The sequence below is a fragment of the Pleurodeles waltl genome, chromosome 5 (assembly GCF_031143425.1).
Source record: "Pleurodeles waltl isolate 20211129_DDA chromosome 5, aPleWal1.hap1.20221129, whole genome shotgun sequence".
Lineage (NCBI taxonomy): Eukaryota > Metazoa > Chordata > Amphibia > Caudata > Salamandridae > Pleurodeles > Pleurodeles waltl.
In genome coordinates, this window is record NC_090444.1 from 366808586 (window position 1) to 366880674 (window position 72089).

Below are 72089 nucleotides of genomic sequence, written 5' to 3' on the forward strand. Positions count from 1 at the left end.
CTCACCGTGTTTATGTTAGTGCATGCTCCTAGAGTAGGAGAGGCTTCTCTCGCTCGCATTTCTGGATATCCACCTCTGGGTTTCTTGAGACCGTAGCTTTTTTTGAGAGAGATTATTTCAAGCCTATTTATTAGATATCTGCTGATTTATAGCTGAGAATACCTTCCAGCTTAAAACTTTCTTTTATTTGAAGTGCTAAAGCTTTATTCTGATGCATTTATTCTCTCATCAGAACTCTTTTTGGGTTTTCTGAACTGACACCTTATTCTATTCATTGTAACACAATTTAGATTTGGGAAATTCGTTTATGGGATGCGCTTGTTGTATTATTTCAATTCCAACAATCATACTTACCAATATTGCATTTTTCCCTATATTGAAATATCAGTTACTAGATTTTATTATTTTCTAATGATGATACTTAAAAGACTAATGCTTATTGAATAAATAAAGAGATGAAAGAATTGATTAATAAAACCCTTTAACCCAAGATTCTCTTTACTGACTGCACTAAAGTCTTTCATTATTTTATCATTTCTATGGACTTGTTGAAGATGATTACTCATTCTAACTTCTCCTTGTCTTCGAACAAAGGTCCATATGACCAATGGAAGGGGTTATTTAATGATTACACTTGAGCATTAAGATATAGAAAACCCCACACCATCTTATGTGTATACCATGAACACAAGCAAGCTGGTACAGCTGACCTCTCTTATCGAGTTGTGACAAATCCCTGCCTAAGCCACCACTACTATTGTGCTCTAGGGGATGATGACCAAGTCTTGCAGGGTAGCACACCATAAACAAAGAGGGCATTTGCTTCTGTCAAGGGCCTTTATAGGCCCACAGCATGAATGTTGACACATGACCTGATGTGCAGGGCACTGGACCACTACAGGCAGGCAGAGAGATATGCCCTGCTCACTGGCCTTAACCACTGTAAGGTTTCACCTTTCTTTTTTCTGAGGGCAGCAATGAATGCCATAGGCCCTCAGCTGAAACTGGAAATGCAGAGCAGATATGCTCCTCAATACCCCACATGTTACTTCTAATCAGATCCCTACATCTATCCTCAGGTCTACCACTGAATGAACATATTCTTCTGGTGTAGCTGGTGTCACTAGATGCCAAGGTGGTGCTGCCTGAGGCGACCAGAAGACCATGGCCAGATGCCTTGACCAATGGGCAGAACCCCCCCCAAAACAAATGTCAAGGCCAAAAGAAAACTGTAGCTTCAGTAGCACATGCCTTAAATAGTTAAGTGTTTACATTTCTGCTGACCTGATGCTATATCATTCTAATATATAGTTCCTATATATGATTTTAAATATATGTCAATATTTACATTGAGCGATAATGTAGCAGCTACTCTGCAGTCTCATTGTCTGTATTATCAGTTATGTATTACACCACTTTAATGCCGGCAATGCCCATCCAGCCAGCTTTTGGTTTAGGGCCACCCAACCCAAAGAGTTATGCCACAGATAACAATAAATACCTCCCCAAAAAACCTTGTTGATTATCTTCAAGGTAGGGAAATTCCCATGAGTTTCCTTACTAGTTACTGGTTGAGCCCAGCCTGACAACCATAATTTGAGAATTGCCATGTGTGGGGAAACCCTGCAGTAGCATATTTAGAAGGTGAACATAATACGTAATATTTTGATTTCCAGCATCCAATTTTCATGATGAGCCTGCCACCCACTTCAGCTGCCTTTGAAGCTTCACCTTTTCAAAAAGAATGAGTACCACACTGCCTGTGATCAGATCTACATTCCTTGAGTGCTGCCTTCAACATGGCACTGGACTTGTATATCACCAGTGGGACCTATCATTGTTTACTGGCAGTGTATTCTGCATTGAACCTGAATGGGCATAAGACGAATCCCAGCTGAGCTTGCAGGAAAAAAAAACATGCCCCTCTGCTTGACCTTTCAGCCTTGGAGCATGATATATTGAAGGCCATTCTAACCTCCTCCTCCCAGCATTCCTGTTTCTGGACCACCCTTGCCTAGCTTGTTCACCTCTATGTAACCAAGAATGTCAGAGCAAATGAACAGAGGAACGAGTGATTCTCATAATGTTATGCATTCACCCTAATCAATACCAGCACCATCCCCTCCAGGACATGCAATGCAATACAGTCATTTGTATTTGGGGGAGCCCTCCTCAGTCTACCCAATCTATCACCATCTTTCTGGTGAGCAATGTTCCTCTCTTTGACCTGAAAGCTCAAAACTTCCAGCCTTAGTGCCACTCATAATCTGCTATTACTTTTTTTTTACCCACCGATAAAATGTACTGTAGATTCCTTAGTAATCCATTGACCCTTGCACCATTCAAAAGCATCCCCACACACCCTATAGTTACCCAGTATCTGCTTCATAAGTGGGTTCAGAGTAAATTGATTCAATCTTGGTGCCCAAAATCCCCAAACCTGGGAGACACAGTGTCCTGTCTTTTGCATCTGATGCAAATTTATGGGGTCAACCCAGTAAATCTAAGAAACATGATAATGATATTGATCAAATAACTATAGTTCACTTGGGATGGCATCAACCTTCAAGAGAGATGCTATTCAACTAAATTAAGATACGGGTATATAACAAACAGTAAGCCCACAGAAAAGAACCAGAGAAAAGAAAATCAATCATTAAGCCCAATCAAACCCTACAATAGAAAAATTGACTAATCTATTATATAGTCAACATTGCACATACAGAGATATAAGTGTTGTGAAATGGAATAGCTGTACAGTGACAAACACGATGGAGATGATTGGTGGTGCCCAGAGTTGTCTTTAAAGGATTTCCCAATGGAACACAAGGAGGCATATCCAACAGAGGAACACTTAATAAGAAAACAATTTGAGAGGCACAATTGCACCATGCACGAAGTCCCATTGCCACAGTTGTTTACAAGAGAGTCTCGCCTATCTGCCCCACATAGCGACCCACAGCCCTTCTGATCTTGATTGTAGTCGTCCACTGTAGCAAGTGAGGCAGGAGGAGACAAATCTACAAAGTGGGAGTAAACTCAGCCTCTGTGCCGGACCGAAATAAACCCTCAACAGAATTAAGGTGAAGTAGTGCTAATCACCACGTTATCTACATCACTGCTGCCAACTTGAGACAGCAACCTGAAAACTTAAAATTTGCTTTGAGACAAAGCATCTGAGACTATATTTTTGTGTCCTTCCACAAACTGCAGAGTGACATAAATGTTTATCCTTAATCGCTGCAGGGTTAACAGCCTCATTATTAATATATGATGTTTGGACTAGGCTGGGGCAAAAGTTAAAATTAATGCTGGCGCAATTTGTGGAATTTTGGGAATTTCATGTTACTCTTGTTACGCAAAATTCCTGAAATTATGCCACTGTGCATACTTGTGCATCATTCATGATAAAAACTTACAGTGAGCATGCTATTAATGCACAGGGTCAACAGAACCTGAGCAGCTGTTGTTTATGGTGTTTTTGATTTTTGATTTTTGCACTTTTATTTTTTACCCTGAAATAGGTTTTTGTGCAAAAATTCACACATTGACACATTTGGCACTAAATAATCGAATTGCAATTTCATAATTATGTGTACTGTCCAGTAATTTGTCTTAATTACACAAAAGCAAATTGCACGAATTTTGCAAAACTCTAGATTGAATGATTATTTAAGACCTACACTACTGACCAACTGTCCAAACAAAAAGCTATGCTTCTGTGTCTAAACTGTGCAATTCATACTGTCTCTGCCACTGAAATAGCATATTGCCTTGAAAAGTCAATGTTCTCAATCAAACGTTTTTGCTTTCATGTTTTTGGCTACTGCCCTATCTATAAAAGCATGGGAGTCAAAGCTACCTGTTGCATCGTCTACAATAGCAAAGGCATCACTATAAAGTGTCTTCCTCCTACACAGTGAAACGCCATTAAAATCAGCCAAAAACGAATTCCCACATTATTAAATCTTCATTTACTCCTTTGGACAGCCTGGTAAAGAGTGACTTGTGCCTATTCTCACTGTAGCCATAGCTAGCCTCCTTGAGAACGGCCTCCCCATTGGTATCACACAAATCATAAAGTTGAACTGACTGACCAGTGCCTGCAGCTGCAGTAAGGTTACCTTTTTGTTAATAAACTCAACGCTGCAGAGGTACTGAGGGCCATATTTATACTTTTTGATGCAAAACTGCGCTAACGCAGTTTAGCGTCAAAAAATGTAGCGCCGTCTAACGCCATTCTGAAGTGCCATGCGGGCGCCGTATTTATTGAATGGCGTTAGCCGGCGCTACCAGACCGGCGCTGCCTGGTGTGCGTGGAAAAAAACCACGTACACCAGACAGCGCCGGCGTAGGGGGAAAATGGCGTATGGGCGTCTTAAAATGGGGCAAGTCAGGTTACGTCGAAAAAATCGTCTTAACCCGACTTGCGCCATTTTTTAACGACGCCCATCCCCCATCAACATGACTCCTATCATTGTAAAGATAGGAGTCATGCCCCCTTGCCCAATGGCCATGCCCAGGGGACTTCTGTCCCCTGGGCATGGTCATTGGGCATAGTGGCCTGTAGGGGGGCACAAATCAGGCCCCCCTATGCCACAAAAAAAAAAAAAAAATACTTACCTGAACTTACCTTAATGTCCATGGGATGGGTCCCTCCGTCCTTGGGTGTCCTCCTGGGGTGGGCAAGGGTGGCAGGGGGGGTCCCTGGGGGCAGGGGAGGGCACTCTGGGCTCATTTTGAGCCCACTTGTCCCTTAACGCCATGCCTGACCCAGGCGTTAAAAAGCGGCGCAAATGCGCCGTTTTTGGCCACGCCCACTCCCGGGCGTCATTTTTGCCCGGGAGTATAAATACCACGTAAAGGCCTGGGAGTCATTTTTTAAGACGGGAACGCCTCCCTTGCATATCATTAACGCAAGGAAGGGGTTCACGCTAAAAAATGACACACACTCCGGGCACTTTGGCGCCCGAAGCGACTAACGCCATAGTATAAATATGGCGTTAGTTGGCGTTAGTTTAGCGTCGAATTTGCGTCGAAAAAAACGACGCAAATTCGGCGCAACCAGAGTATAAATACGGCCCTGAAAGCTTGCACTTTGTCCCTTTGAAACTTTGACGTAAAAGCAAGACCTTTGGGTTTGACAATACTGGCTAGGTCTCAGCATAACACCCTTGTGATTTGGAGCAGATCCGTTAATCTCCCCATGCTTTTAAAATGAAAAAAATGACATTTGGAAAAAATCCTATCACATAAAGAAAGCAATTGTGCCCATGTCCATAAATCAGTCAACAAACATTTGGTTGCAGATAACATCTGCTGCATCAATAAAAGCAGCTAACATCTGTTGTCATAATTAGCATCAATTTCAAAGGAGAGAAGGGCTTCTTCAAAGTGTGTGTAGCAGAGTAAAACATAGCTGCAAATGACAAAAGATTCAACAAGGAGGACAGGGAAGAAGAAAAAATAACAGTAGTACTTCAATCACAGTGCAATCAGCGGAAGGACAGCAATCAAGCTGAAGCAATCAGTACCTTGTCCATGCTCTGCCTGAAACAAGAGGAAGTGAAGTCAGCACAATGTGGCAAATATAAGACAGCAAATAAGAGTGACAGTGAAGCCAATCAATGCTAATCAATGGACAGGCTGCAAGTCCTTGCTCTTGCAAGCACATAGCATGCAATGTTGCTGGCAAGACCTAAAAAGGATAGCTGTGTAGCTAGGCGTTCACACTTCTCCACCCTAGCCTTTTGTCATGCCTCAGAAACATTTTAGCAATATTTGACATTACCCTAACTTTCACCTACTGACACACAAAAAGTTGAAATAATGTTCCACACCATCCAGACCATTCTCCTACTTATATTTCAGTTCTACGAAGGTACTGGAATTTTCAAAGACCATGCACAACACTGCACACCCCTTGGACACGCTCTGAGGGCATATTTATACTTGTTTTGCGCAACATTTGTGTAATTTTTTGTTTACGCAAATTTGATGCAAAACTAACTCCGTATTAATACTTTGGCGCTAGACCCGTCTAGCGGCAAAGTTATGGAGTTAAAGTCATTTTTTGGGCATGGAAATCTACCTTGCGTCAATGAGATGCAAGGTAGGTGTTCCCGTGCCAAAAATTACTCTGTGGCCTTAGCGCCATATTTATCCCCCGTGCTAAAATCACGCAGGGGAGAGGAGGGGTCAAATAATGGTGCAAAGCTTGCTTTGCCTGGGTCAGGGCAGGCATTAGGGGACCTGTGGGCCTATTTAAGCCCAGAGGTGCCTGCCCCAGAGACACTCCCACCCACACCAGAGGGACAGTGGAGGAAGGGGGACCCCATCACAGGTAAGTATAGGTAAGTACAGGTAAGTATTTTTTTAAGTGCCATTGTGGGGCCCGAAATGGGCCCCCCTACATAGCACTGGGTGCAGTGGCCATGCCCAGGGGACCCTGGTACCCTGTGCTGGCCTTTGGGGTGGTGGGCATGACTCCTGTCTTTTCTAAGACAGGAGTCATGTGGTATGGATGGTTTTGCATCAGAAAATGATGCTAGGCTGGTTAGAGTATTTATTTTTTTTGTTAAGAAAATGGTGCATCAGCATTGATGTGCCAGTTTTCTTGGGTCAATCCCTGCCCCACTTAACAACACCATAGGTGCGTCATAATTACCATACAGCACACCATGGCAGTCATTAGGCCAATAGCGTCAACATTTTTGATGCTATTGTGGCACTTTGCTACACTAGTGTCAAAAATGTTGATGCTAGTTCAGCAAAGTGCAGGGAGGCCCGGTGATTTCAATGGGTGCATCAATTTAAGGCCTGCTCTGAGCAGACGTTAAAAATGACGGAAACAATGGTGCAGTGAAATCTTGTAGATTTCACTGTGCCATTTTTTTGGGGCCTACCATTGCCCTGAATGCCCCCCTTGCCTATATTATGCCTGGCGCAGGCATGATGTGTGGGCAAGAAGTTGCAAAGTTGGGCAATGAATGCATTGCGCCACTTTGTAAATATGATGCAGCAAAAATGCCTCTTTAACGTCACATCAACATAAAAACATGACCCTATTATGACACAAGGAAGCTCTAGGAGCTTGTAAATATGCCCGTGTATTTTTGAATGACAACCATTACATGTACTGCATTTGTGCCCTGAGTAGTGCTGCTCCTCATCATCCTGACAGCAGTACTCTTGTTAATCATGTTTGTTGCACGTTCCCTCCATTGTGTGGGGTCAGAATAAAAAGAGTCTCATACCCCTCCTCCTTGTATTCATCAAGTAATCTCCATTCCTCTTTGCCAAGCTGAACCCCATTTGCTCCTCCTGAGCTGCTTGTCATAATAGGATCATGTATCTGTGCTCCTATTGCCCTCGGACAATTTGTGAAGTTGTTCCCCATATTTCAGCAGCCCTTATGCAAAACAAGGCCTCTCTTCCAATAACATGTGCATCATGATGGTCAATCCAGATCTCAATTTGACAAATGTACCAGCCGCTGGGTGGCTTCTTCTTCTGATCAACCGCACACCCCTATATTGTGCTATCACCTTCTCTGTCTCATTTACTGGCAGATGTGCAAACGTGAGAAAATATTGCAAATTGAGCATCCTGTCCCTGAGACATTGAGAAATGTAGGCTGCAGAATCTACCCCCAACTCACTACTCAACTACAATGCTGACTGCCATCTAGCCATTGGGGGTAATTTACAATCTCACACTGCACCTTTACCCAAATATTCTGGCTTGGGCATCCTTGTTTGTCTTCTCCAGCAATTTCACCTCTGCTGCATTGTTTCAATTTGCATAGAGTCCATTACTTTTCATCTCTCTCTATCCCTGCAATGCCCCCTGAATTCTTCCAAAGGTCATTGTCCTGCCTTGCCCCAGGTCTGGTAAGCTGTTCCCCTGTACGTTTCTGCTCCGCTATGCCCTCTCACCTGCTCTTCATTCTCTTTCCTCTGACCCTACTCTGCTGCTCTTTCTTGTTTGACCCAATGTACGAGCTTCATCTGTCCCTTCCATTCACAATTCACTGCCTCCATCTATTCTCCTGGTGCTTAGTCTTCTGTTTTTCTGTGTCCTTACCAGCTCCGTATCCCTTTCCTCAAAGTGAGGATCGCTCTCATCCTCGAATTTCCTCTTCTCTATTCTTCTGCCCTTCACCTTTCTCTTGTGAGTCACTTTTATCTATTTGCATGTTTCCATTTCCATTTTGCCCACTTGCTCATGCTCTGACAAACTTCCTATTTCTAGCGCCTCCTCCCCTATCAAATTCTCTGATTTTGCCCACGCCCTCTGCCTCCTCTTCCCTTTGCCCTCATGGTGATGCCCTTGCTGTGTCTTTTCCCTTCCCCCCTTGCATCTCTTCTCCTCACTCCCCATATTTGTAAGCTTCTGCAGCCTCCTATACCTCTGCTTGTGACTGGCCTTAATTTCTGCCAGCACACCCTCATAGGTCTTCATTCCAGTGATAATGGCTGTGAGCAAAGATGTAATTTGTGCTAAGCCATCGAACTGGGCTCAGTTTTAGCTCCTGCACCCTGCCCCCTTCATCACTCTCCCCACCTTTGTCATTTTTCCTCTGAACCATTTAGTTCTCCCTTTCCTGGTCTCCCTTTACTCTTTTATCACCCCAAACCACCTACTCTTCTAGCCTATTGGGCCCCCACATACCACCTTTTCTTTTCCTTCCAAAAGTCTTATTTCCATTAGTTATCCCTCCTTTTTTCCTAATCCGCAATGCTGGTCATAAACATGAAACTGGCGGCCTAGTGTCCCTCCCACCCCCTGGTAATTTGTGGTGATCCAAGGGCCTTAATCCCTCTTTATTGGCTTTGCACCCCCTCCTTATGCTGCTGCTAAATGCACCTGGTGCCTAGTGGCCATCCCCACCTTCCTTCTACTGGTGACCTAGAGCACCCCTTCACCTTCCTTCTGTTCGATTCTCCAATAGTCCTGTTACTGGGTTTTCTCCACCAGGTCAGGATTTGAAAACACTTTCACTGCGGTCAATGGGATCGTTGGACCTGTTGAACCAAATGTATTCATTCCAATCTCAATCTTTACAACAGAGTCCATTACTCAATCTCAATCTTTACAACAACAAATGTAAACACCATGACCACAAAACAAAGCTCAAATCTGTGAAAAATGTCAAAGCTTTATTATAACCAAAGTCAATGTCACTTAAATAGTGCAAAATATTAACTTGTTCAAATAAATGAAAACCATAGGCTGGCCAAATCTGTGAAACAAGTTTAATCTCTTCAATATCAATACCATTAGACATTCCAAAAGAATTACACACACCAGCAATTATGAAATTTGTGCAACAGAAACACATTTCAAATCATTAGATGGTGACATTAGTCAAATTTAGATTCACAGGTAATATATTATTCTTCATGGGCAAGGATCTCACTACTGCTATTGCAAAATATGACAAGCATGTATGTGAACGGGGTCACTCATGCGGGCAAAAGCAAAAAGTAAAAAGAAGACAAAAAATAATTTGGAAAAGTCATCTATCTTGGGTTAGATTATGTAGGAGGGTGGCCTGGTTTGTAGTGGGTACCTTGGTTACTTAAACCTCATACGAGGTCCAGTTATCCCTTATTAGTAAAGTAGTAGTGTTCTAGCAGCTAGGCTGATAGAGGTAGCTATAGCAGAGCAGCTTAGGCTGAACTGGGAGACATGCAAAGCTCCTGCAATACCATTTATATTTACACAGTACTTATACACAAGTAAAGACAATACTAAGTGTTACCAAAAATAAAAGTATTTATTACACAGTACTTATACACAAGTAAAGACAATTCTAAGTGTTACCAAAAATAAAAGTATTTATTTGGGTGACACAGTACCAAAAATATCTTAGAGATAATGCTCCTTCTAGAGGTAAGTATTATACACAATATATACACTAGACACCCAAATTAGACAAGTAAATAGTCATAGGTCAATGCAAACAGTAGGAAATCATATAGAATGCAATCGGAGAAAGTAGGTCTAGAGGGAACACAAACCATATACTAAGAAAGTGGAATGTGAATCACAAATTCCCCCCAGACAATTATAGTGGGTGCGGAATCGCTAAGAGAGTAAGAATACAGTAAATGTAAGTAAATTACCCACCCCAGAGCCCAGAAAAGCAGAAGTAAAGTACTGCAAGTTTCCTTAGGACACACTACACCTCATTTTGGGGATATTGAACCAGCCAACAAAGTCTGCAAAGAACAACTGCTGGATTATTGGACCTGGAGACCTGCAAAGGAAGGGGACCAAGTCCAGAAGTCGAAAGAAGTTCCAGGAAGAACAGGAGCCCTGCCAACCCAGAGAAGGGTGCAAAAGAAGAGTCCATGGTTAGTCGAAGACTGCAGAAAGGAAGATGCTAGTGGGTTCCTGCATGATGCAAAAGATGTCCTATGGTTTGAAGATTGTTGCAGATGATATTTTGTGTTGGAAGTCGCCAACAAGCCTTGGCTACGGCAAAAATGCATTTTGCACCAAAATGGTGCTGGATGGACCCAGGAGGGACCTGGGGGACTCAACTCTGTGTGAGGAGGAAGAAGGAGCTCTCAGCACTTTAGAGAGTCCTCAGGATGCCAGCCAGCACACCCAGGAGTCGCAGGATCCGGGTTCAAAGGAGGTACAAAATGCAGTTGATGCAGCACAACAAAAGAAGGTCCTACACCGCCGGAGAACAACTCAGCGAGTTGAGCATTGCAGGATGGAGTGCTGGGGACCTGGGCCGGGCTGTGCATGAAGGAATTTTTCAAAAAGTGCAAAGAGGCGTCAGGAGGCGAAGAAGGCACAGTACACAGGGGTACCGTCGTTCCCGGGGAAGGTAAGGTCTTACCTCCTCCAAATTGCATCAGCTGGACCTCAGGACAGTCTATGTTGATGATGTCCACCCTCTGTGTCCTTAGGAGCATGCTCGTCGTTGTGAGAGGAGTCCCAGGATACCGTCTTGGAAGGTGTCTGCTTGGAGCAGGGGAGTGACTCTGTCACTCCATGGGAGATTTCTTCAGTTCTTCTGGGGCAGGATGAAGACAGGGAGTCCCCAGAGCATGCACATTGTGGAAACTGTTGCAGATGCTGACTTGGAGCTGAGGTTACTGAAGAAAAGTGTCTCTTGTAGACACTTTGTTGCAGTTACATCGTTTCTTGGAGCAGGCTGCAGTTGATCCAAGGTCAGAAGAGTCTGAAGTTTTTGCAGAGGATTCCTGAAGGAAACTTGCAAGCAGCATCTGAAGAGAACCCACAGGAGAGACCCTAAATAGCCCTGAGAGGGGATTGGCTACCTTATTAGGTATGGATCTATCAGGAGGGGTCTCTGACATCACCTGTTGGCACCGGACACTCAGAGCCCTGCCGAGTGCCCCCACACCCTGCAAAGCAAGATGGCTGAAGTCTGGGACACACTGGAGGAGCTCTGGGCCCCACCCCTGGGATGGTGATGGACAGGGGAGTGGTCACCTTCCTTTCCTTTGTCCAATTTCCCGCCAGAGTAGGGGAGAAGGGGGCCCTGAACCGGTGTAGACTGGTTTATACAAGGAGGGCACCATCTGTGCTCTTCAAAGCATTTCCAGAGGCTGGGGGAGGCTACCCCTCCCCAGCCTGTAACACCTATTTCCAAAGGGAGAGGGTTTAACACCCTGCTCTCAGAGGAAATTCTTTGTTCTGCCTTCCTGGGACTGGGCTGCCCAGACCCCAGGAGGCCAGAACCCTGTCTGTGAGGTGGCAGCAGCTGTAGCTGCAGTGCAAGCCTCAGAGAGCTGGTCTAGCAGTACTGGGGGTCCATGGTGGAGCCCCTAGGATGCATGGAATTGGCTCCCTAATACCAGATTTGGAATGGGGGGACAATTCCATGATCTTAGACATGTTACATGGCCACATTCGGAGTTATCATTGTGAAGCTACATTAGGTATTGACCTATATGTAGTGCACGAGTGTAATGGCATCCCCGCACTCACAAAGTCCAGGGAAATGGCCCTAAACTATGTGGGGGCACCTTTGCTAGTGCAAGGGTGCCCTCACACTTAGTAACTTTGCACCTAACCTTCAGCAAGTGAAGATTAGACATATAGAGTACTATATATGACTTATAAGTTACTTATAAGTTACTTTAGGGCAATAAACATGGCTGTGAAATAGAGTGTGCACTATTTCACACAGGCTGCAATGGCAGTCCTGTGTAAGGGTTTGTCTGAGCTCCTTATGGCTGGCAAAATAAATGCTGCAGCCCATATGAAACTCCTGGAAACCCAATGCCCTGGGTACCTAGGTACCTTATACTAGGGACTTATAAGGGGGGTCCAGTATGCCAATTGAAATTGGTAAAAGAAGTCACTGGCCTACAGTGACAAATTTAAAAGCAGAGAGAGCATAAGCACTGAGGTTCTGGTTAGCAGAGCCTCAGTGACACTGTTAGGCACTACACAGGCATACACATTAGGCCATAAACTATGAGCAGTCGGGTCCTGGCTAGCAGGATCTCAGTGAGACAGGCAAAACACACTGACATGTAGGTTTTTATCTATGAGCACTGGGGTCCTGGCTAGCAGGATCCTAGTGACACAGTAAAAACACACTGACACACACTCACAAACAGGCCAAAAGTGGGGGTAACCATGCTAGAAAGAGGCTACTTTCCTACAGATTAGACTCACTATAAACAATAAACAGGTGTCAGCATGCTAAGCTAATTGAAATAGGGCATGGAGACAAATAACATTGCAATTAATTATACCATTCCTGGGATCAGCATACAAACACAGAATATGGATCAAGTGGGGACTTCACAGAGTAAGTATTAAGAGGAGACTTAAAAAAGTGAGGGCTAAGGGAAGACTTAAAAGAATGATGATCAAGTGAGAACTAAGTAAAGACTGACTAAAAATTGAAAAAGTCTCTGCCTAACTAGGAATGGCCAAAGCATTTTTATTGGTCAACTGAGTGGGCCCATACCCTGCAAATAAAATTATATTCAATGAACAATACAACATCCATTAGATTTGCAACATCTCCAGACTCTCTCAGGGTAGGTGTGAAGTCCTCTCGCCTTCCGTGTGACACCAGCAATAACTGGCAACTCTTTACATTACTTGATACATTCCAAAATCTTCCCATGGCTCACAACAGTTCCAGTGGTTCACATGAGATCAAATGACAATGGTACTGCTTTACTTTCCAGTCCTTATGTTTTATTGTTGCAACTTCTAAGATTACTACAGAATGAACTTACACATAATAAAATAGAACTCTTTGCTAAACATAGTAATGCAACCTAATTGAAAAATTCAGGTTAAAGGAAAGAAATAATTCAATCCATAAATGCTGCTGCAAAAATAAAACGTAAGGTCTAGTTATGCTAACACAAGAAATGAAATGCATTAATATAGTTTTTAATAAAACATACACAATATGCCAATTCATAGTTATATCTCATTATTAATATATCTTAAAATATGCAAAGGATTCCAATTTTTATTGCAGTCTTTGTTAATGTGTTACATTAGTTGTGACTGAGCTGTGCCTTTATTTTTCTGCACACAGGTAATCTTAAACTAATAAGTCAAATAAATCAAAATAAATCATAATAATTTTCCATTCATAATAGTTTAGTCTAATGATTTTTAATGTTCAAACATTGTTATAAATCAGGTTAGCATTTTATTAAACACAGTTGGTCACAGCATCTGCAATAGTAGGCACAATATGTACAACCCAAAATACATATCAGTACGTCCCTGTTAGGCTTTTAAATGTGAATTTAAACTAATCTAATGCTGGCTTCTGTGTCTTCTAAATCATCACTGAAATGTTCACTCTAACAATCCCTCCTCTGGCAGCAATTTATACCGTTATAAAAGAACACTCCCAATTACAATGAGACAACATAAAGCCTGGGTTGATAACGTGAGGGCTTCGTTCTACTGAAATTCTCAATTCTCTTCAGGTTCTTGTAATACCTACTCCTCAATTTCTCCATTTCATTTTCTTCCCTCCTCTGTTTATTCTTAGCTCTTTGCTTCTTCCAAATTTTTTTTGATTTTAGGTTCCAAGCACAACAATAATGTGCACAGTCATATTCAGCAAAGGTCTCAGGATCATTCTTACAATTCTATTACCTAAATCTCCAAACCATGATCCACCATTTGAAAATCATTTACCTATTGATTCCAAGATATCTATCTCAGATCTTTCAAGTCATTTTTCAGGTTTGCCATGTTTGGGATGAATCTCCTTATCTCCTTACTGTTATCAGGAATAAAGGTGCAATACTGTTGCACCTGTAAAACTTTGCAGACTCCGCCTTCCTTCACCTATAGGATGTCTAATGCAAGATGATTTTGTAAAACCATTGATCTCATAGCACCTATTTCCATGTCCCCTAAAAGCATAGCAGCTACATAATCAGCTGATATCTTATCTACATTAGTTGTCAGAGTTCTTATTTTGATGTCATTTAAAATCACACCAACTGATGGAATCACTGTATCAAAAATGTCACCTGTTTTCTTTGCTGCATTGGTGCCTCTCTTTGTCCTGGAATTAGATTTCCCTTTCTAGATTGGCTTGTCAAAATTTTCCACATGGTAGATTTGTGGAAAACTAACCCTAAAGAGCATGCACCATTCCAGCCTTTTGGCAGTTTGTAATAGGCATTGGTCCCCACAAATGAAATAAACACCTGGTATGGCTGGGTCTTCTCTGTTTAACATAAAGTACAAATATTCTTAAACAAAAACACATGTCTACATTCACTAGTCCCTATAAACGTATTAACAATCATTGAAGGTGGCCTATATATACAAAGCTTCCCAACATGTTGCAAACTAAAGCTAAGTGTCCTTGTATATCAACATCTGGAAAATGTGTTGCATCTTTCGGCCAAATTTGTAAAACTATTCTTTTTTCTATTTTGGTTTTCATTGCCTTTCTCCTGTCATCCACTTGATTAATAAAATCTTTCTCTTCTTGTGTGAGAATGCATGTCAGGTTATTTTTGTGAGCATAAGCAGTGGCAAAGTTTAGTGTTGGTTCAAAAAAAACATCTACTATGCCAATATTCTTTGCCTTAGCAATGCTACTCAGATGTTGATTAATGAGCACAAAAGAAAAGACAACATCATAATAAGAATAAAAATACGTAATATATTCTTGATTATACAGCCATGTTAATACCAAGCTGCAGTTAATACCATACATCAAAGGCAGACTGTGGTATGTTATTTTTCCTGTACAGATGAAGGAATCTGCATACACAAATAACAATCATGCACATCCATGGTTTTGACGTATTCATACAGTAATCTGTAGTATACATTAGAAGACAAATCTCTTTTTGAGTTATCACAATGAAGCAATCTTTCATCCTCATAAAACTGATCTTGTTTTGTATGTGTCTCTACATGCACTGGTGTAACAGCTCTCTACATTGTCGTTCACTGACACACTCAAACAAACAATTAATATGCTCACAATCACACACACTATTGTGAAGCCGATACCCACGCTTTTCCATTTATTCCTTTGACTTTGAACCGGGTTCATGGCTTGTCTAAATTCAGACCAAAAATACCAAATAAAAAAATCAAAAACAAAATCAAAATAAAAGAATGTAAAGAGGCTTTTAAAATGCATTTTGTTTTAACGTAACGTGAGCAAAGCAAAATCAAAAATACTTCAAATTATTTTTCGCACTTATAGACAACAATTCTTGATCTTCAAAAAATGCATCAAGTTTTGCTTGCAAATTCTTCAAAAGGAAATGTCTCTAATAAATAACCGTTTGGTTATCATTCATAAGCACTTCCAGCAAATAGTGTTTCCATTCATCAATTGGCAAGGTTATTTCAAAATTCAGCTCTGCAGTGATTTCAAGTTCCAGAATGTTCTGCTGAATATGCACGGTCAAAACAAAAGGCAATAAATTCATTCTCCCATTTATTTGCAGCAAAGTAAGTCCATTCAGTTGCAGAGTAGCAACTGAATGGACTTGGCATCCTTTTTCTCTTTGATCTTCTTGCTGCACTGTTTTCACCGTCACTTTGATTTGATTCTTCAGTTACTTCAACAATTGTTTGAAGCACATCTGCTACTAAGTCTGGACTTTTTGAGGGCCACTGGTCTCCTCTCACAGTTTGTCTCTCCTGCACCTCCAACAGTCTTTGAAGCACTCAGACTCTCACCAGTTTGTGCAGGCTCTGCGGCAGCCACTTGTTCACTCCTCACAGTTTGACTAACCTGGACTTCTTACTCATCGATTCTGACCCTAAAGGAACAGGCACTGTATCTTCAAGAGGACTTGGAACTTGGCGTGTGTGGCTGGCATTAATCCAGTTCGGAATAACAGTACACTTCACAGCTGTCATAGTCACTAGGACAATCTGATGCAGCCCTTTCCAACACAGCTCTAAGCACATCTTTCTTACATGCTTTTTTGTATTAGTACCCATTTGCTTGGACTCAGGTTGTGACACTGTTCCTGTGGCGGTTGAACTGTTGCTTCCTCCATCTGCTGAGACAAAGACCAAACCACATCAGCTAGTCCTTTGCAATAATCCAGCACTAAGTCATCTGTAATGTTCACAAGTGCATTTGCAGGCATGGCTGGTAGTCTCGTGGCACGTCCCATGAGAATCTCATGTGGCGACACTCCTGTCTTCCTGTCAGGAGTGCTATGCATGTTTACTAGAACAAGTGCAATGCATCAGGCCATTTAAATGTTGTAAAAGCACACACCATTGCCAAACGAGATTTTAAATTGCATTCATCTGCTCGACTAATTCAGATGCTGCTGGTCTGTAACTGCAGTGCAATCTTTGTTCAATTTGCAGTGTTGCACAAAACAATTTGAAAATCTCATTATTAAAATGAGATCCTCGGTCTGATTCCAAAGAAGTCATGAATCTGAATTTGAGATCAACTCTCTCAACAACAGCTTTGCAACAGTGGGACTATCATTTCTGCGTGTTAGATGAGCTTCTATCCAATATGAGAAAGCACACATTATAACATAAATATATATCTCTATATATATATATATATATCTATATATATATATATGTATATATATATGTATATATATATATATATATATATATATATAGATAAATATATAGATTTATATATATATAATAATAATACATACTTCAGGCCATTGCATGCAGGCATCTCAATGAAACCTAGTTGCATTCTGTTGAAGGGTCTACCTGATCTACCTATGTCACTCAAAAAAATCACAGTGCATTTTCCAACATTCCTCTGCTGACATGTTACACATTTGTGACACACAGCTTCTGCAACTAGTCTGAATCTGAGGTTGTACCATGCCTGCTTAAACGTCCTAATCATTGCATTCCCTCGAAGATGGACCTGACCATGATAGAATCTTGCCATTGAAGGCAGCAAACTGTTTGGCAAAACTGCTTTTCCCTCATTTGAGAACCAAACATCGTCCTCATCTCTCCGAACACAACCTGCTCTACTCCAACTCATGTCTTCCTATTCGGTAACTTCTTACTGTAACTTCTTAACTTCTTCCCAGGTGTCAACTGCTATCATCTGAAAACTTTTGTTTGTCTCATTGGTGCAGCTTCCCTCACTCCATTCCTCATTAAGGTATATGCAATGGAGCGCAAAGTTTCTGGTTACTTGATTAGTATAGGCATTGCCCAACGAGATACAATCACTTGACTTTTGAATTTTTACTAGTAATTGGAATGCTTTCAAGAATTTATAGATTATTTCACCAGTTCAGATTGGTGATCCTGTAGAGGTCATAAAACCTCTCTGGGACGACAACTGCCCGAAGTCGTGAACCACACCAAACCCATATTGACTACCAGTGAAAATGGTTGCTTTGAGCTGTTCAGAGGCACAGCATGCTTTAATAAGAGCCATCAATTTGGCTACTTGGGCTGAAACGACTCCTTGAAGCCATCAAGCTTCTATCACTCCTGAGACTGCAAACTGCATAACCAGCTCTCAGAGTTCCGTCATCATCTCTCAAACAGGACCCATCAACGCACATAACATAGGCCTCATTACGAGTCTGGAGGTCTTAAGAGGTCTTATTTCACCCAAATGGTTCAATAATGAAATGGTATCTCTTCTACAGGCTTCACATGTGTTTGATGTGACCATCAACTCATCAACATATTGAAATAGCACTGAACGAAATGCCGAAGGCTCTCCTCTTAAAAACGCAGCTGCTGCAACTAAATGTGCAAACACGGAATACTGAGGCAACATAATCCTCAAGCCATCCCAAGGCTCTTTAATTCATTTACAGCCACTCCCTCCCTCTTCAGTGCACTCTTGCAGCTTTCTGTTTTCTCCCTTTACGAAGATTTTTCGTTTTTCGCTTTCTCCAGCTTTCCAATATGTACCTTTTACTCGCAATAAATGCTTGAGACAGACAAATAATCGCCAGCCCTGAAAAATAAATGCCAGTGCTCTGTACCGGAAACAACAAGCACCAATTAAGCCCTGGTTTATCCTGCCATCAAATCAAATGACTCTGAATCATACTACTAATGTAATGTTTAAATCCTTGCATAAATCTGAACACAAAATGACTCATGTCTTCAGCTCAATAACTTCAGAAACACTGTGCTGTTTAAATGCTTGCAACAGTCTCTCATAGTAAGGATACATCAACTCCTGTGTTTCCTGTGCTGCCCTGTCAATCCTTTGCAACCCTATTCTTAAGAAGCTCAATCACTTTGTGATACCCTTTCATGACCTCTTCAGATGGCGCACCAGTTACTGGATCTCTTGGCAGTTCATGAGTTGGCCAATAAACACTTCACTTGCACTTAACCCACAAATCAACTGGAACCACAATGTCAAATAAGATGTTCAAATCTTCCCACACGCATTTTGAAATTTTCACAAACCTCTCTGTTTGCTTGTACCACTCTACTGGTTTCTCAGACAATCTTGGGTAATCATGTGTAAATGACAGTATGACACTTCTGCTCCACGTGCATGGGACATACGCTCTACCTGGTATCTCTCTCGTTTATAGCATTTTTACACTCTCCCCACCTTGATTTGCACTAATTGGAGGCAATTTTGCTTGCCTTTCTTCCACTCTCTTTTCTTTTCCCATCTGCCTTCATATTTGCCTATTGCTCCCTGCGTCTAAATATATTTTTGATGAATTCTTTAATGTGCATTTTCAAGCCGGGTGACCTCGTGTTTGCAATGTCCTTCAAACTGAATTCAAATCTGCAACTTCTCTTTAAAGGTTTTGACTTGTCCAATTCAATTGTGTATTTCACTGGTAACTCAACCAATTTTTTGTAAGTCTGTCCTGCTTGGTGTGGATATCCTTGGACATGAAGTGTAATTCATTTTTATTGTAAGTATCAAATCTTTCCAGATCAAGTGTTATTTCAACTAATTTTAATCTGGACACATTCACTGTCCTATCTATCTTTAGGGTCTGTTCTGACACTTTTGCTTGTTTCACCTGTTGCTCCACTCAGACAGTCCAACCACTCAGTTAGTTGTTGTGCTGAAAATTCCTGCATACTAATATTGTTTCCCTGTGTCATGGTTTGCTGGGTATTACATGGTACTCTCATAATCTTTTCTATTGAGGGCATGTGTGAAACTGAGGTGCCTGGAGGACATCCCACGTCTATTATTGGACCTGTTCGATCTAACATCTGATTGGAACCTGTAATTTGCGTTGGTGTCATAGCCGGAACAGATGTTGCTAATCTTTCCATTTTTGTAATTATCTGAATATCATGAAACTACTGCAGACACAGGGTTTGGTGTCTGGGGACTACTCCAGTATTTCCTGAAGCATACAAGGAGACAACTAGTCCTTTTGTAACAGGGGTCAATGCTTCTGGTCCTGTCAGTTTTGTCTGAATTTGCAGAATCATCCCTGCACTTTGTCCTGTCAATACTGTACCAAAGGTCTGTCCTGATTGATTCAGGGCCACATTTGGGGTTGTCAAAACTGGAGAATGCATGGTTTGTCTCTGGTTAAGAATCTGTACAGATGCTGCCACATTAGGTGCAGATTTCATTTGATTCACCCCTGTATTTGGCACTTTCTGGTTCACAACTGTGGCTGTAATATGCTGTGCTGTGCTCACAACTGGAGCTGCTGGATAAATCACAGGCACTTCTGTCACTGAGATAGCAGGCAAACTTGAGACTACTTGAAACAGACTTTGTGAAACTGGGGCTGTAGGCGCAGTTGGGACTGCATTTTGTGCTGTCCTTTCAACTACATGATATGGCGGTTGATGATTCATCAAAAGCTGGCTTACAAACTTGTCTTCTGTGTCACACTCTTGTACAGTTGTCTCATACGCTTTCTGCTCTGTTCTGTGTGTCTGCTTATTTTTCATTTTAGGTCTTGTATTCTTATCATCTTTTTCCTTTATAGCTGGAATCATTTTTACCCCTTCTAGCATGTCTGATCTCCAAATGTTTTGTTTCTCATCCCATCTAGCTTCTGCCAATGTATTTTCTGCTCTCCTCATTCTATTCTCAAATCTCAGAGTTTCCTTTTGTCTTGCCACTAGTTCCCAAATAGCATGACCTTCAAATTGTGCGAGTCTCAGGGAGGCTTCAATTCACACAATATTCTCCTCAAATTTTCTAGAATCCTCAAATTAGATGTTTTGTAACATAAGAAAGCCACTGAACCCTCTTTCTCTGTAATTTTACTCCATTGTTTGATACAAATGCATGCAGAAATTCTTCTTCCTTCAATCACCTCATATGCTGGAGTACCCTCGGGCAAAATTAGCTCACATTTTCTTTACTAGAATAAACACAGTTCCTCTCAGCACACTTTTTAAATCTTTGGAAAATTTCATTTTCACACAATTTCAACCCCCAAATATGAATTCTAAAGAAATGAAACAGGAAGTAATTTTCCATCCCACAAAACTTTTCACAAGCTGTCCTCAACCAATAACAATGCAGTAAAGTCCACCAATACGTGCTCGACATTTCACTAACTGACAAATCCCAGCACAGACGAAATGACATCACACTCACTTCACCCAGCAGCGGCAAGAAGCTTCACAACTGTCTCCTATACTACTATGCATACACATATTAAATGCAAGATATTGCTAGCACAAAAAAACTAAAACCTGTCTGCTCACTACGGGCAGGACTCAAAAACTCTGAAAGCGGTACGGGCTATACTTCAGATTGTGGCTTTAGACATTTACACAAATGTAATGTTGACCACCAAATCTCACCCTGGTTGATACGAATCCTCCACGTGCATTCAGGAATCACCTTATACCAACCAACAACTCACACTCACTCAACTACTGGTATTTTTAATGGTACCGCATGACCAATACCCCACTGCAGATAATAAATTAGAAAAGTGTCTCCATGTACTTGTGCACTACTCTAGAGTCTTAGGCCACAACGGACCCGTAAACAAGAACAATCACAGTGGACATTTTTTAGCACAAAGTGCCACAATCATTTTGAGTACGACAACTCCCCAAACACTTCACAACATCACACTTCACCATAATTTTTGCAAAAGCACCACATGCGCAAAACCCTACTCATACAAATACCGTACACTTGCAAGACAACGCTGGAATTTCATCAACCTGTCAAACTAACCACAGTATGGAATACAATCACAGTTACCCCTTCCAAGGGACATAACCAACTATCTACTACCAAATTTTGTCACTACTCTTAACACTAATCAAAATTTATGGTTCTCCCCTCCTCATGGGGCAAAACCATAATTCTGCTACCAAAATCTGTAAATATGTTTTCTCCTCCAGGTCAGAATTAAAAAACACTTTCAACAAGGTCCATGGGATCTTTGGACCAAGTGAAGAGTGTGGTTAACCAAATACATTCATTCATTCTAATATCAATCAATACAACAAGAAAATTAAACACCATGACCAATGTGGCCACAGAAATAAAACTTCAATCTATGAAAAGTTTCAACGCTTTATTATACCCACAAAGCCAATATCTAATAAATATTGCACAACAGTAAGTTGTACAAATGAATGAAAAACATAGGTTGGGCACATCTGCGAAACAAGTTTAATCTACTCCATATCAATACCATTAGACATACAAAAAGAATTACACACACAAGCAATTATATAATTTGTGCAACAGAAACAGATTTCAAATCATTAGATGGTGACATGTGTCAAATTTAGATTCACTGGTTAATACATCAATTTTCATGGGCAAGGTTCTCCCTATTGCTATCACAAATTAAGATAAGCATGTGTGAGAATGGGCTAACACATGCAGGCAAAAGCAGAAAGAAAAAATACAATAAAAAAATAGTTTGGGAAGTCATCTATCTCGGGTTAGAGTAAACTAACTAAAAAGAATGAACAGTTGTCAGCATGCTAAACTAACTAAAATAAGGCATGGGGACAAATAACATTGCAATTGATAGTACCTTTCCTCAGATCAGCACACAATTCAAATTCATCAGCAGAGCATTTCAGAGTCAGTAGAAGTCATCAAAAGCATCATCAAGGGAAAGTGCGGAACACAAGCTACACATCTGGAACATCCAGGGGGCAAGTTAACAGTACAAAAACTTAACAGAATGGGGATCACGTGGGGACTTCACAGAGTAAGGATTGAGAGGAGACTAACAGGGTGAGGGGCAAGAGAAGACTTAACAGAATGACGATCAAGTGGGAACTAAATAAAGACTGAAGGAAAATTGCAAACGTTTCTGCCTAACTAGAAATGTCCAAAGCATTTCATTTGGTTGACTGAGTGGGCCCATATCATGCATGAAGAACAATATCCAAAGAAAGATTTTGAGAAGTCTGAGCTGATTGCAGAAGCCCTCTAACTTTTGCCCCCATTTTTCACTTTTTTCTGGTGTTTTCCTGACCCTGGTGGTGCCCTGGGTACTGCTAACCAGTCCCAGGGCCTGTGCTCTGTGTAAAATGAGTATGCAAATTAGGCTAATTATAATTGGCTACATCAGCCTACCTATAAATCCCTAGTATATGGTAGGGCATGGAGGTTTAGGGACCCTAGCGTAGGTGGTACACTGGTAGGTGAACTGCTGAGGTACCACTGGTCATTTTAAAGGCAGGCAAGCCTTGCTGGCTGCTTTTAAAGTAAAGTTATATGCAAATTCAACTTTGGAATTAAAAGTACTTCAAAAGTCTTAAACTACCTCATTGTTTAAATATACGTCACCCCTCAGGTGTGCCCTAGGTGACCCCAGGGTTGGCTGCAGTGTAGCTATAAGCAGGGACCTTATAAAATATGCTTTATAAGACCTGGTGAGGAAAAATTGCCAAATTCTCTTTTACCTCATTGTAGTGAATAGGCTCCATAGGCTACAATCTGGAGACTTTATTTCAATTAATAAAGTATCCACAGGAGCTAGATATGGTAAGTTTGGTCTCACACTGATTGTTATAATAAATGCAACAACTTGTCATTGCAGAATTTAATATAACTAGTTCCTGTGATGGCCTGCCTGTGATTGGACAGTTGGCCCCCTTGCTTTTCACCATAGGAGCATGGATAAATGTGGCAGAGCTGCACCCACACCTCCAATCCCTGCTGGAAGGAGATACTGGAGAAGAAGGACTGCTCTGCTGGATCTCTGGCCTGCACCTAGACACTGCACTCACAATGACTGCACCAGCTGCACACTTTGGGCTTCAACAAGAAAAGGACTTTGCCCTGCTTCTGCAACACCAGGAGCAGAATCCCTTTAAGCTTATCTGTGTTGAGCTTGAATCTGTAGGGTTTCACCCAACTGGAGGCTTCGGTCATTGATTGTATGGACATGGATAATGCTGGCTAGTGGGGTGATGAAGTTAAACAGAGTGGGGCTAAGTGAGGATCCTTGCGCGACTGTGCAGATGAGATTGCATCCAGGGTGAAGGGGATCACCACACAGTCAAAACATGGGAAGAAGAGACAAAAAGACAGGAGAAACTATGCCAAGGATGACACATCCAACACCGGTCCACTTCGAGGCCCTTTTATGCTGTAGTTATCCGTTGAGGCCAGGCCCCCAGAACATCCATCCCTGATATGGGCCTGCTGAGAGTCCCTGTGCCCTGAGGAGTCTCTTCTGTCAGAGTGCAGCCGCTTGCTTGTCACCATGCCAGCAACAAAGAGGGCCTCCACTTCCTCCTTGGGCCTTTCGTGGCCTATAGCAGGAATGCAACCGTGTGAGGTGGCACATTATTGTGCTTGATGATGGTTGGTCACTCAATTCCTGCAGGCAGGCAGAAACACAAATATCTAGCTTGCATACCTCACCCAAGCCACACAAATTCCTTCAGGCTAGATGCTCACACCCAGGATAGCATTCTTTTCACTCAATCTGCTTTTTACATGACTCTCAATATACTGATTCTGAAACAAAGTATTCAGACATTTGTACATGACAAACATGATTTATATGACAGAACTGACCCTTTTGATTGACGTACTAATGAATGCTAGCCAGAAATTAATACCCAATTAGTACTGAAGACAATGCCTCCATAGACCTGATATCTGAGCCTGACCGTCCGTATAACAATTAACACATGCCTTAACATTTGCACTCTAGGTGCCTACCCTGCAGTTAATTTGCAATGGTATTGCAGTATTGGTGTTATTTTTAGTTTAAGTAATCTTTACTTTGTAACATGAATTTTTTGCAATAGTAATAAAAAAAAAAGCTATGATGTATATGTTAGAAATGGGGTTTCTGGTTGGCTAGGGTATGCACCTCAGCCAGGCAGAACCTACCCACTCTAGTCAGGGCTTGGGAGTTACACGTCCAAGATAACCCCTGTTCACCCCCTTGGTAGCTTGGCACGAGCAGTCAGGCTTAACCTGGAGGCAATGTGTAAAGCGTTTGCACAACACACAACACACGTGACGCAAAATGTACACCACAAAGTAAACAAAACACTGAGCTATGTAAAAATAATCTGTATTGCACAAAACATAATTAGACCAACATTACACATAAGTAATACCCTGCTACCTTAGCAGTTGTCAGAATGTTACACAAGTTACTAATACTCGGCAGGAATATGCAGTTGTCACATTAGAACACGTAAGTACTCAGGATTCTGCAACATAAGCAGTAGTCAGGAATAAGAGTAAAAGGTATATGCACTTGTCATGAACAATTCCTAAATACCCATAAAAGGAACATTAGAGAATATATCACAAGTCATATACATACATATCAGCTAGACATGCCTAGAAAAGGAACAGTAGCACATATATGTATCACCAGTAAACAGGAAGGAAATAGCAAACATCTGTAAGTTTGTATTAGGCCCCTAGAGCCTAGATTTTCTAAAGAGTACCTGCTTGCTGGGGCAAAAGGCACTTCCAGGGCCTAGAGATGAACACGGAGGCCCCTGGTGCTCCTGGGCGCACCACGCGGGCCAAGCGGTGTCTGTGGGTGAGGGGGGCAATCAGCACCCTCTCCCTGGCATGTAGAACGGGCCTGGTGGGGCCCCCTGGGCCTCCGATGGCCCTCTCCCGAGAGGGGGGCCCAAAAGCCACCAGAGTCGAGTGGTGGGGGCGATTGCGCACCTAGCGCAGTGACTGGGGGGCAAGGGAACTCCCTTCACTCCCCGCGTCCTGCTCAGGGGGGAGGCAGCCGCCCTTGTCCATGGTGCGGCTGCCAGAGAGAAGAGGGAGAGGAGCCGGGGCCTCCAATGAGGCTTCCGACCGGCTCCCTGATGCGGCCGCACTCGATCTTGTGCACGCGCCGTGGTTAAGCCCGACCTGGGCTTCTCTGTGGGGCAAGCACCAAGGATGGTGCCTGCCTGTGCCCCAGGGGCACGTCAGACAGTGCGCTTCGCCCCGGGGGCACGGTTGGAGCGTACTCGCTCCGCTCCTGGTCTTTTGTTGGTGCCCCGGGGGCACAAAGAACAGCGCGATCCTCGCGCTGATTACAAATATGACCCCAGGGTCGCGGTGGTGATTCGGGGGGGAATAAATCAATCGCTTCCAAAGCACTGAGAGGAGTTTTGAGCCCCGCCTGCCGTGGTGTCCTGGGGCAAAGCGCTTTTAGAGCGCTCAGGGCAAAATTAAAGCCCGGACTTCGGCGGTGAGATTTCCCATCTACTTCAAGAGAAAAGCGCTTTTTCGAAGCGCTAAGAAAACGCTAAAGAGATCGGTGCAGGGGTCAGGGGCACAGCACCCTGTCCCTGGGAGCAATCAGGAGTCAAAGGAAGCACAGGGCTGGAGGGCCCAACTACAGATCAGCAAAGGGATGCAGATGGTGGCAGTTCCTCCTAGTGACCAGGCAGGTCACAGGTCAGCACTACAGCAGCAGTCCAAGGTGGTTTCCTGGTGAGTCCATACATCAGCGTTCTGTGTCCAGTTTCCAGTTCGAAGAATGTTCAAATTGTGGGGAAAATTCCCCTGTACTTATAGTCAGTTCTTACAGTGTTTTTCAATGGTAGGGAGAGGAGGTTCCAGCCAGTTACAACTGGTTCTGGGAGTGCCCCTCTCTCCTTTCAACACAGGCTCCAAACATCAGTGGGGGGTTAACGACCCTATTGTGTGAAGCCAGGGCACAGTCTTTACAAATGCAGGTGTGCCCCGCCTCCCCCTTCTCTCAGCCCAGGAAGGCTTTACAATATGTAGATGCACCTCTGTGTCACCTCCACCCTCCCTGTGTTCAGGCTGTCTGAGAAGTATGCACAAAGCCCCAACTGTCAGTCTGCCCAGACGTTGATTGGAGACAAGCTGCAAAACACCAAAGTCATAAGCACAGATAAATGCGCACTTTCTAGAAGTGGCATTTCTGTGATAGTAATAAAAAATACACCTACACTAGTAAGCAGCATTTCTTACCACTGTCACAACCATACCAAACATGCCTACGCTACCCCTCATAAATCAGACAATACCCCTTACACCTAATGCAGGGCATTTCCAATGCAATCCTATGAGAGGGCAGCACTCACAGCAGTGAGACACCAAGTTAGGCTGTTTGTCACTACCAGGACAGGCCACGGAACATGGCACATGTCTTGCCTTCTACATACATGGCACCCTGCCCAAAGGGCTATCTAGGGCGTACCTTAGGGGTGACTTACATGTAGTAAAAGGGGAGTTCTGGGCCTGCCAAGTAAATTTAGATGCCAGGTCCCTGTAGCAGAAAACTGCGCACACAGGCTCTGCGCTAGCAGGCCTTAGATAGGTTTGACAGGCTACTTCAGTGGGTGGTGCAAGCAGCGCGCACCCTCCCATCAGGAGTGATACCCCCAGAAGTAATGGTGGAGAGACTGTGGACAGCCTTCTCCACCTCCAGGTCAAAGGAGCTACCCTGGACCTGGTTTTCCAACCTAGGGACGGTACCCTTGGGCTGGTTCTCCAACCTAGGGACGGTACCCTTAGGCTGGTCATGAGTTAGGGGAGTGCCCTCCCTCAAACTCTCCTTTACAGGAACTGAATCCCTAGGGCATGCATCTTCCAACCTAGGGACGTTACCCTTTTGCTGGACAGGAGTCAGGGAAGTGTCTTCCCGTGATTTCCCTCTTGAAGAAACTGAATCCCTAGAGAATGCACCAGTAGAGATGCTGGTTACAGCCGTCTCTATTTTCAGATCTAGGGGGTTGCCCATGATCTGGTTTTCCAACATAGGGGACGATACCCTTTTGCTGGACAGGAGTCATAGGAGTGCCCTCCCTCAAACTCTTCCTTACAGGAACTGAATCCCTAGGGCATGCATCTTCCAACCTAGGGACGTTACCCTTTTGCTAGACAGGAGTCAGGGAAGTGCCTTCCCGTGAATCCCCTCTTGAAGGAACTGAATCCCTAGAGAATGCATCAGTAGAGATATTGGTTACAGCAGTCTCTATTTTCAGATCTAGGGGGTTGCCCATGATCTGGTCTTCCAACCTAGGGACGATACCCTTTTGCTGGACAGGGGTCAGGGGAGTGTCCTCCCTCAAACCCTCAAAAGGAAGCACCTGCACGCCCCTTTGCGGGGTGGTGCTGCTGATCTCCAGAGTTGGAGCAACCCTGTTCCCAGGTGTCCCCCCTTCTCCTTCAGACTTTAGGACATCCTTTTTTACAGGATTGGCCTTCGGTAACGACTACCCTCCCACCTTGGGGCCCCTCTCAGGTACCTTCCAAGACCTGCAGAGGAGGACAGGTCCCTGTGGATCCTGCACCCTCCCCGCTCAGAACGTTGTTGGGGTTGGTTAAATTCTCGCCTCGGTGCACCGGGAAGGAGCCCTCTAAGGCATACGTAAGAGGACAGGTCCTTAACAATCCTACTTCCTCCCTGCTAAAAACTTTACCTGGAACAGTTAAATTCCAGCCTTGGGGCCCCTTCTGGGTGCCTTCCAAGACATGCGTAAGAAGACAGGTCCCTCTGGATCCTGCACCTTCCCCGCTCATAATTTGGCCTGAATTACCCAGAACCTTCCCCACCCCTTCCAGGGGTGAACCTAAGACAGCCCTTGGTGTCTGACCAGCTCCCCTGGCACTAAGCCAGAGGTCAGCCTCCTTTGCAAGCTCCCTGGGGTCAGAGAACTTACAGTAAGACAGGTGTTATCGTAGCTCTGAAAAACAGCAACGGAACATGTGTTCTCTTAGAATGAGACTAAACAGCCCTTCATAAGTGGTTGCTCTGCTACCCTCCACCCATCCTGTTAGTGCTTTGCAACAAGTCCTCATAAGATCCACCCAAGACTGGTGAGACCGCTTCCCGATGCCTCTGAACCTCAACCTGTAGTATTCAGGGTGAGACCATACTCTTCTATCAGGGCCTTTCTGATGTGGGGATACCCCTGCCTGTCACTCCCTTCTGGGGCCAGTAGGACATCCCTTTCCACCTCAGGAATATAGCTCTCTAGGACAGTTCCCCAATCTTTCTCAGGAATCCTGCGCGCAACTAGAGCTTCTTCATACCCCTTAAGCCACTGACGTATGTCATCTCCCTCCTTGAACCCAGGTACCAAATCTGTGGGTAGGTAAGGATTGTGCCTAACACAAAAAATGCTGCCACCACTGAACTCCACCTGCATTACTGGTGAGTCCAGATTTGTAAGAATGCGCTCTAGAGCGAGCCTTTCTCTGGTAAAGGCCCTTTCAGCCTCTGCCATCCTCTCCTGGGCTAAGGTTCTTTCAACCTCAGCCTGTCTCTCTTCTACAGCCAGCCTAGCTAGCTGCAGCTTCAGGTCCCTCTCTTCCCGCCTATCTCTGAGCTCCTCAGGTGACAGGAAATGGGAGGTGGCGCTGCTGCAACGCATGGACCCAGTAAGGGACTCCCTATCTTTGGGGTCCTCTCTCTCTACTGGCGTCCCTGGCACTCATTTTTTCCCTAGAACCCTCCCTCTCTTGGGCCTCTTTTTGTGCTATGTAGTCTGCCTCCTCAAAATTAAACAGGGCTCTCATGAGAGTCCCTTCATGGGCTTCAGCCTCTATAAAAGGTATACCTCTCTCCCTGCAGAATCCCCTTAACTCTTCTAGAGTGTAATACAACATATCATCCATGTCAAAGGTGGACTCCATTTTGTTAAGAGCACAACACTAGCATAAACACAAAAGTCAAAAGTGCGAGTATACAATACAGGAGTAAAAATAAAATGACTAGTTTGAGAGAACAGGAGAATATTTTAAGAAAAGAGAATTAAAACATGTAATGGTCTAAGTGCAATTTGCGGTGCAAAAATGAGTCACAAGGTACTGTGCAAGCGCAAGTCCTATCCTCACCCCTGACAACCAATGTTAGAAATGGGGTTTCTGGTTGGCCAGGGTATGCACCTCAGCCAGGCAGAACCTACCCACTCTAGTCAGGGCTTGGGAGTTACACGTCGAAGATAACCACGGCTCACCCCCTTGGTAGCTTGGCACGAGCAGTCAGGCTTAACCTGGAGGCAATGTGTAAAGCATTTGCACAACACACAACACACGTGATGCAAAATGTACACCACAAAGTCAACACAACACTGAGCTATGTAAAAAATAATCTGTATTGCACAAAACATAATTAGACCAACATTACACATAAGTAATACCCTGCTACCTTAGCAGTTGTCAGAATGTTACACAAGTTACTAATACTCGGCAGGAATATGCAGTTGTCACATTAGAACACGTAAGTACTCAGGATTCTGCAACATAAGCAGTAGTCAGGAATTATAGTAAAAGGTATATGCACTTCTCATGAACAACTCCTAAATACCCATAAAAGGAACATTAGAGAATATACCACAAGTCATATACATACATATCAGCTAGACATGCCTAGAAAAGGAACAGTAGCACATACATGTATCACCAGTAAACAGGAAGGAAATAGCAAACATCTGTAAGTTTGTATTAGGCCTCTAGAGCCTAGATTTTCTAAAGAGTACCTGCTTGCTGGTGCAAAAGGCACTTCCAGGGCCTAGAGATGAACACGGGGCCCCCCACTGCTCCTGGGCACACCACAGGGGCCACACGGTGTCTGTGGGTGAGGGGGGCGATCAGTGCCCTCTCCCTGGCGTGTAGAACGGGCCCCTCAGGGGGCCCGTGATCCTGTTGGGGCCCCCTGGGCCTCGGATGGCCCTCTCCCGAGAGGGGGGCCCTAAAGCCACCAGAGTCAAGTGGTGGGGGCGATCTTGCCCCTAGCGCAGTGACCGGGGGCAAGGTAACTCCCTTCCCTCCCTGCGTCCTGCTCAGGGGGGAGGCAGCCGCCCTTGTCCACGGTGCGGCTGCCAGAGAGAAGAGGGAGAGGAGCCGGGGCATCCGATGAGGCTTCCGACCGGCTCCGTGATGCAGCCTCACCCGATCTGGTGCACGTGCCGTGGTTAAGCCCGACCTGGGCTTCTCCGTGGGGCAAGCACCAAGGATGGTGCCTACCTGGGCCCCTGGGGTGCGTCAGACAGCGCGCTTTGCCCCGGGGGCACGGTTGGAGCATACTCGCTCCGCTCCTGGTCTTTTGTTGGTGCCCCGGGGGCACGGAGAACAGTGCGATCCTCGCGCTGATTACAAATATGACCCAAGGGTCGCAGTGGTGATTTGGGGGGAATAAATCAAGCACTTCCAAAGCACTGAGAGGAGTTTTGAGCCCCGGGCTGCCGCGGTGTCCTGGGGCAAAGGCAAATCGCTTTTAGAGCGCTCAGGGCAAAATTAAAGCCCAGACTTCGGCGGTGAGATTTCCCAGCTACTTCAAGAGAAAAGCGCTTTTCCAAAGCGCTAAGAAAACGCTAAAGAGATCGGTGCAGGGGTCAGGGGCACAGCACCCTGCCCCTGGGAGCAATCAGGAGTCAAAGGAAGCACAGGGCTGGAGGGCCCAACTACAGATCAGCAAAGGGATGCAGATGGTGGCAGTTCCTCCTAGTGACCAGGCAGGTCACAGGTCAGAACTACAGCAGCAGTCCAAGGTGGTTTCCTGGTGAGTCCATACATCAGCGTTCTGTGTCCAGTTTCCAGTTCCAAGAATGTTCAAATTGTGGGGAAAATTCCCCTGTACTTATAGTCAGTTCTTACAGTGTTTTTCAATGGTAGGGAGAGGAGGTTCCAGCCAGTTACAACTGGTTCTGGGAGTACCCCCTCTCTCCTTTCAACACAGGCTCCTAACATCAGTGGGGGATTAACGACCCTACTGTGTGAGGCCAGGGCACAGTCTTTACAAATGCAGGTGTTCCCCTCCTCCCCCTTCTCTCAGCCCAGGAAGGCTTTACAATATGTAGATGCACCTCTGTGTCACCTCCACCCTCCCTGTATTCAGGCTGCCTGAGAAGTATGCACAAAGCCCCAACTGTCAATCTGCCCAGACGTTGATTGGAGACAACCTGCAAAACACCAAAGTCATAAGCACAGATAAATGTGCACTTTCTAGAAGTGGCATTTCTGTGATAGTAATACAAAATACACCTACACTAGTAAGCAGCATTTCTTACCACTGTCACAACCATATCAAACATGCCTACGCTACCCCTCATAAATCAGACAATACCCCTTACACCTAAGGCAGGGCATTTCCAATGCAATCCCATGAGAGGGCAGCACTCACAGCAGTGAGACACCAAGTTAGGCTGTTTGTCACTACCAGGACAGGCCACACAACATGGCACATGTCCTGCCTTCTACATACATGGCACCCTGCCCAAAGGGCTAGCTAGGGCGTACCTTAGGGGTGACTTACATGTAGTAAAAGGGGAGTTCTGGGCCTGGCAAGTAAATTTAGATGCCAGGTCCCTGTGGCAGAAAACAGCGCACACAGGCTCTGCACTAGCAGGCCTTAGATAGGTTTGACAGGCTACTTCAGTGGGTGGCGCAAGCAGCGCTGCAGGCCCACTAGTAGCATTTAATTTAAAGGCCCTGGGTATAGGGATACCACTTTACAAGGGACTTATAGGTAAATTAAATATGCCAATCAGGTAGAATCCAATCATTCCAAATTTGTAAGAAAGAGCACATGCACTTTAGCACTGGTTTGCAGTGAAATAGTGCTGAGAGTCAAACGTCAGCCAACAAAGGTCAGAAAACTAAGGAGGAAAAAAGCAAAAAGTCTGGGGAATGACCCTGTAAAAGGGCCAGGTCCAACAGTATACAACTGTATTTTTATGACATAGACCAAACTAGGACTCAACTCTATTTTGGATTTAGAACAATTTATGTCTTCACCTCTCATAGATACCAAACACAGTAAAATGTGTACTGATGCTTTGTGTTGACTGGCTGTTCATGAATATCATAAAAAGACGTTGTTTAGTTAAATTGTTGTTTTCCAAGGTATCTTCCTGTTCTGTATATTGTAGGCCTATTCATTTATAATGCTGCTATTGTTTATGTCACAAGATTTGTGCTACCACATTTAGGGGGTAGTGTTAAACTGGTGGCATTATATGATATGTTATAATGCTGTTTTATTATTTGATGTTGTGATGATACATATGCTACCCTATCCTGACAGTGCAATTCCCATTGCTTTCTATGGTGATTTTTGTTTTCAAATGATACGTTTTTGATGGTGAGCTATAGAGATATGTTCTTATTTTCTTTTAATGCATATGTTGGACTATTTTCCAGATGTTGTCTACACTGCATCTGTTTCATATTGTTTATCAGCTTTGTGTTTATGGCTAAAATATTATGCAACTCTATTAATTTATATATCTTTTGTTTTCTGTATTTCTCTTGAATATTTTAATAAATGTTCGTGGTTTCCAAAATGATTGGTCCTATGTCTTTTTAAGTCAAGGATTATTCCTATTGATTATTATTTAAAATGCATTACTGAGTCTTAACTCAAGGGACACATTTCCTCATCTGTTCTCGAAGACAGCACTGTCTCCAATTCTGTGATGGCATTCTCTCTCTATATTATCAGCTTATCTGCAATAGAGTCAACAGTATCTCTCCCAATGAGCATTATACAAAGAGGAGTCTGTCTTAAAACTTAAAAACCCCACTCTCATCAAACATAGGGGGTCATTCCTACCCTGGCGGTCCGAGACCGCCAGGGTAGGGGACGGAGGAAGCACTGCCAACAGGCTGGCGGTGTTTCTGGGGCTATTCTGACCGCGGCGGTAAAGCCGCGGTCAGAAAAGGGAAGCCGGTGGTTTCCCGCCGGCTTCCCGCCGGCTTCCCGCTGCCCCTGTGAATCCTCCACGGCGGCGCTGCAAGCAGCGCCGCCATGGTGATTCCGACCCCCTTCCCGCCAGCCTGGTTCTGGTGGTTTTCACCGCCAGAACCTGGCTGGCGGGAACGGGTGTCGTGGGGCCCCCTAACAGGGCCCCACATTGATTTTCAGTGTCTGCTTGGCAGACACTGAAAATCGCGACGGGTGCAACTGCACCCGTCGCACACCAGCAACTCCGCCGGCTCCATTCGGAGCCAGCTTCCTCGTTGCTGGTGCTTTCCAGGTGGGCGGCCTTTTGGCGGTCGCCCGCCAGCCCAGCGGGAAAGTCAGAATGACCGCCGCGGTCTTTTGACCGCGGTACGGTCTTCTGGCGGTTCCCGCCAGGCGGGTGGCGACCACCGCCCGCCAAGGTAGGAATGACCGCCATAGTGCCTAATTATGGCTACAGTGGTCCTAAGACATCCATAATCACGGTCCAACTGCCGCAATCTTGACAGTCCAACCACCAGATTATGATGCTGTCGGTCGGACCACCAGAAAACCACCACCACTGCCAGTATCATGGATCCCAATGGGTTGGTGGTGGTGCAAGTCGTGGTCAAGCACAGCAGTGCCTATGTCGGCACCGCCGTGCTAATCACGACTTGCTTTTCCAACAGCCTTTTCATAGTGGGGTGACCACCTAGCAGGAAGGGACGAACATGGCCACAGGGGGGACCCTACACTGTCCATGACCATGTTGTTAGCAATGCAGGCCCTCCCGTCAGCACACTCAGAATGCGCACTGTCTGCCATGGCAGACGGTGCCCATTCCGAGTGTGCTGCTGGTATGACAGTGTGTCGGCATTGGCCTCGGTCTCCTGAGAGCCGAAGCCAGTGCTGCCACACTGTTAGTGTTGGCCAGCCCCGGTGAGGAACTCATAATACAGTGGTCGAGAGTCATAGTAGTGGTGGTCCGACGGTGGGACAACCACACTCATAATTAGGGCCATACTCAAAACAGTGTCAGTACCAAGATACTCACAAGTCACCATGTGAGAAGTACATGTGCAAAACTGAATATTGGCAGTAGAAAACCTTGCTGCTCTATCAGCCTTAATATAAGCCCAAAATGTCAACGTAACAACTGTCATTTAAACCTGGTTCACCACCTCATCACTGCTTATGATTGATCTAATTACTACTCCCTGATGATTTTAAATAATACATGAATAGAGGTCCTCTACAATTTGAGGTTGCTTTTATTCACTGCCACTCTCATGCATATGCGTGAAATGCTACATTTATATCTTCAGAAAGTCTGACTATTGATGTCTCTATATCCTTGCTTAAACATCTAATGATAGATATTATCATCACCCCCTCAGAAAATGTAACAAGGTTTTTTGGTCAAAAACATAGAGGATATTACTGTCAATCCTCTTTATTGGAGAGTCCAGTCATCATTGGTTGGGAAATTACATCTCTGACACACCCTACTCAAACTCCGTCTTGAGAACTCATAACGTCTTCATGCTGTACATTACACTAGATGTTATCATCGTAAGGAAGACTAACTGCAAACCCTTGACATCTACCTAATCGACAGGTCAGATATCTTCTTTTTATCATCCACATCAGCCTACAGCTGCTAGGATATAACCAGACAAGAAAATGACCAGGAACATCAAATATAAATGGTTTTGATTCCTTGATCTACCTTAACTACCTCATTTTCTTCTACCATTCACCCAGACAACTACGCTCAGTCTCTCTCTCCTTCACACATATGCCTCTAATTTACAGGAGCTAAACAGGAGGTTGATTCTTCTTCTACATCACCTTCAAGACCTGTGATGACTTTCCCCAACATATCAGGACCTCTCCCTCTCTACCCGACTTCCACAAGAAATTGAAAACATGGCTGTTCAGCTAGAAACTCCGCTGGGCCTACACTCCAGCTCCAGTGTCTAGATACCTGGTGATAAGTTGTGATTTACAAAATCAACGACATAACATAACATCAATCTCCTTGTATTCAAAATAATATAGATCCTTCATTCTTACCTGCACAGCATAATCATTGACTGGCCAAAATGTTGGCCAAACTGTCTTTAAGCATCAGGAAACTTGAAAAACTGTCCTCTGGGATGAAGAATCAGAAGGGCACTCATGATTTTACAAAGTGAATATTGTGCAGCATCATGTTAGTGTCCCTATTCTGGGAGTGCTATTTAGCTTTATTTTTGTTGTTCTAGGCTCCGTAAATTATTGTTGATTTTGAGCATGCAGTTTGCGAAATAGTCAAATAATATAATCCGAACATTGATTCTTGCTGCTGCAAAACAACACTGGCAGAGCAATGAGAATGGCACAAATAGCGCTAACAAGTCACAAACACAGTGCTAAAAGGCACCTTAGTGCAATTTCGAACTACCAACAAATTTTACGTAATCAGGCCATTCTGATGATCATACACCTTTCAATGAACCTTCCCCCCCCCCAAAAGACACTGACTAAATTGTTGGGGGTTTAGTTCCCAGGTCTTTAAGCGACAATGGATGTGGCACTTTTTGAACACACACTACAGGTCCTGCACTGGTGCATTGTATGTGATCAATGCATGTGTTTTTCTGGTATAACTCTATTGCCAAGCTAGCTCTCATAAAACAGGATTGGTTTCTAAAAGTGACTTTTGAAATGCATCATACAAGACACTCTGAAACATGAATCAGCAATTTTCATCTCTATGGGTTATTTGTGCAGGTAGATCAATGTGGGCTAAATTAAGACTTAGTCAAGTTAGATGCTTATGGGGTGACGAAATGTGAAATGTTGTACCCTGTGAGGAAGACTATCTGCCAATGAGAGTATGTGGTTGGATGAAGCATTTTACCCTTTTATACATCTCTATAGGGTTCCACATTATCTGTTTAGGGTTGGCAGGATTATATTATATCAAAAGTTGTATTTGGCTTTGTCAGGGTAGATCAGAAACAGGCATACTGCATTATGCAGCACTAGGAACCACTGTGGTCACTGTGGTCACACAGAAGATTGGAGCAAACCTTTAAATTGAAAAATGTATATATTTCAGATGTGATAATAGCATATTAATGTAATTCTGAAATCTTCTGAATTATTTGTGAATCCCCTCAATAGCAGCTTCTATCGTTCGTGAATTGGTAATAGGATTATTATAAATTTTGCATCACTCTATACTGTATATGATGTTTTACAATATTGCTTCACAATAGCAATGCCCAGAAAATACACTCTGCATCGTTGAATAACAATGGCTATTTCTTATGCAATAAATCGGGAAAACATATTATAGAACACTTAGCATGTCCCTCACTCCCTCTTCTTTGTACTATAAATAAGCAAGATGTCGTATTATCCTCACACACATTAATTCATATTTGCTTTCATTCGATGATTTCTTTTCGCTTCACAGATATATTGTAATGTGGATAATAATAACTACTCAATAGACCAGAAGTTAAATTTCCATAGCTCTTTACCTCCTTCAGCCACTACAACCTTAGTTTTCTCCAAGATGAAGAGCAGCCAATAACTACTCAGCCACTTGCCCACATTCAGAAGGCAAGCTTAAAAGCTCTTACTGGTGTCACCATGGTTGCTTCATGATGTCAGGAGTGCGTTCCTGTCATCTGCATTAGGATAAAAGCATGTTATCCAAGCACTCAGATCAGAGCAGCAAATGTTTGATATTGATATTGAAAAAAATAAGTAAAATGACAAGAAACACTAAGGCCCTCATTACAACCCTGAAGGTCGGTGTTAAAGCAGCGGTTATACCGCCAACAGGCCCGCGGAAAGAAAAATGGAATCACGACCACGGCTGAAACGGCCAACATATACAGCCGCTTTAACACTCTGACCGCTACGGCGGTAGAATCAAACACGGCGGTGGTCACCGCCAACAGACAGACAAGGTTCTGCCCACTGTATTATAACACGCCTATTCGCCATCTTTTCCGGGTCAGAACCAACGCTATCAAAAGCACGGCGGAAACAGTACACAGAAGGGAAACCACTTACCCCTCGACACCCAACGAGGAACCAGGACGCCATGGAGCCCGAACTACACCTCCTGCCCATGCTGGTCTTCCTCCTTCTGTATCAGGAGCAGGACAGACGCCGTCAACGACCATGGTGAGTACTGCACCTACAACACGTGGGAGGGTGGGAGGGAAAAGAGAGTGACACATACACGCAACACACAATACCCCCACCCTCACCCACAACACCATACACACAAATACATGCAGCAACATTACATATACACCCCCTCACCCCCTGGAAGAACGCAAGGACAAAAGGAAATGATTGTAATGAGTGTAATCAGTGCAATGTCAAAAATCAGTATATACAAATATGTAGACCAACTACACAAGTCCGTATAGTGTTCCAATCATTGTCCTTGGACCAGTGGTCCCAAAATCCATGGGCGAAGCCCACACAAGATATCTGACTCGAAACGGAGAGAACACTGCTGGGGCATCAGATCGAAATGAGACAGGCACCTCAGGGGGAAAGGGAGGGGGGCACCTCAGCCGGATGAAGGCATGACGCCACTGCTGCACGAGGGGGCTCCATGCCCACTGCTGTATCCAGGGGAGTGCAAAGCCACAGTTTCTCAAGTCTCTTCAGCGGGTGGTTTGCCCACTGCTCTATCCTGGGGAGTGCAAGGCCACAGTCTCTCAAGTCTCTTCAGTGGGTGGTTTGCCCACTGCTCTATCCTGGGGAGTGCAAAGCCACAGTCTTTCAAGTGGATAACAGTCTCCACTGGTTATGGAGGGGGCTTTGTTCCCAGTGTGCTTCATCCTGCCAAGGACTGAGGTAGTGGATGTGAATCTCCACTGTGCTTTATCCTGCCAAGGACTGAGGAAGTGGATGTGAATCTCCACTGGTTCTGGAGGGGGCTTGGTGCCCAGAGTGCTTCATTCTGCCAAGGACTGAGGTGGTGGATGTGAATCTCCACTGGTTCTGGAGGGGGCTTGGTGCCCAGAGTGCTTCGTCCTGCTAAAGACCAAGGTAGTGGATGAGAATCTCCACTGGTTCTGGAGGGGGCTTGGTGCCCAGAGTGCTTCACATGCAGTGTGGCTGGTCCCATTACCTCACATGGGTGTGTGTGCCACGAGATTGCCTAGGAACAGGTAGCATGATACGCCATGGAGGCAGAGACATACCCCACCCTGCTGCGGCTTCGCCTGCCACCTGCAAACAATGATGAGAGTAATGCCTCATGGAAGCTGGGCAGGGTCCAGGAAGTCTCCTCCAGCCTCAGACGGCTGCCCACTGGGGATGATAGCCATGTCAGCTGTGGTGGCACTGTCTGAGCACGTCGCGGGGCTGGTGGCGGTGCTTGCGGTGGTGTCTGTGGCAGAGGTGCTGGTGGTGGTGCATGTGTCTGCACCTGTTGAGGGACCCAGCAGGACGTCTCCTGCTGCCTCGGACGGCTGCCTGCTGGGAATGATGCTGGGGACTGTTGCTGAGGCAGAAGACGTGCAGGTGGCTGTGCTGGTGCAGGTGGCGGTGCAGGTGGCGGTGCTGGTGGCGGCGCAGGTGGCAGTGTCCACCGCCGTACAGGTTGGTGTAGTGGTTGACAGAAGGGGTGACTCTAGTCCCTCAGTCGGAGCCACCGTTCCCTGTCCTGACCTGCTCTTCGGCTTGTGTCCCTTCCCTACCTTTGATGTTGCAACTGGTGTCTTGACACTGCCCATTTTTGGTTTGGAGGAGCCCTGGTTGGCTGATAGGTGCGGCTTCTCCCTCCGGGATGTGGGCACCTTCTTCACCTTGGCAGGTGGCGGAACATCCTTGGCCTCGCTAGGTGGCTCACTGGCAGCAATGATGGGTGGCGCACTCGATGAGACCACAGTTGCTGGTGCCACTGTGCCTGGGGATTTGGTGGCTGAGGTGCTGAGGTGCTGGGCTAGGACCTGGAAAGCCTGGCCCTAGGGGAAGACCGGAGGGCGGAGGTGAAGGGAAGAGGTCAAAGTTAGACACAAAAGGTTTTTTAGACACACTGGGATGGGAAGATGGAGGGTTTGGGAGTGGAAGAAGAGGTAGTGGTTGTAGGAGGTGTTCGTTTGCTGAATTTGGGTGAAGGTGCATGGGCCAGAGACTGTTGTGAGTTGGATGGCTGTTGGGTGGGTGTGTGCCAGTGTTTGTGTACTTTGGGAGGAGAGCTCACAGACACACTGGGAGTGGACACTGGGGATGTATGAATGGTAGTGGGGTGGTGATTGCACATGAGTGGTGTGTGGTGACAGGCGTCCTGGTGATGGAGGTTGTGGCTGAGGATGTAGTGCATGCAGGTGTGAGTGGAGACGAGAGAGGGAGGGAGGAGGAGGACGTGGAGGAGGGGGACACAGTGGAGGCAGTGGATTTTGGTGTGTCTGTATGTGTATGGTGCTTGTGTGAGTGCATGTGGGATGTGTGGTGCTTATGTTTGCCTGAGCTACTTTTGTGTGTTGATTTGGGTGAATGCTGGTCTGATGGTGTGCTTGGGATAGGCTGAGGTACAGGGGATTGGGTCTGGGTGGAGAAAGTTGGAGGGGGGAGGCTGTAGGCAGGGACAATGGCTTCCATCAGTGCTGAGGCCAGAGCCTGAAATGCTCTCTGTTGGGCCGCCTGTCCAGAATGAATGCCCTCCCGGTATGCATTTGTTTGTTGCAAATGCCTCTCAACACCCTGGATGCACCCAAAATGGTAGATTGCCCAACAGGCAGGGATCAAAGGAGGTGCCTGGGGCGAAGGAGATGCCCATCCTCCTAGGTGAGCGGGCACGTGACACACGTTGAGGGGTTGCTGGGAGGGCGGTGCTGGTAGAGGGGTGGTGGCTGTACCTGTTGATGCGGTGGGCACAGAGGTGCCTGCCACCGCAAGGGAGCTCCCATCAGAGGAGGAGTAGCTGTCCCTGGTGTATGCTCCTGTCCCCGTCGTGGAGCTCCCCTCGCCCTCCGTCCCACTGGTGCCTTCAGACTCTGTTACTTCACCCTCCAGGGCCATGTGGGTTGCAGCTCCCTCCTGCTCAGGTGCCACCACTCCTCCGCCTGATGATGCTAATGCACGCAAGAACAGAGTGACAAAACAAAAAGGGGGGAAGACAGAAGAAACACATGTTCAGTGCATGCAACACCACTACCGTTGGTGGACACAACACACAGGGAGCGCCCTATGCACTAAGCCATGCACTAACAGTTCTTAGGAAATTCACATGTCCATGGGGGACGATGCCTAAGCCCAATTGCTGCACACCTGGAACCCACAGGAGCCTGACTAGGTGTAGATGGCTATTACCACTATTGGGGTTGGAGTGCCACAGAGCCTGCCTAACAAAGGGCCTACCCTACTAAGTTTTCCCTGGCCTAGGGGAACCCACAGTCCACTTCCCCCAGCCAGACACCTGAATGAGAGTGTACTCACCCCCTTGTGACTGCTGTGATGCCCCCAAGCGCCCATACAGCTCCAGATAGGCCACCTAGAGGATCCGGTACATCAAGGGGGTCATGGTGCGATGGGCACCCCTTCCACGTTGGGAGGCCATCCCCAGCTGGGCCTCTGCTGTCTTCTTGCTCCAGCAGCGCAGGTCCTCCCATCTTTTTTCCGGCAGTGGGTGCTCCGTCTATGGTAGACCCCCAGGGTCCGGACATCCTTGGCGATGGCATGCCAAATACCCTTCTTCTGGTGGGTGCAGACCTAGAGGAAAAGTGAAGTTAGAATGGATGTTACTATCCCATACAGTTCATCTCACGCATTGCCTAAACACCTCCCACCCTGGGCCAGACACACATACAAACACACTAGCCTGACATGCTGGCCTGTCCCCCTCCCCACCCTCTTCCATCCACGACACTCCATACAATCATGTGCCATCCACCATGCTCACAGTGTACTCACCTGTTTGTCTGGAGGACCGTACAGTTGCGTGTACTGGGCGAGGACCCCATCCACTAGTTTCTCCAACTCCTCCAAAGTGAAGGCAGGGACCCTTTCCCCAGACACTGTAGCCATCGTCGCTTTCAGACACAGGTCACATCAGCACTTGCAGTGTAGGTCCTCTCCTGTTGAAGGTCAGGTATCAAGTGAGGGAACAGTTAGAAAATGGCAGCCACATCCGCAGCGGTGCGTACCGCCGGCGTACATCATCATTGGCTCCTGGGACCCATAAGGCCCAATGTTAACTAATGCTGAATTGCTCCACGGTCTTCGACTGCCTACCGCGACGGTGTATAACGCCAGTGCAGTTACCACATTTCCCCTTGTCCCACCTTACAGGTCAGGCAGCCGCCATTTTAGTGGGCCAGATGGCAGGCAAAAAAACTGCGTCACACATATTTAGGACTGGAATATGGACAGATAAAGGCACATTGCAAATTTCTAATGTTTTAGCAAATAACACATTGTGATACCTAAGTGTTGGATGACCCTCTGCTCACTGTTCTCATCCATAGGGCACAACTGGTGGGGCAGGTGATGAGATGGCGGCATCCTCAGGTGTACAGACCCCTGGTGGACCTGTCAACTATGGAAGAGAGACACATCATTTTCACTTACAGACTTGATTGTGCAACAATCCAGGAACAGTGTGCCCAGTTGGAGCCAGATCTGATGTCAGCTATCCGCCAACCCACAGGAATCCTCCCTCTAGTGCAAGTTCTGTCTGTACTCCATTTCCTGGCCAGTGGGTCTTTTCAAACAACAGAGGCCATGGCATCAAGGATGTCCCAGCCAATGTTCTCTTAAGTGTTGTCCAGAGTGTTGTCTGCCCTGCTGAAACACATGCGCAGCTACATCGTTTTCCCTCAAGTGGAGGATTTGCCAACAGTGAAAGGTGACTTCTATGTCCTGGGACATATCCTCAACATCATTGGTGTCATTGATGGTACGCATGTGGCATTTGTCCCCCCCCGCAGGAATGAACAGGTGTACAGAAACCGGAAAAGCTACCATTCAATGAATGTGCAGATGGTGTGTTTGGCAGACCAGTACATCTCCCATGTGAATGCCAAGTATCCTGGCTCAGTGCATGATGCTTACATTTTGAGGAATAGCAGCATCCCTTATGTAATGGGGCAAATCAAGAGGCATCATGTGTGGCTAATAGGTGAGCCTAAAGTCCCCACACAGTTTCATTTGGGGTCTGGGTATGGGAGATTCCCTAATGTTTGGAAGGTGTCTAACAGTTGTCCCTCGATATTTGCAGGTGACTCTGGTTATCCCAACCTGTCATGGCTACTGACCCCAGTGAAGAATCCAAGGACAAGGGGAAAGAAACGCTACAATGAGGCACATGAGTGAACTAGGAGGATTATAGAGTGCAGCATCGGCCTCCTGAAGGCCAGATTCCGGTGCCTCCATCTGACAGGTGGATCCCGATACTACTCACAGAAGGTGTGCCAGATCATCGTGGCCTGCTGTATGTTGCACAACCTGGCTTTGCGACGCCAGGTGCCTTTTCTGCAGGAGGATGGGCCTGATGGTGGTCTTGTCGCTACTGTGGAGCCTGTGGACGGTGAAGAAGAGGAGGCAGAAGAAGAAGATGTAGACAACCAAAACAATATCATCATGCAATACTACCAGTGAGACACAGGTAAGAAGATGGAACTGCTTCCCACATTTCATACTAGTGTTGAAGCTAGCGCAATGCATAATCTTAGTATCTATGTGTGCCATCTTGTGCAATGGGTGAGTTAACCTCTACTCCTGTGCTTGCATTATTGCCATGGCCCTTGTGTGATAGGTGATTTTGGGGCATGAGTGAGTCTCTCTACTGGACATGCTTTGGTGATGGGTGTCCATGCATTAGTGTTACATGCAGGGCTCGGTTTTGGGATGTGTGGGTTGTGGTAGTGGGGCATCTGTGGGGTGTTGGGGTGATGGGTGTGAGGGTGAGGGTGGGAGTATGTGATGGCATGCAGGTGGGGGGGTGAAAGTAGTAAAGATATGACTTACCAGAGTCCAGTCCTCCTGCTACTCCTGCCAGGCCCTCAGGATGCAGTATTGCCAAGACTTGCTCCTTCCATGTTGTTAGTTGTGGGTGAGGAGGTGGCGGTCCACCGCCAGTCCTCTGTACAGCAATCTGGATAACACGGAACGCACCTTCTCCCGTAGGTCGTTCCACCTCTTTCAGATGTCATCCTGTGTTCTTGGATGCTGTTCCACTGTGTTGACCCTGTTGACGATTCTCCACCATAGCTTCATCTTCCTAGCAATGGATGTCTGCTGCACCTCTGATCCGAATAGCTGTGGCTCTACCCAGATGATTTCCTCCACATGACCCTGAGCTCCTCCTCAAAAAACCTGGGGTGTCTTTGAGGTGCCATGATGTGGTGTGGGTGATGTGTGAGGTGCTGTCTGTTGTGATGTGTGAGGGGATGTGTTGGTGTGTGTTGTTTGAGGTGTGTGGTTGTTGTCTGAGTGATGGTGTTGTGTGTCTGTGGATGCTGGTGTTGTGCTCGCTAATCTCTCTCTCTGGCTTTCTTTCAATTTTGTTCATTGTAAGGGTTTGTGGGTGATGTGGGTGTGTGCTTTATATTGGATTGGGTGCGTGGGTGTGGTATGTGTATGTGTATGTGTATCAGGTGTGTGTATTTGGAATTGCCCAATGTGGTTGTGTTTTGTAAATGTGTGTGTATTTTGAGCGAAGTGGTGTGTACCACCAATGGATTACTGCGGTTGAAAGACCGCCGCGTTGATTCGTGGGTCGTGATAGTGTGAGCGTATTCTTGTTGGCGTGATGGTGTGGGTTTTGGTATCGCCAGTTTATCACTGACCTTTGGTGTGGCGGACTTGTGTGGGTGTCTGTATTGTGGCAGATTCTGAGCTGTGGGTCTTAATACCTGTGGCAGATTTCTGCAGCTGTAACGGTATGTTGGCGGTCTTCAGCACGGCGGAAAGTAGGATTTACTGCCAGGGTTGTAATGAGGGCCTAAGTATTCACTTTAAAATAACTTTCGGACACGTGGAAGAGGTGCATGGTCAGCTCAAACTGTGGATCAAACCCAGAAAATTTTAATGGTTACATGCCACTGCAGTTTCACCCTCCCATTCCCTCCATCCACCTAACAAGGTTGACTAGAATGAACACATATTGAGCAAATCAGAATAAATATTGTTTATGGTGTCAAACTTCACAGGGCAATTGGAAAAATGCCAGAAAAGTGCTTCTATCAATTTCTTGGTGAAGGCCATCCAAAACCAATACCAGCGTGGATTCCACACCCTGCTGGGGACAATCCTTATGAGGGGTAGTGAAGGCAATTCTGTGCCTCACAAAGTCATGGGGCATCCCAATAGACAGCTTCTCCAAAGTATCCTCTGGTCCCGGGATATGAAATATTAGTCTATGGCTGGTCATCAGGGTCCAAGACTGTGGTGATCATTATGACATTGATGGTGACTGTTAAAGTGGGGGTAATACCGGTTACAGGCTGGTGGTAATTACTGCCAAATTAGGACCATGGCGGTGATAACTCCCATAGACAGCCAATGTACCACACCATCCACCAGGGCATTAGCACCATGCACCATGGCGGTAGCCACCAACAGCCAGGCGGAAGACACGGTACCGTCGACCATATTATGATACTGCAAACTGCCATGATTTCCGGGTTGGTACCAATGCCATCAAAAGCCTGGGTGAAACACATCACAGAAGACCAAAGACTCACCAATAGAGACACAGAGAAGATCAACGCTACCATGGAACCGGAACTGCAAGTCTTCCCAATTATCTTCTAAGCCATGCTCCACCTGGAACACCAACGGTGACGAAGATGACGACGGTGAGTACAGCCACCTAGCACACAAGGGAGGGAGGTAGGAAAAGGAGATTGACACACACACATGCACGACATACACCAGACTCACACACACCATACACATAACCAGCTGCAGACGTAAACCAGTGGCAAAGGACACATGGCATAATAATACAAGGACTACAGATTGGCAGTACTGCAATTGTAATTGCAAGTCAACAGCCACCATATGAAACAATTTTAGAACAAAGATACAAGGACAATTGTCCCGAAAGAGCCAGTGCCCAGTCCAAAGTACATAAGGCCCACATGGCCACAGGGCACAGTCCAAGCCCCAATTTGATCCTGACTAACCCTGCACAAAACTGTGCAGGGGCAACTTCTCGGAAGTGGACAGACACCTCAGGGGGAGGGGGTGTGGGGCACCTCAGATGAATTCGGGAACATGCCCACTGCTTCTGCAGGGGTCTCCATGCCCATTTCTCAATGCTGGGTATTGCAAGGTCACAATCTCTGAGGTGGGGAACATGTCCACTGCTTCTGGAGGGGTCTCCATGCCCATTTCCCAATGCTGGGGAGTGCAAGGTTACAGTCTCTGATGTTGGGAACATACCCACTGCTTCTGAAGGGGGCTCCTAGTACAACGGTCCCTGGAGGGGGCCTACATGCCCTCTGCTGGAGGTGAGGGCTGCATTGTCTCTGCTGGAGGTGAGGGCTTCTTACCTCTCATTGGTGGTTGAGTGGGAACCTCTTCTGTCATTGGAGAATGAGTGGGAACCTTTTCTGTCATTGGCGGTGGTTGAGTGGGAACCTTTTCTGTCATTGGTGGTTGAGTGGGAACCTTACTCCTCCTGGCTGGTGGAGTAGGATCCTTCCCTTTCCTGGCTGGTGGAGTGGGATCCTTCCTTTTCCTGGCTGGTGGAGTGGGATCCTTCACTGTCTAGGAGGTGTCTCCACTGTCCCCGTGGACTGTTTAGCTGAGGTGCTGGGCTGCATCGTTGGGACCCTGCTCTTATGGGCAGGATGGGGGGCAGGGGGACGTAAGAGGTCAAGTTGGGCAAGGAAAAGATTCTTAGGGACGGTGGGGGTGGGATGAGGGAGGAGGGATGGGAATGGAGGTTGAGGGAGTGGTTGTTAGAGGAGTACGTCTGCTGGACGTGGGTGCAGGTGCATGGGCAGTGTGCTGATGTGAGGTGGATGGCTGTTGGGTGTCTAAGTGCCTGCGTTTGTGTCCTTTAGGAGGGGGGACAGACAGGGTGGGAGAGGACACAGGGGATGCGTGGATGGATGTTGTGGAGGTGTCTGCTAGCGAGGTGTGTGTGCTGCTTTGTGTGGTGATGCTGGTGGTGGCTGATGAAGCAGTACATGCAGGTGTAAGTGTGGATGTGACTGTGAGGGAGGTGGAAGGGGAGGAGGAGGGGGAGACAGTGGAGGCAGTTGATGTGGATGTGTGTGCAACTGTCTGTTGAATGTGTGAGTGCTTGTGGACTGAAGTGTGGTGCCTGTGTTTGACGGTGCCACTCTTGTGTAATGTCTTGTGTGCATGCTCTTCTGTATGTGTGCATGGGATGGGTTGGAGATGAGGAGACTGGCACTGGGAAGTGGTAGTTGGAGGGGGGACAGTAGGAACATGGACAATGGCTGCCATCAGAGAGATGGCCAGAGCCTGAATAGATCTCTGTTGGGCCACCAATCCACCGTGGATGCCCTCTAGGAATGCATTTCATTGCTGCATCTGGGATGCCAGCCCCTGGATGGCATTCACAATGGTCGACTGCCCTACAGAGATGGATCTCAGGAGGTCAATAGCCTCCTCACTCAGGGAAACAGGGCTCACTGGGGCAGGGCCTGAGGTGCCTGCTGCGAAGGAGATGCCCACCCTCCTGGGTGAGTGGGCACGGGCAATTTGCTGAGGGGCTACTGGGAGGACGGTGTTGGTACGGGGTGGTGGCTGTACCTGCAGCTGGGGTAGTCACAGAGGGGTCCGCCACCACCAGGGAGCTCCCATTGGAGGAGGTATCTGAGTCTGTGTTGTCCCCTCCAGTCTCCGCAGTGGTGGTCCCCTCGCCCTCCATCCCACTGGTTCCCTCGGTATCAGTGGATTCTGCCTCCTGGGTCCTGTGGGATGCAGCTCCCTCTGTTGCTGGTGCCTCTGCTCCTCCGCCAGATGATGCTAATGCACATAAGGACAAGATGACAAAACAAGAAAGGGGGGGAGACAAAGGATACACTGGGTCAATGTCAGCACCAACACCACCATTGACATACACAGCACCCTCACACACAGGGAACAGGCCTACGCACTATGCATTGCACTACCAGTAAAATGGCTAGTCACCAAGGCATGAGGAGAGGCACACACCGCCAACTGCACCACACCTGGGACCCACGCAGCCATGCCCAAAAGGGAATACTAACACGCTAGATAAGCAGTGTTTTCCATTCAACCCTTAGCCTCCAGAGGACTCACGCTGCTATGTTTGGATACAAAACCAGCATCCTGATACCACCCCACCACCCGTAAGTTGTAATGTTAGTCACTGAACTCACCCCCTAGTGGCTCCTGTGATTCCCTCAAGCACCCATCCAGCTCAGGGTAGGCCACGTCCAGTATGCGGGCCATCACGGGGGTCAGGGTTCGACAGGCCATCCCCAGCAGGGCCTCTGTGGTCTCCAGCGCCCAGCATCTCAGGTCCTCCCACCGTTTGCAACAGTGGGTGCTCCGCTTGCCATACACCCCCAGGGTCCGCACCTCCTTGGTGATGGCATGCCATATTCCCTTCTTTTGATGGGCGCTGACCTGCAGGGGCAATACAGACAGGAGAACACCATTAGACAAACAGTCCAGCCTGTCACACAAATGGCCCACCGTACCCGTTTGCATTACCATTGGTACACATAGCCCAGCGCACAACATGTACAGCACCAAGAGGACATCCGCCCACCCCCTTACACAATGCCTTTACACAGAACTCCATACATTCATGCCACATGCATCGTGCCCACAAGGTACTCACCTGTTTGTCTGGGGGCTATACAGCTGTCCCCACTGGGTAGGACCCCATCCACCAGGCTATGGTAGGTTCCAGACACAGGCCACAGCAGCACATGCAGTGTAGGTCCTCTCCTATGGAAGGTCAGGAAACAAGTCAGGAATGTTAAAGAAAATAGCAGTCACATCCACGGTGCATACCGTCACCACCGGTGTAGATTCTCATTGGCCACTGTACCCCGCAGGGCCAAATATGAACCAATGAGGATTTGCACAGCAGTTCACAGACACTTGCCGCCACGGCGCACAATGTGGGCAGCATTACCTCAGTTCCACCTGTCCCTCCACACAGGACAGGCAGTCTCCATTTCAGGGAGGGGGAACCGGTCTATCGATAATTGCTGAGGCACAGGATAAATAGGCACATACTTTGTAAATTACACTGACCCCAAACATTTCTGCCAGATGTAGGCTGCTGTTGTGGTATAGTTCTTCAAATTGTGATAGCCTACTCACTCATGTGTCCCTTAGTTACGTACTGCTGCGGATGAATAGGAGATGGAGACATACCCCTTTGTACAGAACCCTGGTGGACTTGGCTACACTGGAGGACTATACTCACCTATAGACTGGACAGGACCACAATCACAGAGCTGTGTGACCAGTTGGAATCTGACCTGATCTCATCTATCTGTCATACCACTGGGATCCCCCCTCTTGTGCAGGTTCTATCAGTGCTCCATTTCCTAGCAATTGGTTCTTTCCAAAGGACAGTGGGATTGGCAGCAGGAATGTCACAGCCAATGTTCTCAATCGTGCTAGCAAGAGTCTTGTCTGCCCTGTTCAAACACAGGTGATGCGACCTTGATTTCCCCTCACATGGAGGATTTGGCCACTGTGAAGGCTGGGTTTTATGCGATGGGTCATTTACTCAATAGAATTGGGGCGATTGACGGAACACATATTGCATTTGTCCCCCTCGGCAAAATGAACAGGTATTCAGGATTCTTAAGATTTCCACTCCATGAATGTGCAGATGGTGTGCCTGGCGGACCAGTACATCTCCCACATCAATGCTAAGGATCCTGGGTCGGTGCATGATGCCTGTGTCTTAAGGAATAGCAGCATCCCAAATGTGACGGCCCAACTACAGAGGCACAGGGTGTGGCTTATAGGTGAGCCCTGGTTCCCATCCAGTATAAGTTGTTGTATGCCTATGCTGTTGGCCATATAGGATAGTGTGTGGCTAAATGTTGTCCCTCAATATTTGCAGGGGTGATACTGGTTACCCAAACCTATCATGGCTGCTGACCCCTGTGAGGAATGCCAGGACAAGGGCAGAAGAACGTTATAATGAGCCACATGGGCGAACCAGAAGGATCATTGAAAGGACCTTTGGCCACCTGACGGCCCTGGTCAGGTGCCTCTATCCGACAGATGGATCCCTGTGCTAATCACCCAAGGAGGTCTGACAGATAGTAGTGGCATTCTGCATGTTGCACAACCTGGCCCTCAGACGGCATGTCCCTTTTCTGGAGGAGGAGGAGACTGGAGATGACCCTGATGACTGTGAGGATGAGGAGGCAGAGGATGAGGATGTGGATAACAGAACATAGGTGATATGTCAGTACTTTCAATGACACACAGTTGAGACAGTGCTACTTCACATTTCTAGACTATTGGTGTATTTTGTGTGGCATTGGCATGCTGGCAAGACCCACTTCTTTCCCCTAGTTACTGTTACCTATGGATATTTATTTTACAGATGTTGGTTCTCAGGAATCCCCAAGGTGTCTCCTGCGTTATCTGTCAGCATCCCCAGGATTAGGGTTAAATCATATCTCTGTTCGTGGTTAAACCTTCATGTTTCTAAGTAAACAAAAGGTGCTGTGTTACACAATTGGTTTTATCAATGCTTGTTTTACCAATGTTTGTTTGCTAATGTGAGCAGGTGTAGACATGTGCTTCTAATTGGGTGTGGTGTAGACATGTGCTTCTAATTGGGGGTGGTGACTCATCCACATGTGGAAACTCAACTGCTTTCCTGATTGGCTATAAATAGCACAGAGAAGCATGCCTCCCTGCTTGGCTTTGTTTTGCTTCCTGATCTCAACATCTGATTTGGGAGTCCAGCCCCTGCTGTCATGCTCGTATTCAGGACTTTTGAGGCAATTCTTTTCTTCGTTCCTGTACCAGCTGACACCAGGCATTCCTCCAGCACTCCGGAAAAGACTGCAGATAAGTGACTAGTATTCTCCAGGGAGTTTTTTCTTTGAGCGCCACACTTTCCTAGAACAGCTGGTGTATTTCAGACCTGTATTTTGGCAGAGTGCTTATCTTGAAGAGACAAATGCATTTCTGAACATTCTACATTATTATTGTAGTTACTTGCCTAAATGTGCTTCAGGAAATCATTTTGAGCTCAAGTACTACAAAAAGTGACAGTGCAATTTTAAAAGAGCATTTACGTGACTTTTCTTTCTCTAATAGCATAACTTTTGGACTTAAATTGTGTCATTCATGCCTGTGTTTCAGGTTTGAGGAATTTGCTTTTGACGGGTTTTTCACACACAAAGTGAAACCAAACCAAACTGTGTCACCCTAACTATTTAAACCCAGAGTAGACATTTGTATTTTTTGGATTGTTTTTGTTCCTTTTAGTTTAACCCTATGCATGCAGGAAAGTTATATGTGATATTATTAATTCCCTTGTTTGTCTTTTGTTGTGCACGATAAGTGCAACCACAGTTCCAATTGTAGTGTGCAACAGTGAATCTCTGTGAAGCCAGCCCTAGTGTCACAGTACTTGGTAATGTAGTGTTAGTAATTGTGCCAACATTTATTATTATCCAAGAAAAGTGCTGGATCATCCTGGTTTTCTTCTACCACTCCCGTCCCCATATCAGAAAGAGTGATTCTATTTCAAGGAAGTTGACTGCCCCCCTAAGATACAAGGTGCCTGGCTGGACCAGCAAGACGTGGCAGTGTTTTGTCTCTTTCTCTTCCACTCCCCCATTCCTTTTGGGACACCTGCTGAGGTTTCTGTGTCCACCAGGAAGTGCTGGGAGGTGTTCCAGGAGGTCGAGGGGCATACCATCGCCCCTGCAGACATCCTGCTTTACAGGTAAGTGGCCCGTCTCGACATAAATCCAAGCCACAACATACAGGGCTGCCTTGGTGATGGATCCCTCAATGGGTACTTTCAAAGGTTTAGCACAGGCTTTACCAGCTGATCAGGACGCTCCATCCTTATTAGATTTAACTAGGGCCTTAGTGGAATTACAGAAGTAAGTACTTTCCTTAAAGCAAGGGAACCTGCAGTTGCACACTGAACTACAGCGGTATAAACCACAAGACACCCCCTGGGGAGAAGTCAAACTAAAACAAAGATGTCCAGTACTACAGGCCCCTCGGTGTGACCTGTCTAAACATGTTCCTAGACCCAGGTCCAACGACTTCCACCACACAACCCATGCAGGTAATGGTCACAACACCAATCCCTGTGCCCTTAGCTCCTCCAGAAAGGTTTTTTGGAGATAGTGCCAAGTTCAACATTTTTCTTAACCAGTTCCAGCTACAGTTTTTGGTTCGGGCAGCTGCATTCCCCAACGATGCTGCAAAGGTAGCTTTCATTATCTCTTATTTGGGAGGCAATGCAGCTAATTGGTCTATTCCGCTGGTGGAGCGCAATGACCCTATACTGTATGATTTCAACCGGTTCAAGAAAGCCTTGAGGAAACTGTTTGCCAAACATCTCTTCATGCAAGCCAGTGACAATGAGTTGCTGAATTTGTGCCAGGAAAACAAGGATCTACTGTCCTATATCACCTCTTTCAATCGGTTGGTGGCAGAGACTGAGTGGCCCGAGGAGAAGAGGACCTCCCTCTTCTATTGTGGCCTTCGGGACGATCTCAAGGATATTCTAGCCCAAATTGTGGAACCTCCTACGGAGTGTTCCGAGTTCATTTACCTGGTGGTACGAATGGATCACCATTTGAGTGAACATAAGGGAGAAAATGTCTGGGGTGACACACGCTTAGTGGTGTTCAAAACTGAGAAAAAGGAGTCCAACATTCCCACTCATGATACACCTGAGCCCATGCAAATCGACAATGTGCGGGCCCACTATCTAAGGAAGAGAAAGAACGTAGAAAAAAATTGAAACTGTGTTCATACTGTGGTAAGGCAGGGCATTTTGCTCGGGAATGTCCTAACAAGCCTACTGCTCCAAAGAAAGCCATCGGAGAGGTAACAGGGCCTGAATTCTCTCTTCCAGGCCAGGCAGAAAAACTAACTGGCTTGATAACTTCTGAGACCATTTTATCGAGTGCTTCTTTCAATATGGTCTCACATCTTCTGGCTAATACCACCAGTCCAGTACCTCGACATCTAACTCTTATTGTGACATTAGTGTTGTCCACTCAGGTTCATAGGGTCATTCACATATTGCTTGACTCTGGGGCTACTGGAAACTTTTTAGGCTTGGGTTTGGCTAAAACCCTAAATATTACGACTGTCAGAAAAGATGTCCCTGAACCAGTCAGAGCCATGGATGGCTCAGAATTGTCCTCTGGGCTTATCATTTATCAAACAACACCCTGGTCCATGCTTTGTGCAAACAACCATACAGAACCAATTCAGTTTGACCTCTTACATACCGCAGTATTTGGAGCCATTTTGGGGATACCCTGGCTTCAATTACACAATCCCCAAATTGACTGGGCAGCAAGGACAGTGACATTAGACTCTAATCATTGCTTGCACTCCTGTTACCAAGACAAACCATTACTAGTGACACCCTTGCATCGTGGGTCCACACATAATACGGCTATCAAGCCGGCCGACACACTGGCCATTCCTGCACCATATAAAGACTTCAATTATGTCTTTAGTGAACAGAAGGCCACCCAGCTGCTGCCACACAGGTCATACGATTGCCGTATAGACTTGATTCCAGAGGCAACGCTACCATGTAGTAGGGTGTATGCTCTTTCTGAGCCTGAGAATCGATACCTGCAAGACTACCTGGTTGATCTATTGGCTAAGGGTTTCATTCATCATTCAATGTCACCAGTATTGTCGTCTTTGTTCTTCGTGCCCAATAAGAATCGCGAGCAGCGCACCTGTATAGATTATCGCGCAGTGAACAAAGTGACCATAAAAAATCGGTATCCTCTTCTTTTGATCCCGGTGCTGTTAGATCAGGTACGTCAGTTGACCATTTATACTAAACTCGACCTCTCGGCCGCCTACCACTTGATCCGAGTGATGAAGGGAGATGAGTGGAAGACGGCGTTGAGAACTAAATTTGGACTCTTCGAGTACACAGTGATGCCCTTCGGGTTGTGTAACGCTCCTGCAGCGTGTCAATTTTTCATCAATGAAGTGCTGCAGGAGTTTCTAGATATCTGTGTAGTGGTATATATAGATGACATTTTGATCTATTCGTCTTCCATTGAGGAACATATAGGCCATGTAAGAGTTGTTTTATAATGGCTCCATGAGCATCATCTCTTCGCCAAGCTGGAAAAATTTGTTTTTAACGCTACAACTGTAGAATTCCTGGGATATGTGATCACTCACTGATGGAATTTCCATGGATAGTTCCAAGGTACAGGCTATACTGGATTGGGTAGCCCCAAGATCCATCAAGGAAGTACAACAGTTTTTGAGCTATGCAAATTTTTATTGGAGATTTATACCTCACTTTTCTACCGTGGTATCTCCCATAACGTGTCTCCTATTAAAAGGGGTTAAGCTCCTCTGGGATGCAGAAGCTGAGAAAGCCTTCCAACATCTTAAAAACACATTAACTGAAGCACCCATTCTCCATCATCCCGACCCGGCTCAGCCATTTTTCGGGAAGCAGATGCTTCCCAAATGGCAGAGGGTGGTGTCTTGTCCCAATGAGATCCTGAGTCTGGGCATTTCCATCCAGTAGCTTATTTCTCAACGAAATAGCTACCCGCTGAGTAAAAGTACACACTGGCGGAGTAGGAACTTCTGGCCATCAAGCTTGCCTTCCAGGAATGCCGTCACCACCTACTAGGAGCTAGACACACTGTAACTTTTTACACAGATCACCGTAATTTACAGTTTTTTCAACCAACGAAGGCCCTGACACCTCGACAATTATGCTTGCTTCTAGTCTTTAACGAGTTTGACTTCGTAATCACCTATAGGCCCAGTACTACACAACAAAAGGCAAACACATTGTCTAGGATGGGTTTCTCCTCTGATGTTGTGCTAGAACAGGTCAGAAGCATTATACCCCCAGAAATGTTTTGGGCTGTGTGTACTTCCTAAGAGTTCCTTGAGAAAATATGGGTAGTCCAACACAAGGTTCCCTGTTCAACTGATGTGTATGAAAAAAACGGTTTACTACACCATGCTGATCAGTTGTACGTCCCTACCAAAGAATTACGGGATACAATGTTACATTGGGGACATGATTCTGTCCTCCCAGGGCACCCGGGAAAGAAAAAGATGTTAGATCTCTGTCAAAGATGGTTCTGGTGGCCCACACGTGTGAAGGATGTCAGAAGCTATATCCAGACTTGTTCCACCTGTGTTCGGGCTATAACCCCACATACTCCAGCCACAGGATTGTTACTTCCCATGTCAATTCCGGTGGCCTCAAAGCATATCATAAGTATGGATTTTATTTCTGACCTCCCAGGTTCCAATGCACACACTGTCATATGGGTGGTTGTAGATTACCTAACTAAAATGGCTCATTTTGTTCCATTAAAATGCCTCCCTACAGCTTCCAAGCTCTCTGATTTGTTTGTCCAACACATTATAATGCTTCATGGGTTTCCCATCACAATTGTTTCTGATCGAGACCCCAATTTATATCACGGTTTTGGCGTAGCTTCTGTTCCTCTGTCGGTATGGACGTCCACTTGTCCTCTGCATATAATCCACCAATGAATGGGTAGACGGAACGTGTCTACCAATCTCTGGAGCAAATCCTGAGATGTTACATTGACACATGGTCTATTGAGTGGGATAAAGCTTTACGTCTTGTTGAATTTGTATTAAACAACAATGTCCACATGGCTACAGGAGTATCCCTATTTTACTGTTTGTTTGGTCTGCACCCAATAATGCTACCTATAACTGGGTCCCAAACATCCACAAGAGACCCATCAGTACAGAAAAACCATAAAGAGTTACAGGAGATTCACAAACAAGTACAACACCATTTAAAACTCTACCAAGCTCAAGTAAAAAGAAAAAAGCAGACAAAAGAAGGAGACCTGCTCCCTCTTATCAGATGGGAGATCAGGTGTGGCTTTCATCAAAAAATCTCTATCTTGCAGGATCCAGAAAATAAACCCCTGATTTCGAGGCCCCTTTCCTATTGCCAAAATCATCAATCATGTGGTAGTAGAAATGACATTGCCAGATGATTTCAAGGTACACCCCATGTTTCATGTGTCGTTACTCCATCCCTATTCCTCTGATACTCGCGATGCCCCATCACCTCCCCTGGTAAAAGTACACGGGCAATGGGAATTTGAAGTGGCCAAAATTCTTGACTCCAGGCGTGTCCATGGTGTTCTACACTATTTATTGGCTTGGAAAGGCCATGGGCCTGAGGACAATTCCTGGGAACCTGAGTCCACAGTTCATGCTCCATGTCTTCCTAAAACATTCCACCTCCTGCACCCTTACAAGCCCTGCCCTCTGAAAGGGTCCTTGGTGGGGAGAACTGTCAGGAATCCCCAAGGTGCCTCCTGTGTTATCTGTCAGTATCCCCAGGATTAGGGTTAAATCATATCTCTGTTCTTGGTTAAACCTTCATGTTTCTAAGTGAAACAAAAGAAGTGGCCAGGGCACACCAGTGTTGTAAGTCCAGAAAATGTTCAAGAATTGAAGGTTGTCCGGTCCAATAGAAATTTATTATAGATGCAAGTAGGTAGTAGAAATCTCAATCACAGCGATTGCGTAGTACAAGGTATCAAAGTATCCAGAACAGCCAGATGGTAACGAATAAGCAGAGTTACAATAAAGTAATCAAATGTAACAAAAAGTCCATGCAGCAGAAAACAGCCAACACCTGTTTCGTCTTCAAGACTTTGTCAAGGCTTAAGATGTATAAAACGTATATGTGAGTACGGTTGAAGCAAACACAAACTGAGGTCTGCCATGTATCTCCAGGTGAGGTCAAATAATATTGACAGGATGACCGTTTACTCCTGACGCGACCGGCACGTTTATTCTGTCCACAAACCTTGAGGCTTATCATGGCCGATGGTCATCCTGTCAATATTATTTTAACACAGGAGGCAACCACCCACTTCTTAGTGAGTGGCCCTCCAACACCTGTGGTGGCAGGTGTTTTTGGCTAGCCTGACACCCACTACTACATGGTTCATTTATATGACTATTCTCTGATCCTACGGCTGTTATACTCTTGCGGATGTGCGAGCACCTGTTGGCATTCTCCACCACCTTCGCTTGACTCATGTTTCTAAGTGAACATAATATGCTGTGTTACATAATTGGTTTTATCAATGCTTGTTTTTACCAATGCTTGTTTGCTAATGTGAGGAGGTGTAGACATGTGCTTCTAATTGGGTGTGGTGTAGACATGTGCTTCTAATTGGGTGTGGTGACTCATCCACATGTGGAAACTCAACTGCTTTCCTGATTGGCTATAAATAGCACAGTGAAGCATGGTTCCCTGCTTGGCTTTGTTTTGCTTCCTGATCTCAGCATCTTATTTGGCAGTCCAGCCCCTGCTATCATCCTCGTATTCAGGACTTTTGAGGCAATTCTTTTCTTTGTTCCTGTACCAGCTGACACCAGGCATTCCTCCAGCAGTCCGGAAAAGACTGCAGCTAAGTGACTAGTATTCTTCAGGGAGTTTGTTCTTTGAGTGCCGCGCTTTCCTAGAACAGCTGGTGTATTTCAGACCTCATATTTTGGCAGAGTGCTTATCTTGAATAGACAAATGCCTTTCTGAACATTCTACATTAGTATTGTAGTTACTTGCCTAAATGTGCTTCAGTAAATCTGTTTGAGCTCAAGTACTACAAAAAGTGACAGTGCAATTTTATAAGAACATTTACATGACTTTTCTTTCTCTAATAGTATAACTCTTGGATTTAAATTATGTCATTCATGCCTGTGTTTCAGGTTTGAGAAATTTGCTTTTGACGTGTTTTTCACACACACAGTGAAACCAAACCAAACTGTGCCACCCTAACTGTTTAAACCCATAGTGGACATTTGTATTTCTTGGATTGTTTTTGTTCCTTTTAGTTTAACCCTATGCATCCACATGCAGGAAAGTTATATGTGATATAATGAATGCCCTTGTTTGCCTTTCTTGTGCATGACAAGTGCAACCACAGTTCTAATTGTAGTGTGCAACAGTGAATCTCTGTGAAACCAGCCCTAGTGTCGCAGTACTTATTGTTATGGTACTCAGTTTGGGTTTTTGGTAATACAGTGTTAGTCATTGTGCCAACAGTTATTATCCAAGAAAAGTGCTGGAGCATCCCGGTGTTCTTCTACCGCCCCCCTTCCCACATCAGAAAGAGAGATTCAGTTTCAAGGAAGGTGAGTGCACTAACTCTACTATCACTCTGTCAACAATGACCTGCCCCCCGAAGATACAGGGTGCCTGGCTGGACCAGCAAGACATGGCAGTGTTTTGTCTCATTCTCTTCCACTCCCCCTTTCCTTTTGGGATACCTGCAGGGGCTTCTGTGTCCACCAGGAAGTGCCGATATGTGTTCCAGGAGGTCAGAGGCATACCATCACCCCTGCAGACATCCTGCTTTGACATCATACTATGTACAGTTTGTTGGAAAATGGGTTATTGGTAGGGCAGGTAGGTACCTACACCTAGCAACAAGCCACATAAGTACAGTTAGGTCTCAGTAAATTAATCCCAGCTCTACCCTTGGTAGCTTGGCATCGAGCGTCAAGGCTTAACTTAGGAGACAAAGTGTAAAGCATTCAAATATCACAAAACAGTAATTAAATAAAACACAGGAAACAGTTTAAAAATCCAAAACCAATTTATAAAAATAGCTTATATTTTTATCTTTAAAATGACACAAAAACGATTAAAATCGGTTCAGGGGAACCGGAGATATGAATTTTTAAAGTATTATTATTTTCTAGCGCTTAGAAACAAAAAGCGCCAATCGGGTCATCTGGTTGCACCAGGACCGGGGCAAAGTCAAACTTTCAGGCCGACCGCGATGGAGCCCTGCTCGGCTACAAGTCGCGGTAGGCCTCGGTTAAAAAGTTACCTTCTGACTTAGTCTCTTTTTTGATGTTTTTCTTCCCCGGGACGAACCTGCCAGTTGAATCCGACCTCCTGGAGCCCTTGTCCGGATACGCGAAGTCGGTTTCCTCGGTGGTGATTTTTACCTTCGGACTTAGTCGTTTTTTCGAGATGAAAATCCTTCGACCGGGGTAAACCTGGATCTTGATCCGACGTCCATGGAGCCCTTCTCGGATACGATGGCTGGGAGGTCCCGGTCAACTTTTTACTCTCTTTTTTGGATGTTTTTCTTTACCGGGACGAACCACGAAGTCAGGCCGGGTCGCGGTTGAGGCAAGCCGGCTAGAATTTCCGCGTCGGGTCGGTCACTTTATGGAGCTTTTTTCCAAAAATTCTCCAATCTTTTCCAAACTTCCATCTTCCATCTTCACCCAGATGTTCTTTTAAGGTTCTTTTGGGGTCCACAGCTCACCCCAAGGGTCCAGAAGTTCTGTGATGGTCCTTGGGAAGTGCGGACTTCAACTCCCAGAATGCACCTGGCGCAAACTCCTTTTTGGCCACTGGACAGTGGTCAGCTGGTCGCTTTCTTCAGGAGTTGGTGCAGGGGACTCTGGTTTAGCAATTTTTCACCTGTAGCAAACAGGGAGTCCCTCCTTGAACCAGTTGAAGCCAGGCAAAGTCCTTCTTGTGGTGAAGCCCAAGTGTGCAGCTGGTGCAGTCCTTCTGAGTGCAGGGTCCAGGTGCAGGCCAGGGGTCCAGCAGGGCAGTCCTTCTTCTTCTTTAGTTCCTTTCTTGTTGATTTCTGGAGGGGATCTGAGGTGTGGGGTCAGGTCTGCCAGTTTTATCCTTGCTCCTGGGTGAAAAGCAGGGGGGTCCTGATCCTCCAATCAGGTACAGGGTCGTCCCCCTGTGATGACCACTTCCTGGGAAGTGTGGCAAAAATCCATCCCAGAAGGCAACAGTCTCCAAAAATCCAACATGGATGAATCTGATTTTTGGAGGTTACATCTGGCTGAGCCCACCCACTGGTGTGGCTAAAAATCATAAACACACCCCTCTCCTGCCCTCTCCTAATCTAATCAAGGGGCACCTAATTGTCTGGGGTTGCAGGATGTGGGGGTGTTGTTGGGTGCTGCAAATGTCCTTCTCTGCCTTTGAAGACCAGTTTGGCAGCCCTCCCCCTTCCTGCCTCACCATCTGCTGAGGGGAGATTCTCTCCCCCAAGCACATTCCTTTGTGTGAAGTCAGGCCACTTCACACCTCATCAAGGTAGCCTGGCAGAAGCTGCTGCAGGCTGGCCAATCAGAGCACAGCAGCAAAAACAATGCAGAGCTGAAATTGGCAACTTTTTAGGTAAAGTCTAAACTTTTTACCTGGACAAGTTATATTAAATCCAACAACTGGAAGTTGTGGGATTTATTACAACAATTAATTTGATACCAAATTCTTGGTATGTAACATTTAAGGAGACTTTAAAATTTAAAATAAAGTCTGCCCATTCTAGCCTATGAAGGCCATTTACTTCAATGAGGGAAAAACGAATTTGGCTGTTTTTACCTCACCAGGGCTTATAAATCTATTTTTATAAAGTCCCTGCTTATAGTTACATGGCACCCAGCCCTAGGGGCACATAGGGCACACCTTAGGGGTGACTTATATGTAAAAATAAGGTAGTTTAAGACTTTGGAAGTACCTTTAATTCCAAAGTCGAATTTGCATATAACTTTAATTTAAAAGCAGCCAGCAAGGCAGGCTTGCTTTTAAAATGACACTGGGCACCTCAGCAATGCACCTAGGTGTGCACCACCTATGCTGTGGTCCCTAAACCTACATGCCCTACCATATACTAGGGACTTATAGGTAGGTTAACTTAGCCAATTATAATTAGCCTAATTTGCATATCCATTTTACACAGAGCACAGGCCCTGGGACTGGTTAGCAGTACCCAGGGCACCATCAGAGTCAGGAAAACACCAGCATAAAGTGGAAAATGGGGGCAAAAAGTTATGGGGCCTCTGCAATCAGCCCTAGTTTCTCACACAACCCCCCCCCAGCCCACACGCCCAGGAGACTCAGCCCAACCCTGGGAGAGTCTTCCTGGCTTGTTAGGCGAGGAAGACAGTGAAGAAAACTGGCTGTCCCTTTGCAGGGCCTACTCTGCCTTATATCCTCCTGTCAGGGTCACTCCCTCTGGGTAGTGAAGCCATCCCAACAGTAAAAGGACCCAATTCAAACTGAAACTTCCCTCTAGGGGGGTCTTCCTCCTCTCTCTCTGCCAACTTGGGTAGTGAGGTGCCCACCTCCCCTACTCCTAACTTTGCTAGGGCAACACCTAGCTTACCCAAAGAGATCACCCAACACTTGAGCAACCCCACCATGACCAACAGGGTCAGGGGGCCTACTTTGCTATTGGCCTTGGGGTCTGCCTCCCAGGCCAAGTACAGTGCTGCCAGGAAGGCTAGCACCCAGCAGAGGCTACTGACAGCTGTCAGTACCCAGAACCACACCCTAAGCTCTCCACTGACAGGTGGCTGAGCTGCTTTAGGGGCATCTTTGGGGTCCTGGCACCCCTCTTGCTGTCTAGAGTGGGGGGCTACCACCTCCTGTGGCAGACACCCTCCTTCCACTCTCCCTTCTGTCAGTGCAGGGGCAACACCTTGCATCTGGACAGCTGCCTGACTACTCAGGACTTCCTTGGGGTCAGGTGAGGCCTCACCAGTGCCAACTCTGGGCTCCCCCCTTACTGGGGCAGAGGGCCCTTGGCTCCCTGGAACTCTCTTTAAGAGTGGCCTACCCTTCCTTTTCTTCTTTCCTTTTCTTGGGGACCCCTGTCTCCTAACTGTAGGGACTGACTCCCCAGGACTTTGGGTTGGGGGGGCGCCCTGGGCGACCACCCCATCTGTGACCAGACTCACCTCTGGGAGGTCATTGCCCAGGATACAATCTAGGGGGAGGTCAGCACTGACTACCACCCTAATCCAGTCAAGGATACCCTCCCTCTCTAGGGGCACTATGGCTACAGGTTTGGAGGTGACCTCCCCTGTGGCTATCCTGACTTTCTTTGTCTTTCCTGGGACATACATGTCTGGCGTCACTAACCGGTCACTCACTATAGTGTGACTGGCACAGGTGTCCCTCAGGCCAGTGGTAGGGATCCCATTCACTTGAATGTGGTGGAAGTGCCTACTCCCACCCTCAGGGATCACCAGCTTACCATCTGGTCCTGTCTCCCAGCACAATGCTAGGAGGACTTCATCATCTGAGGAATCCTCCTCTATGGCTACACTGGACAGCCCAGTGCTAACCACCTTCCTTGGACAGGCTGCATCTCCTCTGAAGTGACCTGTCTGCTGACAGTCAAAGCAAGCCCTACTGTCCAAGAGTTTTTTTTAACCCTGGGTCTCCCTGTCTCTGCTTGTCAGAGTGGGAGTGGGATTTATTCTCCTCCTTCTTAGGGTTCTGGGGTACAGAAGGAGTCTCTGTGGTGGGCTTACCACCTCCCTCCTTAGGTTTTTGGGGACCTGTCCCCCCCTTCTTGGAGTCTCCCCCCTGGGACTTGACAACCACCCTGGTTCTCAACCACTCATCAGCTGCCTCCCCTAGCTCTCTAGGGTTGGTCTGCTTAGAGTCCACTAGATGCTGGCGTAACCTTCCTTGGATACAATTGGTCAAGATGTGCTCTCTCATGATCAGATTGTATAACCCCTCATAAGTATCTACTTTGTTACCAATAATCCAGCCCTCTAGTGCCTTTAGTGAAATGTCCACAAAGTCAACCCAAGACTGGGTACTGACCTTCTGGGTGTCCCTGAACTTGAGCCTATACTGCTCTGGGGTCAGACCAAACTTCTTGGCTAAGCACCTCTTCATACTAGGGTATGAATCTGCCTCCTCCCCCCTTAAGGTCAGAAGCCTATCCCTCCCTGAGTTGGGGACCAACTCCCACAAAAGGGAACCCCAGTATTGAGGCCTAACCCTTCTCATTTGGAGTGCCCTCTCAAAGGCCCCTAGCCACTTATCTATGTCATCCCCCTCTACATAAGCAGGAACTACCCCCTTGGGTAATCTGGGGCAAACTCCCCCACCCATGGACACCTCAGCTTCTTTATCGCTGCTTCCATCTCTTTTTTCTTTGTATGCCCACTTTTGATTTTCTAGGGCCAGCTTCTCTGCTTCCAAAGCTATGTATGCTAGCTGGGCCTCCAGCTCTCTTTCTCTGATGGATGGGTTCTCTCCTCCTGAAAGGACCCCCTTCCCACCACTAGCTTTGGATCTGCCCCTAGTGACTGTGTTTACTGAGGACCGTTCTTCCTCATCCTCACTTGGGCTCAGATGCCTTCCCTCCCCTGAGTGGTTAGAGCTTGCATCCTCCCTTCTTTCTCCGTCCTCTGGAGCTTCTTCTGACTCTACCTCTTGGGCCTCAGCCCATGCTGTCAGGGATGTGATCAGGATTTGCTTCCTGAGATCAGTGGTTGCATGCAACCCTCTTTCAATACACAACCCCCTAAGCTGGACTACTGTCAGTGTGGGTAGGCTAGCCAGATCAAGTTCCATGGTTCCCTAGTTTTGTGTCAACAAAAACTTTTTGCAAAAATTGGAAACAAGAATTTAGAAAAATTAAAAAAATTCAATAATTGAAATTAATCCAAATTAAAAATTAAAAACAATTTTTGCACTAGGACAATTTAAAGGATTTTTAATTTGTTTTACCTAAAACTGTAACGTGATATTGAACACAAGTACAGGATCCCGTCGCTGCTTCCAATTATGTTGGAAAATGGGTTATTGGTAGGGCAGGTAGGTACCTACACCTAGCAACAAGCCACAAACCTCCACATAAGTACAGTTAGGTCTCAGTAAATTAATCCCAGCTCTACCCTTGGTAGCTTGGCATCGAGCGTCAAGGCTTAACTTAGGAGACAAAGTGTAAAGCATTCAAATATCACAAAACAGTAATTAAATAAAACACAGGAAACAGTTTAAAAATCCAAAACCAATTTATAAAAATAGCTTATATTTTTATCTTTAAAATGACACAAAAACGATTAAAATCGGTTCAGGGGAACCGGAGATATGAATTTTTAAAGTATTATTATTTTCTAGCGCTTAGAAACAAAAAGCGCCAATCGGGTCATCTGGTTGCACCAGGACCGGGGCAAAGTCAAACTTTCAGGCCGACCGCGATGAAGCCCTGCTCGGCTACAAGTCGCGGGAGGCCTCGGTTAAAAAGTTACCTTCTGACTTAGTCTCTTTTTTGATGTTTTTCTTCCCCGGGACGAACCTGCCAGTTGAATCCGACCTCCTGGAGCCCTTCTCCGGATACGCGAAGTCGGTTTCCTCAGTGGTGATTTTTACCTTCGGACTTAGTCGTTTTTTCGAGATGAAAATCCTTCGACCGGGGTAAACCTGGATCTTGATCCGACGTCCATGGAGCCCTTTTCGGATACGATGGCTGGGAGGTCCCGGTCAACTTTTTACGTTCGGACTTAGTCTCTTTTTTGGATGTTTTTCTTTACCTGGACGAACCACGAAGTCAGGCCGGGTCGCGGTTGAGGCAAGCCGGCTAGAATTTCCGCGTCGGGTCGGTCACTTTATGGAGCTTTTTTCCAAAAATTCTCCAATCTTTTCCAAACTTCTGGGGCTTCACCCAGATGTTCTTTTAAGGTTCTTTTGGGGTCCACAGCTCACCCCAAGGGTCCAGAAGTTCTGTGATGGTCCTTGGGAAGTGCGGACTTCAACTCCCAGAATGCACCTGGCGCAAACTCCTTTTTGGCCACTGGACAGTGGACAGCTGGTCACTTTCTTCAGGAGTTGGTGCAGGGGACTCTGGTTTAGCAATTTTTCACCTGTAGCAAACAGGGAGTCCCTCCTTGAACCAGTTGAAGCCAGGCAAAGTCCTTCTTGTGGTGAAGCCCAAGTGTGCAGCTGGTGCAGTCCTTTTGAGTGCAGGGTCCAGGTGCAGGCCAGGGGTCCAGCAGGGCAGTCCTTCTTCTTCTTTAGTTCCTTTCTTGTTGATTTCTGGAGGGGATCTGAGGTGTGGGGTCAGGTCTGGCAGTTTTATCCTTGCTCCTGGGTGAAAAGCAGGGGGGTCCTGATCCTCCAATCAGGTACAGGGTCGTCCCCTGTGATGACCACTTCCTGGGAAGTGTGGCAAAAATCCATCCCAGAAGGCAACAGTCTCCAAAAATCCAACATGGATGAATCTGATTTTTGGAGGTTACATCTGGCTGAGCCCACCCACTGGTGTGGCTAAAAATCATAAACACACCCCTCTCCTGCCCTCTCCTAATCTAATCAAGGGGGCACCTAATTGTCTGGGGTTGCAGGATGTGGGGGTGTTGTTGGGTGCTGCAAATGTCCTTCTCTGCCTTTGAAGACCAGTTTGGCAGCCCTCCCCCTTCCTGCCTCACCATCTGCTGAGGGGAGATTCTCTCCCCCAAGCACATTCCTTTGTGTGAAGTCAGGCCACTTCACACCTCATCAAGGTAGCCTGGCAGAAGCTGCTGCAGGCTGGCCAATCAGAGCACAGCAGCAAAAACAATGCAGAGCTGAAATTGGCAACTTTTTAGGTAAAGTCTAAACTTTTTACCTGGACAAGTTATATTAAATCCAACAACTGGAAGTTGTGGGATTTATTACAACAATTAATTTGATACCAAATTCTTGGTATGTAACATTTAAGGAGACTTTAAAATTTAAAATAAAGTCTGCCCATTCTAGCCTATGAAGGCCATTTACTTCAATGAGGGAAAAACGAATTTGGCTGTTTTTACCTCACCAGGGCTTATAAATCTATTTTTATAAAGTCCCTGCTTATAGTTACATGGCACCCAGCCCTAGGGGCACATAGGGCACACCTTAGGGGTGACTTATATGTAAAAATAAGGTAGTTTAAGACTTTGGAAGTACCTTTAATTCCAAAGTCGAATTTGCATATAACTTTAATTTAAAAGCAGCCAGCAAGGCAGGCTTGCTTTTAAAATGACACTGGGCACCTCAGCAATGCACCTAGGTGTGCACCACCTATGCTGTGGTCCCTAAACCTACATGCCCTACCATATACTAGGGACTTATAGGTAGGTTAACTTAGCCAATTATAATTAGCCTAATTTGCATATCCATTTTACACAGAGCACAGGCCCTGGGACTGGTTAGCAGTACCCAGGGCACCATCAGAGTCAGGAAAACACCAGCATAAAGTGGAAAATGGGGGCAAAAAGTTATGGGGCCTCTGCAATCAGCTCTAGTTTCTCACACAGTTCATTTGCAATGGTTGTAGCTCTTTCAATCAATACAAATTTGCAATACATGAAATACTAGTAGTTGAGTTTTATCCAAGGGTGTTCATTGTTGTGCTTAGATATAGAGGGAAAGGTGCAATGGAATGGGGTGATGATGGTTGAAAGTGCAGGGTATTGTTCCAGTCTGTTTGTAGCACAGGTGCATTGTCCATGGGGACATAGGAAGCGGAACAATGGCAGTCCACGGTGGACAAGGTGACGGAGTGGAACACAAGGGGGACAATCAGAAGAGTCTCATTTCCTGGCGGTGGTCTTGGCAAGTGTCTCTGACTTCTGTCTGGTTCGCAGGAAACGTTTGCTGGGTGGTTCACCTTCTGCAGGGGGAAGGGTGCTTGTGGCCTGTTGGTCCTGTGGCGGGGCCTCCTGGCCACTAGTAGCAGCAGAAGTGGAGGGCCGTTCAGATGACTGGCTAGTGGTAGGGGCCCGGTGGTGTGCTGTTGCCTCCCTTATGATGTTGGCCATGTCTGCCAGAACCCCTGCTATAGAGATTAATGTGTTGTTGATGGCCTGCAAGTCCTCCCTTATCCTGTCCCTCCTGCAGCCGCCTGTTCTCCTGCATGTTGTCTAGGATCTGGCCCATCGTGTCCTGGGAATGTTGGTAGGCTCCCAGGATCTCGGAGAGTGCCTCCTGGAGAGTCGGTTACCTGCTCCTGTCCTCCCCCTGGCGCATGGTAGTCCTCCCAGTATCCCTGTTGGCCTGTGCCTCTGTCCCCTGAACGGTGTGCCCACTGACCTCAGGTCCCTGATTGTCTTGTGAGTGAGGTGTGGCCTGTTTTTTTTTTACAGGTGGGCACACTGCAGATTGACGTGTCCTGAGGACAGAGGTGTGGGTATGCTGGGTGGGTGCTGTGGTGTTGGTTCCTGAAGAGGGAGGCTCTTTGGTGGTCTGTGAGTGGGCTTGGGTGACCGGCTGTCCAGGTAGATCGTCCAGATCCTGAAGTCCAAAGTTACTGTCATCACTGTGGGCTTCTTCTGTTGGGGGACTGGATAGTGGTGACTCCTCCCCTCCAGTGACATTGGCTGGGGTACCAGTGGGGATGTAAATTATGTATTATACTTCAAGTGTGACATTTGGACTTCTGCACCTTCCCCTCTATAGTTGTTATTCTCCTGGCAGCTTTTGTTCATGTATGTTGGTGTATTGTGGTTATGTTAGTTTCCCTATGTCGTGCATGCTTTAGTGATGAGTGTCCATGCAGGGCTGGGAGGGGTGCCCATGCATTGGTACAGCATGCAGGGCCTGGCATTGGGATTAATAAGATGTAATGGTGGAGTGTGTGGGATGTGGTGGAGTGATGGGAGTGAGGGTGAGAGTGTGTGATGGAGTACAGGTATGGGGGGTGATAATTGTTAAAAGTTGACTTACCAGTGTCCAGTCCTCCGCCAACTCCGGTGTGTCCCTCAGGATGCAGTATTGTCAGTACCTGGTCCTCCCATTCTATGATTTGTGCGGGAGGAGGTGGCGGTCCACCGCCAGGCCTCCGTATGGCAAGCTGGTGTCTTGCTGCAATGGAATGCACCTTTCCCTGTAGGTCGTTCCACCTCTTTCTGATGTTGTCCCTTGTTCTTGGGTGCTGTCCCACGGCGTTGACCCTGTCCACGATTCTCTGCCATAGCTCCATCTTACTTGCTATTGATATTTGCTGCACCTGTGCTACAAAGAGCTGTGGCTCCACCCTGACGATTTCCTCCACCATGACCCTTAACTCCTCCTCAGTGAAACAGTGATGCCTTTGTGGTGCCATGGGTGCTGTGTGATGTGTGTTGGTGAGGGTGTGTTGGATATTGTGGTGGGGTGTGTGATGTGGAGTGCGTTAGGGGTGTATGGGTATCAGTGGTGTGTGTGTCTAGTTGTCTCTGTGCTCTTCTTTTCAGTCTCCTGCTGGAAATAGTTGCTGGTAAAGGGTTGTGGGTAATGTAAGTGTGTGTTTTATAGTTGTGTGGGTGTGGTGTGTGTATGAGTGGCAGGTGTGCATTTTTCGTATTGTCCCATGTAGTGTTGTGTGGGTGTCCATTGTGAGCGCAGGGGTATGTACCGCCAATGGTTTACCTTCATTGAATGTCCGCCGTGGTGGTTCGTGGGTCATAATGTGATGGGCGTTGTTCTGTTGGTGTAACAGTGTGGGGTTTGGGACCGCCACTTTAGCACTGACCTTTGGTCGGGTGGATTTGTGTTTGTGGCTGTATTCTGTCAGATTGGTGTGGGTGTGTCATGTATGGTGAATGGATATTTGCCAGTGCAGTGGTAAGTTGGCAGCTGTCAGCGTGGCAGTAAGTGGGATTTACCGCCAATGTCATAATGAGGGCCAGTGGCTTTTTAAACCACAAATGTCTTTGAACCTATATGAACACACCACCACTGAATGTTTACCACAGAATATTACATAGAAAAGATGCACTACATGACTCTCTAAGGTCAACCATAGCCTATCATAAGGCATAATACCTTGATTTCTGTGGTACCTCCTATGAACCATGTACTCAGCTATTCATCCATACATGCACTCCCTAATATACACTTTCATGCATCAACACGTGTAACCGCACACTTGCCCATTTATCCATCAGTGCACTGACTCAGTTTTCCATTCAACAGTTATTCAGTGGCTTAACAAAGGCCACTGCGGGCCCCGTGTTGCAGGCGGGGTGATAGTGGGCCTGAGCTTCAGGGGGGCCCCTTAGTGCAGTATCCTGGATTGAGAAGAGCTCCTGAGTGAGCTCAGAGTGGGGGCCCTTCATGTACTTCACAGGGGGGGCCCTCAAGTTGCTTTACGCCACTGCATTTATTCACTTACATAGTCCCACAAACACGACAACCACTGAAGGAGCATTGACATTTTAAAAACCTATTTTCTTTTCCAATGACAGTTCATTTAGAGAATCCATGTTAAACAAAGAAATTACAAATATATTCAAGAATCCATTTCTTGTGTGGTTAAATTTTGTTGATTTGTTGTAAAATGACCTACTACCCGTTTCCTTATGCAGAAAGTCGAGGACTTCAGAAAGTGTGGAAACTAACTAGTTGATTCTTTGGCCCTTGTTATAGGTGGAGGATAAAAATTCCAGTAGCTGTGCAAACGCTTGTTTGCATTGGGGTCAAAACCTGGACATTTGCGGTCAATGTCACAACTGAGCAATTTTCCTCTAACAAATTCCACCTAAATTTTCTTGCCATTTTTTGATGCACTGATTTCACCACTATTAAAATAAAGTTCCCTATTACAAGTCAGTGATTTATAAGTGAAATCCTATCAGCAAACTTCAAAACTTTTTGGTGGTTTATGATATCCCTGATCCTTGTTCCCACAGTCGGTACCAATGTCAGTATCTATCACCATGTAATGCTTCTATTCATTAGGGACACAGGGAAGGTGTCTGTCACAAATGGCCTGTTTGCTGGACGATGTTCTCCAGACCTCACTATAGAGCTACAGCTAAAGGACCCCTTCCTTCAGCAGCATGAATATCTGCCCTCTTGGGTTCTTCAGATGTTAGATATTCTTGATTTTATTTAAAATTGGAATGCAGGCTAGCATTATGCATAACTCTTTCTTGTGTCTCCTCTTCACTTTAAAGAACAACGCATAACATCCTAGCAACCACAGAATTAGAATCCTTCTTCTGTTTGTATAACAAACCTGATGTCCTCCATTCTGTTTCTTTGAAATCAGCACCGCCACAGTTAAGTATCTTGTGTCTTAACGTTTGGGAATTGTTAGCGCATCTTACCTTAATAAGTAAACTTACAAGGGGATGCAAATAGGTTGATGAACCTTTTGACTACACTTAAGAGGCCGCCCGTCAATCTCGTACCGTCATCACGCAGCCTGTATGGCCAGAACACCACCATCCATATTAGCATTTCTGCCTGCCGGCCCTGCGGTGAACAGGGCCTTAACATTGACACCGGCTTGTAATGCAACAGTGGCAGCAGCACCCATCGCGCTTTCCACTGCCCATATTTCAGGCAGTGGAAAGTGTGACTGGGGTGTCCACAGGGGCCCCTGCACTGCCCATACCTAGTGCATGGGCAGTGCAGGAGATTCAGGGGGCCCCTGGCACCCCCTTTCTCCCAGCCTGTGCATAGCGGGGTTACTGCCATGCAAAGGCTGGCAGAAAGGGGACTCATATTCCCCAGGGCATCACTGCAAGCAGCGCTGCCACGGTGGATTACAACCGCCGAGACAGTCAGTCTAACGACTGGCCGCAACCTGGCGATGGCGTTTGTCCGACTGTGTCGCCTGTGCCACGGTCGTAATGTCGCAGTCGGACCGCCTCTTTGCGGCAGTCCAACCACGACCATGACCAGGGTAATAATGAGGTCCATAATCTATGCAAGAACCATTAGGAAGGTGACTACTTGCGACTTACTACTGGGGACAAGAAGTGGATTATACACAATTTGGACCATGATTTAATTAGTTTTTCTTAAGATTGGGCAGAGACCCATGAAAAAGGTCAAGGTTGGAAATATAATTGAAGTAGTTTCAGTTATTAGATGTTTCAGGGCCAATGGCACATGTTGTGGACATGGTAGAAGAGATCCAGATGAAAGGGGTGATGGTGGCTGTCACTCTTTTTAGAAGATGGAGACAAAGGGCAATGTATTTTCTTGGAAATCTTAACTGTACTTTGATTGCATAAATACACAAGGCAATTCAGCCAATAAGGAGTCTAGTTTAGAAACATCTCTTAAGAGTGTGGGGCAACTTTGGATAAAGCTATAAAATCAGTCATCAAAAAGAGTGTTTGGATTCAGTTGTGTTTGGTTGGGGCTAACAGAAGGGTCAGTTCTGCTAGCCAGAATTAGCCAAGATCTCAATTCCACTATCAGTAGAGGGGTTACTTCTGTGTATTTCAGTTGGCAACAAGATGTTTTCTTCACAGTTCAAAACACCATTGGAGACAGAGGCTCAAAAGGGTGAAGTCAATTCCCAAACCAAAAAGGCAAGTATTGTGAAAAACTGTTGTTCTTCTTCCTAAGAGAGGGCAGATCAAGTAAGTCTTACAAGAATTGGAGGGCATACTTGGGTATTGGAAACCATGTTTGGTTACAAGATAGCTTTGTTAAAAAATACTGCTGTGATAATAAGTCCCAATAGAAATGTGATGTCAGAATGACAAACAGTAGTTAGTGAAATTAGAGTTGTTTGAGATCTTGGAAAAGGATGCCATTGAGAACATGCAAGAGAAAAACACGATTTGCGTGGCTACAAAACAGAAAGACAAAGGATAGAGCCCTCTGATATATTTGACAAGTTTGAACAGATTTCGTGTCTACAGGCATTTGAACAAGAATGGTGTTCGACCTATCAGCCTTAGGGTGGTCTTTCCACTGAACTTTTTGGCTTCCTCCTCCATTTTTGTTCACATCATTTTTGCTGGTCTTTGGGCACTGCTCAATGAACCATGATAACCAGTGATAAAGTGCATGTGTTCACTCCTCAATACTCCTCACAACATGGTAACATTGGCTTGTACTCAATTGTCATATTTAATTTACTTATAAATTCTTAGTAAATTGGTACTACATGTACCCTCGGCCTGTAAATTAAATGTTACCAGCAGACCTGTGACACTGATTGTGTCACCCACTTAGGTAGCCCTTCCAAACATGTCTCAGGTCTGCCACTGCAGTATGTGTGTGAAGTTTTCAACTGCGATTTCAAGCTGGCAAAGTAAACCTTCTGCAGGCCCAAACCTTCCTTTTTAATACATATGTCATCTCTAGGTTAGACCCTGGACAGCTCAGAGGGCAGGGGGCAATATATTTAAAAAGTAGGACACATACTTTTTAGTTTTATATGTTCTGGTAGTGAAAATCTCTTAAATTATTTTTTCTCTACTGCAAAGCTTACCTCTCCCGTAGGATAACATTGGAATTACCTAATTAAACTTAATAAGCTGTAATTGCCAAATCGGAATAGGAAACTAGTTCACCTTTGGTATCTTAGGAATTGTAATGAAAGTTCCTCTGTTATGATAAAGTCAGATTTTTACTTACATTTTTGAAAATGCCACTTTTAGAGAGTTGGCACTTTCCTGCCTTAGCCATTTGGTGCCTGCAGCTTGTCTCTAGGTCCATGACTGAGTGTAGTTGACAGCAGGGCTTTGTGTATTCCTCCTAGACAGCCACACACAATAGAGAATTTAGGTGTGTCTTGGTGGGCCATAACTGGCTTTACAAGG